Raw genomic sequence first — 72,089 nt, 5'->3', positions numbered from 1 at the left:
TGGTAAGGGTTTTCCTTTTAAAATCAATGTACAAGCAACTCTTTATGAACTATTTAAAGGGATATATAATTATTGAAATTAGATGTACATTGCAGACATAAAGCACGAATTCTAAAGATTATTTAAACATATCTTATATTTCATGCTTTTGAAGTACATTGAAAGGTCTTACTGAACGTCAATAGAAATCAACGGCCGTCAGATCAGATTACTAGGATAATTATGATTATTTTGACGCATTTGTAATGTACAATAGATAAATGTTTATATATTTATATATGCTTGAGTATAAGTGGACATTCGAGGCATAACTCAGGTGTTTTCTTCTAGTTATGGGTTAGGAATTTCAAGGAATATTCCTGATTAATAAATTTTTTGGTATATATTTCAATACCTAATAAAGCAATTGTACTTGAGTCAAGTTTCAATGCTCTGATTGGTAGATCAAAAGATTATACATATTAAATCTCAGTGAAAAAGCATTTCAAAATTTTATATGGAGATGTAGAAGACATTTTTGGTTAAAAATAAGGCATATGTCTATCCTTTATCAAAATATTGGTGCCTGAGTCATTTGTTAAAGCACAGAACTACATACAAAAAAGAACATAAGAAACAAAGATAAGAACCAGAATTTTCAATAAAATTATAACATATAGAATTTTGTTTTTAAGAACAGATGATGTAAACTTCTATAAAATGTATTTAAAAATAACCTTTAAATCTTGTTTAAATAAGCAAAATGAATAAGTTTAACAGTATAGTTTTTAATTTTCATTCAAAGTTTCACAATAATGGAATTTAAAGTGACAAAAATTGAATAGATTATTAAGGATGATTGCAAAAAGGTAAAATTTGAACACTGTGGAAAGTTTAGAATTTCTTAATATTTTAGAAATTATTATACTAATCGTTTACAGTCAAAATAGGTCAAAAAATATATATCAATCCAAGAATCCATTTTTTTTTCGTTTGTATCATCTGTCCTTAAGAGGATTTGTTATTCCTTATAGATTTATTTGGATTTTTGTTTAAATCATTCGTATGCTGCAGTAAGTATCTGTTTTTAAGATGTGCATTTATGATGTATTGCATTATACGATTTATGTTTTACGTTTAACTCCCCTGATATGTGTAGTTTATATAAATCAGCTTGTATGTAAAGGATAATGTTTCCTCGGATGACAAACAAAATGCACTAATAGACCTACGAAGTGCTATATATATTTTTTCAAATAACTAGGTTAGTGACCTACTTTTCATGCTAGTGGTCCCTATGTATTTCTCGGAAAATACATCATTTTTTATACTGTGACCATTATCTTCCATGTTAAAACATATTTCAGTCAAGTAACAAAACTCTTTAGGTAATGAAATAAGAGAGGAATAGAGTAGTTCTGCTACTTATTGCGTTCGCAGCGAGCTCTTACGACAACACCTTGGCAAAGAGAAAATTCGGACTTTGCAAATTGATCAAAAGGATTTTTCCCGCAGTTTATATATTTTCTGACTCCATGTGAAATTACATCGATCGTTTATGACCAAACAATGAATTTATTGCCAAGTGACGAACCCCTTTTATTTACAGGCTTGAATACGCTTTCTTCAAATATTGTAATATAAGGGAAAATATTTGCAAACGTAAATGTATGCAAAGTGTTTTACTTATGTTGGAAAAATAAAATGTTACAAACGTTTGAACTAATTACCTACATGTATAGAGTAATATACATTGTACTTTATATTTCATTTCATTCGCCCTTAACGAGGTTCGCTCCTGAGCTTTTGAGCAGATTTTTATTTTAACCTATATTTAAAAAAATCTGCGTAATGTTTTAATTCTTACAATAAATTTGGATTCTACAATGCCAAATAAACTATATTCAGTTAAAACTCCATGATTAAATTCCATACCAAAAGCATTAAGTGAGGAACTATATTTTGTGGCGGAAGGTTTTTTTAAGAAGAAAATGATCATTTTTTCTCTTTCGAAGTATTTAAAGTATGTTAAGTTTGGATTCCTATTTTTACATGCAGTCTGCACACAGAATTATTTTGAGCAGTGAACTGTTTTATACTGGTCCTAAATTATATATTTAATAAACTGTCATGAATTCAATCATCATATTTGATAAATAAATCAAATATATTGTGAAAATCAAGAAAAAAAATAGCCCAAATTTAAGCTCAAAATTAGCACTATTTTAGTAATATCTAAAAATTAACATCACAGACCTCCACTTTTAACTTTCTTTTCTGAATATACAAGATACTTTTAACCATTCTTCTTAAATTCAGTAAAATGTCATTACTTTTAAATGAGTTTTTTGCTTGTTAAATTTGTAATGCTAGCAAAATGAAATTTTTTGAGTGCAAAAAGGTCAAATAATTGAACGTGCGGAGTAATTTTTAAAAAAATTTCGTTGTCAAAAATTTTAATGGGTCTATTCAAGATGAAATAAAACTGTGTTTGTTCCCAAAACTTATTTGAATAAAAAATATTGGAGGAAAAACTTAAAAAAAAAATGATTTATGTGTAAGACGTTTTTACAGTGCAAAAAGGTCAAACTAAATGCTCTCTAGCGCCAAAAGAAGCGCATTGACCCCATTTTTTTGTTTTCATTTTTAATTAAGCTATGTGCATAAATTCTAAAAATATACTTGATAAAAAATTCTCATTACTTTTGATGTCAGGATCCAACCTCCTTAATTTGAATTCAAGTTTGGTCACCCAAAACACAAATAAATACATAAACTTCACAAAAGAAATGACTAAATTAAAATCCTTTGGTGGGCATTATCAAGACAGCACTCTGTAAATTTTAGCTGTAGGTAATACAGTTAATACATGTAGAATATCTTCAAAGTAGAAATGCAAAAAAGACTTTAAAACATTGTTTCCTTTTTTGGACCTCCCCTTTCTTTTAGTTCCACATGCACTCAATGCAATCAAAAAATGTGCAGAAAAATGAACATGAAATAATGGCTTGTGAAAAACAAAACATTTTCTACTTCACCATACACGTAAAATTCAAAAAAGTTTTCTCTAAAAGAAACTTTGATTTAATGAAATATTATTAAAATACTTTTATAAATATGGAGGATTGTTGACACGATGAACATTTTATGCAAGTCCGTACAATTACTAACTATCACTAATGATTAGATGATATCTCTAATAAGCTAAGTGAATAATTCATTTGCAAACTATTGACAGTCTCTCCTGTCCAATTTAATGCATTTGTCAATTTTCAATTTGCTGGAGATAAAAATTATCCGGGCAGCTATTTAATGGTCCACGTGAGCCCTAAATGCTTTTAAGCGGCGCGAAATTTCGTTTGCATGACAGTGTGCGGACTGAAAAATTCAAACAGGGTGAGAAAGAAAACATATGTCTTGTGCATTCATAAAAATGATCTCTTAACAGAAAATGAAAGCCCGGGATTTTTTTTTTTTACATAAATAGTCTTATAAAAACGGATATTGTCAATTTATAACCTTGTCACGGGGCATCTGCAATATTATTATCTTAAAAACACTCTGATTGTACACACAAGGGCAATGAAGTTAATATCAAAAATGTTTGAGATTATGATTGACAATATCTAGTTACTTTTGAAGATAGAGTCTTTCCTTATTTATGAAATATATGGTGATAACGAACAGTATTTCAACTCCAAAGTATGCTATTGAGCAAGAGATAATTGTAAATGAACACCAATTCAGATAAAGTAGAATCTAAGCCTTCTTTTACTGTCTATAATATTAAAAAGTCTATGTTTTGATTAACCGCGAGGAATATTTAATTGTTGTTTAAAATGTTGAAAAATCCCACTTCTGATGTTACAAAAACAAGATGAAAATTTTACATCAAATTATCAATTAAGCTAAACTTTCAGCATTTAAAAATGCATCAAATAGATAGAACAATATTTTTTTTAGTTTTGCAATCAATATTCATTGCCTTTTTATCTTTCTCATTTAAATGTACATTTGCTGGTTATGGTTTTATTATACTGACAAGGAGGTTACCAAAGTTCGACAAATCGCACTGTAAAAATGAAACCGATTTATATACATTGGTGATTTTTCTTTCATTTATTCCATGTAAAAAATGTTGATACCCAAAGAAAGGTCTTGTCTCGAGGAATACACCTGTGAAATTTGAAAGACCTAGATACAACTGTTCAAAAGTTATGGTGAAGGTTAAAGTTTTTTAAATAAAAGTCAAACTTCAAGATCAAGGTCAAATTGGTTGGTATCCAAAGGAAGATCTTGTCACAAGGATTACATATGTGAAGAATTAAAGCCCTAGCACCAACCATTCAAAAGTTATGGCCAAGGATAAAGTTTTCCAAAAGTAGGTCAAACTCCTAGGTCAAGGTCAAAGGGTCAAAGTGGTTGGTATCCAATGGAAGGTCTTGTCACAAGGATTACATATGTGAAGTATGAAAGCCCTAGCATCAACCATTCAAAAGTTATGGCCAAGGTTAAAGTTTTTCAAAAGAAGGTCAAACTCCTAGGTCAAAGTCAAAGGGTCAAAGTGGTTGGTATCCAAAGGAAGGTCTTGTCACAAGGATTACATATATGAAGTATGAAAGCACTAGCATCAAACATTCAAAAGTTATGGCCAAGGTTAACATTTTTCAAAAGTAGGTCAAACTCCTAGGTCAAGGTCAAAAGGTCAAAGTGGTGATTGGTATCCAGAGGAAGGTCTTGTCGCAAGGATTACATATGTGAAGTATGAAAGCCCTAGCACCAACCATTCAAAAGTAATGGCCAAGGTTAAAGTTTTTCAAAAGTAGGTCAAACTCCTAGGTCAAGGTCAAAGGGTCAAAGTGGTTGATATCAAGAGGAAGGTCTTGTCACAAGAAATACACATGTGAAGTTTGAAACCCTAAGCACCAACCATTCAAAAGTTATGGCCAAGGTTAAAGTTTTTCAAAAGTAGGTCAAACTCCAAGGTCAAGGTCAAAAGGTCAAAGTTTGTCTGTCTGTCTGTTGTCGACTTTAACCTTGCCCATAACTTTTGATTGGTTGGAGCTATGACTTTCATATTTCACATGTGTATTCCTTGTGACAAGACCTTTCTTTGGGTACCATCATATTTGACCTTTTGATCTTGACCTTGGAGTTTGACTCACTTTTGCAAAACTTTATGAGACTTTAACCTTGGCCATTACTTCTGAACAGTTGGTGCTTGGGGTTTCAAACTTCATATGTGTATTCTTTGTGACAAGGCCTTCCTTTGGATACCAACAACTTTGACCTTTTGACCTTCACCTAGGAGTTTGACCTACTTTCGAAAAACTTTAACCTTGGTCATAACTTTTGAATGGTTGGTGCTAGGGCTTTCATACTTCACATATGTAATCCTTGTGACAAGATCTTCCTTTGGATACCAACCACTTTGACCTTGACCTTGACGTTTGACTTTTATTTAAAAAAACTTTAACCTTGTCCATAACTTTTGAACAGTTGCAGCTAGGTCTTTCAAATTTCACGGGTATATTCCTCGAGACAAGACCTTTCTTTGGGTATTGTAACACAATGACAGTATAAATTTAAATATTAAATTTATTAATTATGATTGTGAAATAATATTCACTTTATTTTCATAAATGTATTTATCTTATATTCTTATGAAGATTATGTTTATGATCTGTTGATACTTAAGTGCGCTTTCATCCTAAGACACTAATTGGTAATGGACACTACTACCGTATACTAATTATCTACTTCACGCTGAGGAATAGAAACTAATGTGTACTTCTAATTAATCGGACAATGTGCAAGAATGCGCTGACCACTCTACTGACCAGCATCTGGTAACGATATGATATCTCCTACGCATCTAGTGGGCTGGACATAGATCACACATGATCCTCTTCGATATGGAAATGACAATAACATGCTAATTAAAACTACCCTAAGAACGCTTTGGTGGGAGGAACAATGAAGATGAACTAAATATTCATTAAGATGTGATCTGATTCCTGTTTCCAAATATGTGACACTCGTTTGTACCCTCTAGTATAAAACCTGGTGCGCACTTAGTATCAGGAGCCTTTCAACATCCTGGCTCCGGAAGCCTTTTACCATCCTTGGCTCCGAGACCTTTGGAGAACGCTTGTTGTTAAGAGAGACTTTAAGTGCCTTTTGGACTTTGATCTAAACCTTTGTTTGTTTACTTACCATTTTGGATTGAAATAATAAAGCAGTTATTTAAACTTTACCAGTCTTCTTAATCACGAGTAGTGTCACAGTATCAACATTTTTTATCTTTTGGCCTGGATTTTGACTTGCATTTGAGAAACTTTAACCTTTGCCATAAGCTGCCATAGGAGGGCATTAGTGTGTCACAAACACATCTTGTTTTTCTAAATTTTGCTGTTGTTTTATAATTTGATAACTTTTAAAAATAGTTCTATTTCACAGGTTTCTTTTTCTCTCTCGTTCTTCAAGTATATTTTTTTTTTGGATATAGTGTTCTCCAAAGCCTGATTTCTTTTATCTAGGAGATGTTCATCTTTCTAGACAGAAATGGACTACTTGAATCGTCTCAGTATCATTGCCTTCAATGCCATTAACTGAAGTACTAAAGTCTTGACTTTAAGGGTCAATTTCAACGTCGGTTTGCGGTTTGACAGGTCAAGTGTTGTCCTTAACCTCAGTCAAAAACTGTATACTGGAGAATCAGGTAATAAAAAATGCCAATGTGTGAAGACTAGATACAATGTTACTTAGAGAATCAGCTCATTATTCATTATATATAATAATATATTGTAATGACTATATCAACAAACCTGAAATAAAATGTAGAAAAGGTTAGTTAACTTATTACATACTGAGTAAAATTAATTAGTTACATCAAGGACGTGTAATCTAAGTACATTAGTCCCTATTTGCAAGATATTACCAATCCTATAACAAGATGCTCAATTTTTCGCAAAGTAGATGCCTACCGATATTTGTCAGGATATTGGAAAATTTAAATAAGTAAAAAAAAAATAATAATAAATCGAATGAATAAGTTTAAAGATAAAAAAATACTTACCATAACGAAATATATACGAAGCAACTAAGCAAATTATGTAAAGAGGTGGCGCTAAGGGACATTTATTCCCTTTTTTAAAAGTACTACGAGGATCGTTCAATAAATAATTACAAACGTCATCAAAAATAAGAAAAACACGAGAAGTAGTTTCTTAATGATTTTAATCCTTCAAAGCTTTCTCCGTTAACCTTTGCTCATGTCTGAAGTATCTGTACCCATGACACCTCAGTTTACACATTCTTAGAGATGCTCAGAAGACACTGATTGAAGGCGTTCTCCGTGACATACCTGAAAAGGTGAAGTATTTCTTTGTTTTTCTTGCAGTTTTGGGATAATAAAAAATCCTAAATGATGAAGATGTAGCAATTGCAGGGAACGACTAAAATCTACCTTTATTTAAACTTCCTTTTTTCTCTATATTTGTTTTACAGTAGGGTTGTAAAGTACAAGAGAATTACCATGGGGACCGGTTACAGGTTTGTTGTACAGAAAAATACCTGCCTGATTTTCCTTAGTACAATTTTTTTAAACATAAAAATTACTAGTTATTGACCTTCGTTTGAATATATGCACATGTATTACTAGACCTCTTGTGTAAAATGTAAGCTTGTATATGGCACCTTTGGGCCCCTACTCATTTTTGCGATAAAAGGACAACCGTTTTCTCTCTTATTCTACATTTTCTTTTTGATCTTCCTTTCGGACTTAAAAAATGCACTCATGTTGTGTCATTCACCCAAGTTTATCATGCCTTCTTTTGTTACAATGTTTATCTTTAATAGACCATTGGCACATTTATTGCGTGTTTTCTCTTAAGCAATTATAAGGAAATAAAGCATCCGTCTGATAGAAATATTTTTAGATTCATTTCCTTTGTAAGAAATTTATATTCTGTTGTGTTGATGAAATGCTAATTGGCTAATCAGTGTCTTTCAATGTACATCTTACAGTTTTTGATATTACGTTGCTCTCAGAGTCTGTATTTTTTGGTGTCCTTAGAAAGATGTACTGTGATCTTTTACCTTTTTTCAACTTTTTAATTTCTTTATCCATCTAAAAACAGTGTGAAAGACTTTTCTTTCAAGATATCAAAAATGATTCTTTCAGATGGGTTCATCAGCGATTTTGTAATTTAGCATAGTCCACACATATGCTCTCATTTTCATCTTCTGGGCAGTGATAATTTTTAAACAGTTAACAGCTCAGTGTATTGACACTTCTCACTGTAAAAGAAATTTCTTTGCAAAGACAGTTAAAAAAGACTTGTAGATTTCGAAGATGATGCGTTTTTAATTGGACTTTTCGACCGTGAAAAAGTGAAATTAAAGGATACTACATTTATTATTATAAACTTTATTATAACCCAACCCCCCCAGAAAATCATAATTTACCTAAATCAATCGATAACTTCGACAATTTCATTGTATATCTAATGATAACTTTACTGTAGCGATCATTAAGACACTGTAGTTTGAAACTGAATTATAAACAAAAGAAACAGCTTTACTAATTTAATGCAGAGAGCAACGAAATGTGGTAAAGGGTGAGTTGAATGAAAGAAACGAGGCGTCTTGTGATTTTGCGATTTCATGATCTTTGTTTTACCTTCATGATTAAGGGTGTTTATTTTTTGGTTGTTTCTTGTGTACAATATTAATAAACTAAAATCTCCCTCCTGCACAAATCGTTTAAATAAAGAGTTGAAATATTTTTTTTCTTTTAAAAGTTTTTTTTCATTTTTTTAATAAAGCAAATCCAAGTCAAAATCATGTGGATTATATATTTTTTTTTTACAAAAAATGAATTATAGAATATTCATTACATTATTTAATTACAATAAATTCATAATTAAAAATAGCTTAACTTAAGTATACGGTTCAATAGTCTGTACATGTCTTTGGGTGTATTACCAATAACATTTTAATAAAACGTTATGTTAACATTTACATAGTCTTTGGATCACATGTGTAAAAAAGAGAACACATGTACCAGAGCATACAGAATATACCCTGTTGCTGCTGTATATATTCTATTTTCTTTTTTACTGTTTTCTTTATCATGTGGGCCTCTAATGCCCCGTGAAAGTCTCCTACAACTTGTTGACAAATTCCAAGTATATACCAGGATAAAGCTCTTTGATGAAATGGTACATATTTTCCAATATCAAAAAGGACTAAAGTGCGAAGGTCTATCAGGGACTGTAAATACTGACGTTTGTTACCTAGTCGATAGTTTGATAACACAGAGAGCATTTCTTCCAATACAAATGGTGAAACAAATATTCCAAGTTCACCGCTTTTTCTCCGTCGAGCTTCAAATATTAAATCTTCAATATAGTGTACTCCGAGATAAAGCCTGATTTCTGTTATCCAGGAAATGTTCATTTTTCTAGACAAAGACATCTTTTCTAAATCTTTGTTTGTCTTCAATACTATGACGCTTAATGCAGGTCCTCGAGAATCTTTCTTTAGTCAGATTAGTTATATGAAGGGCTTCATTATATCTCCCTGTCCGATAGTAATACATAGCTAAATACAGTGAATGCGAGATGGTTCCTATTCTTGAGGACAATTTCAGAATGTTGCGGAGGTTTCTGTCTAAATGATAGACACGTTTACGTGGAAAATGTGAGGCATTATATAATATAATAAATGGAATAAAAGCAAAGACTTCTGCTGTGCAGCACTGTAATGTCAAGGACTGGTATTGTGACTTTGGCAAATGTAACAAAATGTCTAAATATTTTAAAAAGGAAAAACATTCTTCGGAATCCTTGAAATTTTTACAATTAATGTCCGATACTTCAGAATTTATAATATCTTCAATACAACATTGACATCCGAGATCGTAAGATTGTGATATAGCGCGAGGGATCACAGGTGGCAGTCTGCTGAGGACTGGTTCAAGGATGGATCTGAGGGTCGGACTCAGGAGTACACAGGATACGCCTAGTCTGTAATACTGATTAAGTTGTTCTAACAGGGATTCCCATGCAGTACCGACAACCTTGTTTAAAAACATATTAATTTGTGGAATAAAAAAATTGGGAAATTTACCACGATTAACACAGTGAATGAGGTATTTAAAACACATCCAAAAGCATTCCAGTAATTTGTTAGGACACCAGCTTAAATGCCCTACTTGTATTAACCAGAACATTGTTGTCTTCATTAAGTAAGAGCACAACAATGGTTCCTCCATGCTGTTACTGATAACTTCAGTGAGAAATATCTTAAGGAGTCCATAACATAAAAACTGAGTGTGATTCATGATGTACACTAGCTTTTGTTCGACAAGAGAAAAGGACAATCTCCATTCCAACTCATTTTCACTGGTAGTACATTTACTCCCAATAGCAACACAGTGATAATTATTGTTTAAAATATCCTTAAGCACGCTTGTTAGAGGCCAATTGTGTCTAAAGCATCTGTCTATCCACTTTTCTGTACTTTTTGGCCAATATTTGCTTGCGAAACAAACTGCCATATCAGTGGGTAAAGAGCCTTTGTATCTAGTGACACAAGGACCATGATAAGTCAAATTTTGATACCCCTGACATTATTCTTTAAGAAATGCTTGCTTGAATAAAACATTTGATAGATAAATTCTTTCATCGAAGGGAAACATTGATGACCTGAGTACATTGTCTCTAGGCGTTGTAAGAAGTTGTAACCTAACAAATCCAGGTGGGGTATAAGTGTCCTCCATGAGAAAAATATTATGGTTTGATGAATTGTTTGCTCTTAACTGGGAGATCTCATTTATTAGTTTACAACGACGACACCAGTGCATGTAATCTTCGTCTGATGTTTTAAACCTGAATCCCTCCCGACGACTTCCGCTTAGCATACTTCTACCTCGGAACCCGCGTTTCGTCACATCAGATATATTCTGGTCTATCATATCCTCCATGTCCTTCACGTCACGTCTGATGCGCACTTTCGTCGGGGACCCTATCTTATGACAAATACCAACATATAGGACCTCTGATAGGCGGTGAGAATTATCCATTCTGTAAATTTTGTATTAAGAATTTATAATATTTTGCATTTAGTAAAACGAAAATATAAAACAAAACAAATAGACGGTTTCGATTGAATTGTGTTTTGTTATGAATAAGGTAAATGTTGACGAAGGTGTCCATACAAAATACATTAATAACGTGTATTATTGCAGTTATTTTAATAATGAAAGCCTATTATATTTAGCAGTGAATTTTTTTAAGTTCTTTTAGTAGATACGAATGTCTCTTTAATCAAGTGCAATGTTTATATCTTTACTACGCTAAATCTAATATATATACAGTTATATGTGGGGAATTGTTTTATTGTTTCTTAGAATGTATGATCTAAAATCTATTCTACGAGAAAAATGTTTCATATGTTGATCATTCCTAAGGGTGTACAATGGTATATTTATGGGCATATATATACCTTTCTATCTCTTTGAGAATGACAAATAATTAAAGTTTATTTTGCTACCAATTTTATTTTTCATGCCCCGGTAATCGAAGATAGTTCTTGCCCTATCCGTCCGTCCGTCTGTCTGTCTGTTTGGCTGTTAATCTGTTTGTCTGTTTGTCCGCAGAACTCTTACCTTGCTCATAACTTTTGATTGGTTAAGGCTATGGCTTTCATATTTCACATGTGTATTTCTTGTGACAAGACCTTTCTTTAGATACCATCAAATTTGGCCTAATAACCTTGTCCTTGGATTCTAACCCGGTTTTGCAAAATTTTACCCAACTTTAACCTTGGCCATAGTTTTTGAACAGTTGGTGCTAGGGCTTTCATACTTTAAGGCTTTCATACTTTAAATATGTAATCCTTGTGAAAAGACCTTCCATTGGAAAGCAACAACTTTCACCCTTTGACCTTGACCAAGGAGTTTGACCTACTTTTAAAAACTTTAACATTGGCCATAACTTTTTAACGGATAGGGCTTTTATACTTCACATATGTAATACTTGTGACAAGACCTTTCTTTAAATACCAACAATTTTGACCTTTTAACCTTGACCTTGGCGTTTGACCTACTTTTTAAAAAACTTAAACCTCTGCTATAACTTTTGAACATGTGGTGCTATAGCCTTTATATTTCACAAGTGTATTTCTTGTGAGAAGAGCTTACTTGGGTACAAACATATTTGATTTGCCTTTGAGAAAGTTTAACTTTCGCTATAAGTTGCCATACGGGTAAATCAATGTTTCACAAACACATTTGGTTTTAAATATGTATAACTTTCATAAAAAATAGTTTGAAAGTGTTGTTTGATCATTGTTTGCATTATTCCATCTTAACTCAATCAAGGGTTAGTTAATGATTAAATGAAGACTGTATAGACAACTGAATTTGAAAAAAAAAATGTAGAATGGGTATCTTATTTCCTTTTGGGACATTTCGATATAAAAAAAAACAATATCATTTTCATTGAAAATAGGTATACACTTACTCTTGAACCTATGTGGTTTGTAGCTGTGGATAATATTTAATTCCTGTTATGCGACATATAAAATTAGCATATTGATGTTACGTGTGCTTAAGAGCTTAAGACTTGAAAGATAAAGCCAACGTTAAAATCATTAATTGTGTTAAAAATGGAACATTAAAAAAATTGTTAACATTCAGAACTATTTATTGTATATTCAAAGGGCTTTTCAAATCAAGCTTTATCTACTAAACATTTAAAGCTAGCATGGAGAGAATTCCTTGATGCGTCGAGGGAAAATAGCTCTACATCGAAGAAATAAAATACCCACAATGACTTACAGCAAAAGCATTAGTGAATTATTTAAAAACTTTGTACATGTAAATTACATAGGAATGTTTCATTTACTAAGGTATATACAAAAATATCGATTGCTATTGTGCTATGTTTTGCTGTAAAAAATAGTTTTATTAGATAGTATTTAAAAAAACAATATCTAAATCTTAAATCGTTTAAATTAAAAAAAAAAATCTAACTTGATCATATAAAAGAGTAAAAGAAAGAACAATTATTTTTAAGTATATAAAGTTATGATTTTGAATGTTTAGGAATGGAGAGGATAAGACATTGCAAAGTCAAAATCAATCAATGCCCTGTCAAGATTTCTGAAAATTGGCGCATATGTTTGGGAAGGGGCAGAAAGGGGTAGAACTAAATATTTTTTTTACTATAGGTACGGTTGTCACGTGCCCTAATGCGCCATGGAGATTGTTTTCAACTTCTTAATCAAAAATGCGGGTGTGCTCTGTCAGCAGAGGAAAATTACTCCACCTAGGTACCTGATCCCACCTCTGGGAATTCCTGGGTACGTGTTTATAAATGTCAGCTTCAATGATTTGAATGGTTTGAAGTTCTTATGAGATCGATCACTGTTTGTTATCTTTACCCATTTAAATTTTTCAGACAATAAATACACAAATTCTTCGTCATGACTTTAAAGTATATGTATAAAATTTAATTTTATTATTTAAAAAATGTACAGGAGTTGGCAATTTTGCATTTGAAATGAATACACAACTTTGGAGTTCACCTACCTGTTTTTGTTCTATCATATATTACTGCCACGAAAGATAAAAATTTCCGGTATCAGTTAGAGTAAAAACACCGCATTTTTACTGACAACCTTAAGTCAAGAGAAGCACAAAACAGTGTAACTCTAAGCGGACATCTGGTAAATGGTATACTCGAAATGTGCTTTAGTATATATATTTGTTTTACTGTAAACTGTGATTAGACAAACACTTAAGATACCGGATATAGGAGATTTGGAAAATGTTGTAACGATTTTTGGAAAAATGATTAATCACAAATTGTCCAATCATATCGTTTAAACAATGTTTTTTCGACATAGTGTGGCATTTTTATGTGCAAGTGTGTAATAAACGTTACGACAAGGATAAACATAGCCTGTAAAATAATTAAAAAAAATTATAACAAAAATAAATAAATATATAATAAATGATTTCTTACATGGAGTGGATTATTCATCTTTACATAAAAAAAAAAATCATTCAAATTTTAGCTTCCAGCTACATCACTTCAAAATATAACTAGTAATTTATATTATATAAGTTTATTTCCATGCTGTTTTTTTTTTAAATTTAATTTGAAAGTGGGGGTGTATGTTTCCTATTATAAAATTTTTAAAAACTTGGGTATTCTAAGACATGAATAGAAAGTATCTTCTAGAAAAAAATTGCTATTAGGATATTCATTGTAAATATACTCTTCATTATTGTTGCAATTAGGTACTCACTATGGTTGGATAATTCGGATCTATGCGTCTAATCTTTACTAAAGAGATGGGCAGTAGCGTATATTCCAAAACGTGATAAAGGCTGTAGTCAACGCATACTTTTGCAAGGTATAAAAATCATAGTTTAAGACAGAAACTGGGGAAAATATGGTCATAGTTCTCGCCTTAAATGTTTGATGTCGAATGTGAAAAGTATTTTTTGCAAGATTCATTTTATACTTATCTTTCCTTAGGAAATGTTTATTCGAGAAGGACGCTTGCTTACTAGGCTAGGTAAAAGGATTTAATTGTATGAGGTCATAATTCAGAAATATTTAGTAAGTGGCGATCACAACAATTTTGATTTCATGATCATTAAAATTCATTCATGGAATGTCATACTGGCAGTCCATGGTCAATTGACACTCACAGATTTCTTCATTTAAAAAGTGTTTTATAAACACACATAATATAGGACATTATATAATAAACCCACAAACCCAAAATAATTTTCATATTTCATAAAAGATCTAGCGCGCAACCTCAATGTTTATTCTACTCTTTTCTCTTGAATAGCCTGATTACCCTTCCCCATATGGCGTCTGTCTCATCAGTAAGGGAGACCTAATCTCCCCATACGGCGTCTTTCTCAACAGTTGGGGAGACCCTATCTCCCCATACGGCGTCTGTCCCAACAGTAGGGCAGACCCTATCTCCCATACGGCGTCTGTCCCAACAGTAGGGCAGACCCTATCTCCCCATGCGGCATCTGTCCCAACAGTAAGGGAGACTCTATCTCCCCATACGGCGTCTGTCCCAACAGTAGGGGAGACCCCCTCTCGCTTATATATTCCAGTTTGTTTCTAAGGTGAGGTCTAGCCCACACTTGAACAGTAAGGAATATATGCAACTTATGGATCCGGTTGAATTGTTTTGTTTTATAATGAAATAAAACATTTTTTTTTTCGAAATGATCTTAGAGAATAAAGATTTCAACATGTATGTGCGTTTCCTACATATAATAAAATGTGCACTATCTCCAATCAGCTGTAGAAAATGACTCTTCATAGGTCTGACGTCAGCATGATATCATTTATTTTTTAACTTGTCACTGTTTATACGGTGCAGAAATAAATAAGGACAAAATACTGAATCAATTTTTTTTATTTTTATTTATTGATAAAATTTTGTGTTCAGTATGTACAGAAATATATTCTTTCATTTTGTCCCATAAGTCTTTGATTTTTTGAGTTACTTATCCTTCTTCCTTCTTCCAGAGTGTGTGACATTTCCTGAAATAGCAGTTATCACAAGCTTCACATGTCTAGGCTTCCGTTATTATTAATACAAGATGAATTTTCTTTTATCATATTTGAAATTATTTTTGTAAAATGTTTGGTTATTCACAATTCATGATATTGCAAAATTTAAAAAAAAATGTATTAATAGACACACAGTTTGTGTAACAGACCTATTTCTATACGAGAGCAGCTTCTAGGAATTCTTATTTCAAAGGATTTCTTACTCATCCTAATTGATATGACTGAATAAACGATACAACTCCACCATTAAATTTATTATCGAAGCAAGCATTCAAACAACATATCTTTTTAAAGTATATGTTTGAAACTGTTTATGGATTTTTTTTTCTTTGAACCTAAACTTGAATTTAAATCAGTGAAATGCGAAACTCAATTATATTTGAAACAGTTGCACTTTTTAGAAACATTAAGATACGTAGAAACAAACTATAACTTTAATTTTAAATTTCATCTAGCCCCTGCCCTTGTGATATTGATTTTATGATCTCAGGGTAGTATACATACGCTTTTAATCAAATAAGTGACTAATTCAAATTCAATACAGAACGAGGTATATCATGTTATTTCAATTATTTTTAAAATAACGTGATAATATAGAACCTTTACTATAATAAAATTCAGGTTAAATATGTATCTATACGTGCACATTTATATTCTGCTGATTTCTTCTAAGTACGCCTTAACAGTTCTGAGTCTCTCTCTCTCGATCGAAACTTTCGGAAAGATCGAACTTGCCTTCTAAGAAATGAGACTTGCATTTGAGGAAGGAGCTTGAAACTGTCAATAATAAAAGCCCTGTCTCTCTTCAAGATCTGTTTATAAGTAGAGAAGTATATTAATGCTGCATAAATTTCTATGCCAAAAATTATAAGGTAAGGAAAATAATGTCTCTTCTTTGATCTGAGGCAGCAAGGATAGGAAATACTCTTCCAATTTATATTCAAAGTTTAATATATCTTAAGTTCTCTAAGAATGAAAAAGGTAAAGATATAAACAGTGCAAATCTCAGAAGAGGGACTAAAACACCGACCCATTAAATTCCAAAAGGTGGGTAAGAACTAACAGACAATACATTAAGGTATGCACTATTGTGGGAATTTATCACTCTTTCACTTTTTTTTTTACTTCTTCTTGAAACAGTTCAACGTTAACAATATTACACTGCCAACAATATCCGTACAGGAATTCAGGGAAAAGTGGTTTTTTTAAGTGGTTTAATTTATTTAAGTGATTTCATTGTTCAAATTCTCAGTTGCTACCCATTTTTTATCGACTTAGGTCAATCGCGGCCGAGATTCGAACTCATGACCTTCCGATCACGGAGCGAGCGCTCTACCTACTGAGCTACCGTGAACGGTATTATACAAAGAAGAATACGTACTCTGTCTCTTGAAAAATAAATAATGCATCACCTATTTCCATTTGTAACATGTATTTAGCACTAACTGTGGTCAAATCAAAGTTCAATATTTCATACAGATTAAAAAGAAATCAAATTCCAAAACAGCCATTTTTTACTACTTTCTTGCTTAAATGATACACTAATGTTATTGATGCCCCCCATCCCCCTTCTACGTAATTGTACCCAAAGCTGCTGAAAATGAGTGAGAGTGGGTATCCCCCCCCCCCTCCAACCTTTCTTGAAAATGGATTTAAAGTTAAAGTTTTTAATTTCTTTCGTCGTCGTCTTCTTTTTTAATTGTCGTTTATTTCATGCTTTATTGCTTGTCAATTATTTTTCTTATCCCCCCCCCCTCCCATTTTTTTTTCAAAAAAAAAACCTATTGGTACGTGTTTGTGAAAACATGCATACTACTGATGGTAGTGCTTCTTTCTTTCTTTTTACGATGGGATCTCACAGTTCCCGTGGAATTGATTATGTATTAAATACATGTACGAGGGGTTATCCAAAAATTCGTGGACTGATGCGATTAAATTAATACGAGTTAGTCTGTGCTTTCAAAATTTAATAGGAACATAAAACAACAAAAGTTTAAAAAGTGTTGAAAATTTTAACTTGATATGTTGATAATTTGCCAAATTATCAGGAAATAAAAAAGACATAATGTGATTATCCAGCGCTGACGCTGTTTAGTTTTATTATGCCTTCCGACAACGTCATTCCTTCACAATATCCGCTCTCTCTACCTCATACACTTATCTTGATGAGATTCCCTGAAATTAAGTAAAGACCCGTCTTGTAAACGTTTATATAACTTAACACAATCTGATTAAAATCAAATCCCTTGATCCGCTCACATAGATCGCTAAACAAGGATCTGAAGAAACCCCATTTAGGGTCATCTCCCGGTGACCTTTCAATTATCCAATCAAACCTTTGCTTGTAAGAAATTAGAAGTATCTCGGAATTCAGTTACAGAAGTGAAAGTCCCGATGATACACGAACGGAAAATTGTGACCTGGTTTCCGTAACCTGTCAAAAGGACGACCACAGTCTTTTCTGAACAGAAATATATTTAGTACTTGCATTTGCCTCGTTCTTTTTTTTCTTTTTCTTTTTTTTAGCTCTTTGTTTTGTTCGAAACGGTATGATCTTCTCCTCTACATTCATTTTCCCGAATGTCGCTTAAGTACGATCTCTCTGATTGGTCAAAATTTTAATGAATATTTTTATTAGAAAGGTCACCAGGAGATGACCCTGAATAGGGTTTCTTCAGATCCTTGTGTAGCGATCTATGTGAGCGGATCAAAGGATCTGATTTTAATTAGATTGTGTAGCGATCTATGTGAGCGGATCAAAGGATCTGATTTTAATCAGATTGAACTTAACAATGTCATGAACAGAGAATTTTAATGTTTATCAAATTGTAAATGGATCTATACAAGTGAAAGCTACTCACTTGATCATGCCAACTGAACATATCTTATCTCACCTTAATCCTTTTTTTGAAATTTGAAAAATGTACTCTGGATGGATTTTATTTCTCTGTAGCTCGTTTAAACATTTTCGAGGTCTATTCCAATTTCCCCAGGTTAAAACTTTATAGAATTTTTTCCCGGGTTAAAACTTTATAGAAGTTTGGAAAAAGAAGCTCCTTACCCTTTTCGACGTCATTACAAGCATTTAATTGTTTGGACATTCCATTTAAAATTTACTATAAAATTTCATAGAACTTACAGAATGAGGTAAAAATTGCAAATATTTCGGAACAATTTTTTCTTATCAGATGAGTGAAATAACGAGATTTTCGAATGACAATTGCTCATATCAAAAGAGTTCTTTTTTCTCAGTTACACTCAGGTAGAAAAAATGTCATCTACGAGTTTGTGCCGCCTGGACATATCTTTGTTTACAAAAACATCAACAATTTATTAAAAGATATAACTAATGATTTATAGTTTATAAAATAGATAGACAAGATGATGCTAATTAAATGTTTAAAAGTTCATTGATGTTCACATAGCGGTTTTAATTTAATAGCGCTAGTCCCTGAACTTTTTAATAACCCCTCGTATATCCACTTTTATTTCTTTTAAACCTTGAGTTATAAATATTCGGGAAAAAAAAGTTGAACTCAAATTTATAAAGAAATTCAAAAATCTGAAGAAGTGTGTGTGTGTGTGTGTGAGTGTGTGTGTGTGTGTATATGTGTGTGTTTCAATTATATATGTATAATGTAGCACTCTCATTTTTTTAAGAGGGGTCCGTATTTCTCAGGGGGGGGGGGGACTTCTTTGTCTTCGTTACTTTTACATAGAACCGTTTAACTCTGAACACCCCCCTCTCTCCCTCTTTAGTTCCGCGCATGTAGGTTCAATGATTCGTAACATGTGTCATGAGTCTGGGATCTGAGGACGTTTTCATTAATCGTTTGTCTCAAAATGCGCTGAGTGGTTATTTCTAAAATGCGCTTATTAGTATGGTACTATTTTATTTCAACCATTTATGAAGTTTGTGATGCATGTCGATGCAGATGTGTCAAAATACTAATTTGTGTTTTGTTAGGTTCCAAACATGATATATAAGATCTATGTTTATTCAACCCTACATATTATCTGTGTATGTTTTCTCGATCTATGTCAATTTCATAACATAGTGGTTATGGCGATGAGTAGCCGGGATTTGGAGTTGAAAACATAAATTCGCACAAAAATAAAAAAAAAAAGACTACACATTATTTGAAATAATTTTTATATCATGCTGATGAATTGAATTTAGAATAAGGTAAAATCTTGAGCCAGAACCGAGGGTGCGCACCTTAACAAAAAAAAATGCTATAGTTTACTATAGTTTTAACTATAGTAAATCAAAGTGTCAAAGTTATCACTATAATAAATCAAAGTTTTCAAAGTGATCACTATAGTGTCATAGTAATCACTATAGTAAATCAAGGTTTTCATAGTGATCACTATAGTAGATCAAAGTTTTCATAATTATCACTTTAGTAAATCAAAGTGTCAAAGTTATCACTATAGTAAATCAAAGTTTTCATAGTGTCATAGTTATCATTATAGTTAACTATAATAGTTTTTTTTATAGTATTTTTTGTTAGGGCACAAAAGTCGAGTTACTGCATGCTGTCAAGTTTTGTTTAGCAAGTAGTTTTCGTCTTTTTTTCCCTTATACCACAAAATAAAATATTTTAAATCAGATCTTTATTTTAAAACTTTTTCAATGATAAAAAACAATATAAATCATTTTCATTTATATTAATATAGGGTAATTCCCGTTATTCCACTGTGGTAATCGGACTTGAGAGATTTCACGCTGAAAAAGTAAAATTTTTGACCAAATCCAAAAAATATCCTGGAGATTACCCAATCAGATAAGGAAAAGCTTCAGCAGATTCCTATGTCCGCCATGGATTGCTCAGATAAAGGAAACACATTCAAATCAGCTGCAGCAACAACAGAGACATACAATCAAGTCAGGAACTTTTATAAAAAAAAATATTATTGACCCAGCCTACTTAACTGCCGAACACAATATTTTAGTGTACCGTTTTAAACTGCAGGTTTCCAATTATTGCGAACTTGACTGTAGACATTATTCTCGCACATAGTGGCTAAATATGTGCTCATGTCAGGTAATGTCGTTATTGGAACTGCCACTGCTCTTTTCCATTAATAATGGTTATTATTAATTATTGCTATATATGTCTAATTTGACAAAATTTTCCTTTCCTTTCTTGTATTAAACAAAACGGATTTTTTACATCCGCAGTGTTTGGTCTAAATTTTGTTACCGCTTTTCCTTTCCGGTATTAAATTCCCGATACTGATCGAGATAACAAAGACACATTTTTGGTTAAGGAAAAAGACCACTAATTATTTTCCCATAGAACTCTATACAAACCTTTTGCCCTCTCACTACTCTACTAATTCAATTTCAGACAAATCCTTGGCACCATTTGAAACTTTATTCTAAGCCCTTATAAAAAAAGCCCGAAAAAAATATAGGGTCCCATGGCGTTTATAGGTCAAAATTGCAGTTGTTTACAACTTATAGCGATCGGCAATAAATGTCACTCTGCCAAAAATATCAACCCCCACTCCTACAATCTCCCCTGGTATTTCTATATTTTCTGTAATATTCCTACATTCCATCATTTATTTCAAACATTAATATTTTTACTTTAAAATGAAAATAATGACATACCTAAATTCAGCCAATCAGGTAACACACACTATTCAGTACTCTATACTACTTTCCATAACAAACAAAACCACGTGTACATCCGAGGATTTGGTGCTCTCATTCCTATACTTACATATTTACCTATCCCAGAATTAGTCAATTTTGTAATTTTCAAAGACCTTATACCTACCAATGTATATGTATGAAATTTGAGGCCTGTCACTTCAGTGTCCTGAAAACTGTCACCATCTAAATTAATGACACCTCCCTGCTGCAAGTAGTGTTCTAGGGAATGAATAACTTTCATTCCTGTGATCCGAACTGGATATAGTTGTGATTGTAATGAACAAAATATTTATACAATTGCATGACTTTGTTTTTTGATGTTGATAAAATGATATAAAGTCACATTTGTGTCAATTTTTTCATAAGGGTGGATTCTACCCAGAATTTAAAAAAAGCCGCAAAATTTGACAAATCATACCTAATTAAGCAAAATTTAAAGTTTTTAAAAAGACTCAGAATTTTTTTGATGCTTATGAGAAGTAAATAATTTAAGACTCTGATATACTTATTGATTCTTATCTAACCCATCCTGCTGATTAAGTATGTGCAGAAATGTTTCACCACCCCCCAGTGAAAGGCACTTAGAGAAATAGCAGGTGCCCCCTATTATATTTGTTTACAATTAATTTAAACAAGAGAAAGGCAATCCTTTTGATAACAAATTAAAGTTCAGTCTCTGTAGTCTTAAACAGTACTATCCATAAGTTACATTATTGACATTTATGCCTAGAAAAGGGGAATTCAGATCAATTTAAAAAAAAAAAAAAAGCAGAAATGCAATAAGTATTACTTCAAACGCCAAAATGTACCACACAATAATAGGCTGGAAAGTGAAAAGACGAAAAATTTACCTGTAATGTACAGAAAAGTGTCCAGCAAAATACATCAGGTGGATAGCGCGTCTTCGTCTTCTTCTTTTAAAGATAAAATGCTCATGCGGATCAGGTACCGACCTCTCCCGGGGCCGAGGAAGCTGAAAGATGAAAGTCCTCTACAGTGCTTAAATGAAAATGAATCAGTAAAGTTAGTCAAATTAAGCACAAAGCAATAATGAAACAGCAATATTTTTCAAGTTTTCTGGAAAATTAACAATTTACATAAATGGTACATCAGCTGATTATTTAAAAAATTGATCCCGCAAGGGTGGGGTACATGTTATACAATATTACATGTAATTACATGTAAATACATGAAAGGTCAAATGTGATACATGCAGTTTAAAGCCATTCCAGTAATTCATGAAAAAAAATCAGAAGCCTAAGGTCCCAACAATAAAGATTTCATCATGTTGAAATTCTGCATGTCTGGTTAGCAAGTCTAAGGGAAGTAACTCTAAATACAAAAACTGGAAAGCAGCAGAAAATGAGTTACAGAGGGCCACTGTGATGAAACAACAGGCTGCAAGAAAGGGAAAATACAGACATTTGTGTAGCTACAACAAAGAAACAACTTAACTACAAATTCCTCACCCTGCAGTCCAAGGGAAGCAATCCAGAGGATCACATACAATACCAGACATGAGATGTCAAGACAGAAAAATGTGCTCCTTTCACATGACCACCAAAAAAAAGGCCCTTTTAAGGGTCAACAAAAGTATTCGAAAAGATACCAAAAGTGGGAACGTGTAAGAAACTAAATACATGTAAAAATAAACACCAGGTCACAGTCCCTACACTTCCATATATATACACATATAAAGCAATAACATAAAAATACATACATGTACATACATAATACATACATATATTTATACATACATACAAACATTCATCATAAGAGCAATCTGATGCACTTTCTTAACTTACTTTCCTCCTCTGGCTATGTAAACTGCACAATCCTATACCAATTTCTACTTTCTTCTCTAACCCCCCCCCCCCTCCCTTTTACAAAGGACACAATTCCCCTCAATTCCCACCCCCCCCAAAAACTAATGAAGTTTTTTGCTATATTTTCTCTCGGTATGTCTTCAATACTCAAATAAATAGCTAAAAAAACTTTTCATGACTTTCAATTCACTTAACATTGTAAAAGTTGGGGTCTCTATAGGGAAAAGACCACAAATTATTTTCCCATAGAACTCTATACAAACCTTTTGCCCTCTCACTACTCTACTAATTCAATTTCAGACAAATCCTTGGCACCATTTGAAACTTTCTAAGCCCTTATAAAAAAGCCCGAAAAAAATATAGGGTCCCATGGCGTTTATAGGTCAAAATTGCAGTTGTTTACAACTTATAGCGATCGGCAGTAAATATCACTCTGCCAAAAATATCAACCCCCACTCCTACAATCTCCCCTGGTATTTCTATATTTTCTGTAATATTCCTACATTCCATCATTTATTTCAAACATTAATATTTTTACTTAAAAATGAAAATAATGACATACCTAAATTCAGCCAATCAGAAACACACACTATTCAGTACTCTATACTACTTTCCATAACAAACAAAACCACGTGTACATCCGAGGATTTGGTGCTCTCATTCCTATAAGCCTAAGGTACTCAAAATAAAATGACTTATCCTTTTTTGTACATACGCTGTATGTTGTTTTCTTTTGTGTTTCTGTTGTATACCTGGCTCTATGTTAAAAAAAGGACTATTTGTTTAAATGCAACTGCAATGGTATTGACAATGTTTATTGTACTCTTTTTTTTTATTCTGAGTGAGCCTGTGTTGGTGCTCTACAACAGAATCAAAATAGATTATGTCTTTTGATATATCTTGCATATCTCTAAATGTAAGGGGGTTAGGTTAATCTAGTAAAAGAAGATGTTTGTTTACATGGTTTAAAGAGAAATTTCCCAATCATTTTATTTATTTACAAGAAACACATTCTACTGAAGAAGATCAGCAGACATGGAAAACTAAGTGGGAATCGGATATCATTTTTACCCATGGAGAATCTAATAGCAAAGGGGTGGAAATTTTATTTCCACATCATATAAACTATAAAATAATTGAACACACAAGTGATGATACTGGCAAATTTCTGAAAGTATATATTTTACTAGATGATTCAAAATTTACAATGATAAATATATATGCTCCAACAGAAGATAACTTGGTTGAACAAGTTGAATTTTTAGATTTTTCGTTGAATCATTTAGAAGAAGAGAGTGAAAAGAATTTGATATTAGGCGGTGATTTTAATATTAGTTTAAACCCTATTATAAATAAACAAGGCGGAGGCATTGAAGGGAAATCCAAAATACAGAGATACACTAATCGTTGCAATGAATGATCTAAATTTAATAGATATACGGAGAGAGAAAAATCCAGATAGAAAACTTTTCACTTTTTTACGAAAAATCCAATTATTTTATCAAGATTAGATTTTTTCTTGATTCCAGCTTTTATGGTACACTTTGGAACGACAAGTATAAAAACATCAATAAAAACAGCTCATAGTGTTATTACCTTAACTTTAAAGGGAAAAAATATTTGTAGATAGAGGCCCTGGTTTATGGAAGTTTGATGCATCCTTACTACAAGATGAGGTATTTGTAGAGAGAATTAAAAAATGTTGTGAGGCGAAGAAGAAAATGAAGATGTAGGAAGATTATGTATCAGATGTTCAATATCTAGGCATTGTAGAGTAATTTTTGTAATTAAAAAGTTTGGAAGCAATAATCGATATATATTTATAAGAAATACAAGATGTGGACTTCAACTTGAAATATGGTGGAACACAAGACTGGACCCTTTTGTGATTAAAATATCACTAATATTAATTGCGTCGATTCCTTTGTTTGTATATTGAAGTTTAAGGAACAAACGGGTTGTTTGAGCAGTATTACCTTCCGTAAAACGTGGCGGTTTAAAAATATATGATTTGCAATATCCATAATCACAGATCCAAGCCTGTATTCTGCTGTCGAAGAATCCAAATATGGACTTTCTTTGACCTTTTCAAACAAACCATATAGAACTTTCAAAAGGAAAGAGTAAAGCTTGTTGCGAATGTGATGGAGACCTAACTGTTTATTTACATAAGGTAGTAGTGAATCAAAAGAAACATCGTGTATAATAGGTTTATTGTATGAACGAAAGATTATCAGTGCTTTTTCATATTTTATTGTCATTGCTTCCATGTGGAAAGGCTGTGCCTAGTTTCCTAATACAGTATTCTTCTCGCTGTCTACGGAAAGGTGTACTCAATGATTAACTATTAGTATGATGGTAAATCTTTTGTAGAATTCCAACTTTCATTGATAAGATAGAATGAACAGGTAAATTAAAGTGCTTGTAGGCAAGCTGTTGGCCCCGTTTTTTTTAAATTTGAAATCTGTGACCCGATATTCTTTTATAAAGTGAATCCTTGGTTTCACCAACATAAATAGGCCCACAAAGGTTACATTTTATTCCGTAGACAACATTTGCAGATTTGCAGTTCCGATTTTCCCAAGCTTTGGTTTAGAAGCTATGTCCTGTCAAAATGCTAGTAAAAGAACAGTTTGCAATCAAAACATCACGTTTATCTATTTTTTTTACCCTGGTGTATGTAAAATAATGTAAGTGAATTTTTTCGAGCAGGAGTTAAATGCCATGTGTGTTGTGGTAAAAAACATATTTATTACTTGCCTTAAGTAAAGTTTTGCTGGATCTTTGAGAACTCTTGCATTTGAGAAGTTTCTGATGATGTCATTTCAAATCTGTTGGTGTTACAGTATATTAATAATGCGTTCTAGCAAAATGGAAAGGGTGTTTTCCTTCGGTTATAATATTAAGGGCAGACGACTGTCAAATCAAAGAAATTTAAACGATTTTCCATCTTGTAACACACGATATGCAGTTTCAATTCGCATTAAATTATATGATCTGTGCGTGTAGAACCAAATGTGGAGACATGACTACAGTCATTTATTAACGAATATAAATGGCAAAACATCCAAAATAATGCACAAGGTCTAACACATGGCAACCATCATGTAATTAATATACAGAACACATCTAGCAAAAATAACATCATACAATCTTAAATATTCAGTATTACGCAATGAGGTTTCGTACGGTACAAAACCTTGAAAAGTAAACAAAATGTTTTGGTAATATGCAACCACGCAACCTCACTGATTAATACTGTAAGCTGTGATTTAATGTTGGGTTTCTTCACATTCTTAATTCATCAGGTGGTAGGTGATTTAATATTATCTTCCAACCACTTTTGACTCTGCACAATAAATGATAGACTTGAGTTGAAACTATCTTTGTAAACATCAAGAGATATTATGACTGTAATTAATATCATGTCATAACGATAGGCCATGGACACAATTCACATAAGTTTTTTCAATTGTTTTTTTTTAACGAAAAAAAAAAGTATTTCATTCAAATTGAATGGCTTGCTGAATATTTAACTTAAACCATTGCTTTGTCCTCAGAGAAAAAAGAAATGCCCTTTGGCATAACAATAGGCCATGGACACAATTCACATGTTTTTGATTCTTTTTAAAGAAAAAATTAAAATAGTATTTCATTCAAATTTAATGGCTTGCTGAATATTTAACTTAAACCATTCATCTGTCCTCAGAGAAAAGAAATACCCTTTGGCCATAGGTAAAAACATACTTAAGTTTATAAATGATTTCCTAAAAGATTTCAGTTGAAGGCAAACAGAGAGTTACTTCCCTTTTGAGTAGAGACATATTGATCACTCATTTAAAAAGGAGATGCAAACAAAATTGCATCAATGAATTGTTTGGTTGACAAACCTGTTACACAATTCACTTAATACACGAGCATGGGGACAATTTACAATAATCATCATATGTATTATTATCAGTAACTCCAAAATGACAAAAAATCTTTATTAAGGGCTCTTACTATCGACAAACCCGTTTCAAAAAATTATAAAGCTATGATTATACAAGTAAAATGAATGTGTAGTCTTAAAAACGTTAACTCTTTTTCAAGATTTCTCGAGAATGTTCCATACATGAAATGAGAAAATGTATACTCGTACGTTTATAAGAGGAACAGCAAAAATGAGAATTTTGAACATGATAGAAAATTTAAAGTTTCTTAATACTTTAGAAATCTGAATGTGCAGCATTTGACGCCAAAATATTTCCAGATTTTATAACTACCCATGCATCCAATGTTTTCTTTGTAGCAAGTGTCCTTGAATGATAAACTTTCCAACAAAATCAACTCATATTTTCAAAAACACTTACCCCTTTTCACGGTAAGCATATCATATTTTAAAACAGATTTATTCTAATGTTGTGGGTTCATGATTCAAAAATAACTTAGAAAAAGACCACTTTTAAAAGGGGACGTTAAAATAGAAATAGGATATTGATTGAATTTCAATTGAATAGACATGCATTGCAAAAGGTTGACACAAACGTCTATAGTGTTGCGAAATGAGATACCAGTATCATTGCTTGTTATACAAAAAATATTCAACCTCTTTAAAGGATGCACTTCTTGGTTTATATTCTACCCACATTATGCATTGCCTTATTTCCACTAAACACTCTCATAATAAATTATTTGTTTAGCTAATTGATCAAGTACCACATTCTGCACAATGTAAAGCAAAATGTAAAGCGAAAACTTGTAGGAATTTCTCCTAGTTGTTTTAATACTTGTCACTAGTGAGCCTGTGTCCAATTCAGATTCAAAGAAGCCTCTCTAAAGCAAGTCAGGGAAAATGAGTTGAGCTGTATGAAGATAAAAAAAAATCCTTCAGAAAAATCCAGCCCCTCTCCCCCAATAACAAACATGGATAGTGAGTAAATGTATGCCAAGACTTTGTCTAATCTTCTCTTTACTTTGCTTTTGCACAGTACAGTTATCATGTAAACAGTGAATTTGAAACTATACATTGTATATATATTGAATTCTCACGCTTTCAAATGTTTGACTAGAAATACCCTACACTTCCAGCTAATGTAATATTGCTAAACGTAAACAAATGGCTAAGAGATGGTTTTTTTTTCTTTTTATATAATGTCATTTGTAGAAGTTTGTTTAGCTGATAATTGCAAAGTTTTTGTAAGTATGTCATTAATTCTATAGCATGAATATTGTGTTTCATTATTTACAAAATCGTATTACTATCATTAGTTCTGTCTGAGGGGTTTCGCTGCTTTGAGGAGACAGTTAACAGTTAAAATGCATGTAGTTTTCTAAAATAAATGTCAGCAGTATAAAAGTTGTATACCATAATATCTTCAAAGCGTATATATGTCATGGTTAATATGGTTAACTAAATTAACTAGGGCATCGATATCTCGAATTTCATGGATATGACAAAATGAATTTGGCAGTCATAACCACTTTTTCCTTACGCAGCTATAAACATAGCTAAAAAATCTTTACATGTCATGTGAAAGGAATGTAAAAGTTATAACACTTTCCCCGTCATGTCAGCTCAAGTATGCAGTAACTTGACGTCATAGCTAGGTAGTTCAGAGAAGTTACTACAGTTGGAACTGTTTGATATTTTACGGACAGCCTTATCCTAGCCGTGTATGTTTTAAACCTTTTTATCTCGAGTCCTTGAATGTCTCAGTATTTAATTTCGGTCCCGTCGAGATCGAAATAACGATGTTTGACGGTAGGTAAATTTGAAAAAAAACATTGTTTTTTCTGATTTATTTTTTGGCAAAGTGACATTTCTGACCACCACCATGTATCAAATATGGTTTTGACTTCATTTCATGAAATAAAGTACATCACCCTGCTTCTGTCTCAGGACTTTATTTAATGATGCTAAAAGGATTTGTGACACAGGTGTATGCTCTATTAATTATTGGAAAATATAATAAACAATTAATCCTTTATTTCTTTTCCTATAGTACGGTTATTCAATAAGGCTAGCAATGTGGTTTTGGTATTGAAATCATTGTCAGCAACGATTTAAAGAATCATTTCAATCACTATTGAAATCATTTTTTTAATTTACTATTAAAATCTTTATTTCAATACTGAATGCTATCTCAGTAGTTGTTGCAACCTAAGTTCCGTTTTGAAATGCACTTTCAACAACTATTGAAATAATTATTTCAATAGTGAGCGTTATATTAATAGTGGTTGCAACCTATGTTTGGTCTTGAAATACACTCACGCAGGTAGGTTAAGGCTTCCCTTAGAATATCACAGTGCACGCTTTGCCTTCACTTCTCTGAGCTACCAAAATATGACGTCATAATGGAAAATGACGTCAAGTCACTGCTAACTTGAGGTGTTATGACGGGGAGAGTGTCAAGAATTTTACACTTTATTTAAAGCTGCATGTAAAATGCTAGATAGCTATTGGAAAATTCACGGGTCGTTAAAGGTTCTATAAGTCTTATATGTCCGAATATTTTAAAAATACATCGCTTACCTACCCTTGATTGAAATTCAGCATGTTCAAAATGCTTATGAAAAATATACTTTTGTAATGTACTTTGTTTTTTACTCGTGGTTGGAGGTAGAATATATTTTGTGTGCATAAGAGAATCTGGCGCAGGTGATTGATGAGGATTAATCTGAGAATTTTTGTGGAGATCTGTAAGAAGAGGTTATTCTCTGGATCTTGCTTGGGAAAAATTTGTGTTGGTTTTGTTTTAATACATATTAAGATATTGTGTTGAAAAAACCCCGGGCTCAAATTTGTAGGTAAGTTGAATTTCTCAAGAAATATTTTGTACCCAAGTAATACTATGACTTTACCCAAGCACATTTCGGGTACACAAGGAAACGATGAGTTTATATAACAATATGTTAATAATTATTGTGTTAGTCAGCTGCGCAGAAGCGATTTCTATGAAACACTTCAAAAAATTACAAATGAACGTCAAGCGATCAACAAAGTCATGTGATATCATAATAAATATGTTAATATATAGCCGAGGAAACCCTGTATATAAATTGGAAGTACTAAAGTTCAATACTTATAAATTAAAACCAAAACCAACCATAATATATTATGTTTTGAGCGCATTTTAAAGCTTCGAGAAGCCTTAACATAGCTGCGCAACCACTATTGGAATAATTATTTCACTGAAATAATTATCTCAGTAGTGGTCGTTATCTTAATAACGATTGCAACCTGAGTTTGGTTTTGAAATGTGCTCTCAACCACTTTTCAAATGATTATTTCAATATTTTGAGTTATTTCAACAGTGGTTGCAACAAACCGCGTTATTTTAGTAAATATTCATGCAGTATTGAGATCACCTATGAATTTCAATATTGCAAGGGCGTAACAAAGTTAAAATTCTAAGTTTGGTGTAACTTATATCTTTAAACATAATGTTGCTTATGAAAAATTCCGCGATCCTATAAATATTCTACGATTTGATTATTAAATTGAATTGAATTTTGTTGATAAATTCATATTGATGCTGCTGAATTTTTTTGCTAGTCAACTGCAGTAGTTGAAGAAGATGAACAAATAGGCTCAAAAGTCAATTAAACAGTATAAATTGGGAGCAGATCGAGCAAATACGGACCTCTAAGAGCATCAAAGGTGAGATCGAGTGCAATGGAGGCGTAAGCATCCCCGGTTGACCGGTCACACCCGCCATGTGCTCCTTGACATGATCGGGCAAGGTTGCAATATTTCATCGGGATTGCAGGACTTCTCAATTAATACTTCTTGAGTTAACATGGAAAAGTTCGCAGGAATGTTAAGAAAGCATTGAGATCCATTCTCGGAAAATTAAGACTTTTTAAAGAAATTTATTTTTGATGAATTATCAAAGACTATAATTAACTATTGCATAAAGACTACAGAGTGTCTGAGGCCAAGAGGTGCACCACCACGACGTTATCACCTGACAGCTATTAATAAAAAAAAATCCTTAATTCTAAAAAAAACGGAATAACACTTACCCGGGGTATAATAACTTCCTTGAGTAAATAATATAACTGAAAAACTGGTTCTTATGCTTTAAAAGTGCTGCTAGAATCCTACTGTCCGGTCGGGAAAATAATTATTCCACAAATTCGCATGAAACCAAGCCTGATGTTTTGCATTTTATACATATAACCCGAGGTATTTCTCAAACCATGTTTACCATACGATTATAGCTTGACTTTCCAGGTATTAAATAATGCAAGCTTTTGATCTGTACAAATATTATGTTTTGAGGTATCCGGCTTAGAGTTCTTGCTTTGCATTATTGTTGTCACGAATTAGAGCGGAAAGGCTGATCGGAATACGTGGATAGCCAACTGTCTTAAATACAAGATATAATTGATGAAAATAAATCAGCGTTCCCGTTAAACAAACTTTAATTCCAAATGAATCACATTAACAGGTGCTTCAGAATCAGTGACTTGTTCATACCTGGCTGTGTCGGATTAAAATAACGACAAACTGGCATACAATCGTAAGTTTTTATGTTGCTCAATGTTCTTCAACAGTTTAAAATAGCATATCATTTAATTTTGTGGTATTTTGAGGGAATATTATTTTTGTGATCATAATTTCCATATCAATTAAGCCATCCCCCTTTTCTTAGTCTAAGGAATGTTGCAGAAATTCTAGGTTTAGATTTGTATTACGTATTGCATACCTGAACTTCAATTCGAATAAACTATACAGAGTTTGAAATTAAATACCTGAGGTTTATCAGTTAATCATGAAATGTGAACATATATAACGAACAGTGATAATGCTCGTAAGTAGATTTAAACTATACAAATTGTGTGCAGTGCCTAAAATGACCTCCAAAACAGAGGTGGCATCAGATGATTTGGAGAAGTGAGTATCCCATGTCGACCGGACACAATATACTAAACTTTTTTTTTTAATTTACAGTCTCACATATTTGGTATGGAGCAAACTTTACTTAAATGTTTTGATCTAAGTCAGGAAATGATATACCTAAAGACCATAAGCTAAAACATTCAGCTGGGCTGTCAACCATGCAAACAGGGCCTCCAGCCTTGCGCAGAGACATTATTATTTTAGAATTCATCTTTAATTTGTCTTTGATCACTTGTTAAGAATGTAGTTGAAGCATTTTGAAGCAATGCATTTAATTTTTCATTGTTATTTTCAATGAGATGCTGAATCAAAGGTATGAATAAATTGTTAATTCGAAGAGCTTTTTCCATAATAAATTTAAAAAAAAAACAATGATCATTACAAGTTGCTAGAAACATCTCAAATTATGAAAAACATCTTTATCAGATAAACAATCTCAGCAGGTGGTGTCAAGCATTAAAAACATTATATTTTGTATAGAAACGAATTGTTCCCGTCTGCATGGTAAACATATCAAATTTAAAAAAAGTCTTTTCATTGTTGTGTGCCCTATTTTCATTTTTTCACTTCATTCTACCTGAATAAACATACATATCAAATGGTTGGCTCTAGTCGTAAGGGAGTATTGTAAGGTAATAAGTTTACATCAACTAAGATGTAATGAGCTTAGAAAAAAATATCTACGGTCATTAATTTATACCAAAGCTATATTATAGTTTGCCATACATGCACCAATTTCATTGTGCTTTTTTTCAGGTTTTCGAACAACAATTATGGAACAAGTACCAGATACTGCCCAACACTTTATCGAGTGTGATACTGAATTATGTAGGAATATTTCCACATTCTACTGCAACACGTGTCATCGCCGAATTTGTGACCGATGCAGAGAGGTCCATCTTAGGAGAAACACAGGTCATAAGATTGTCCTCTATCAGGAGAAAAAAGTAAACTTCCTTCAGAGAAATGCAGGATTCACCCCACAGAAGATATAAATATCTACTGTGATGATTGCCAGGAACCTGTTTGCTCCACATGCTTTGTTCTAGATCACAGTGACCATATAAACTGTGATCTTGAAACCATCTACAATGAAATTGTAGAACAATGTCAAGAAGAACTGACAAATATCTCTAAAAAAGTTATTCCTAATGTTGAAGATGATATTAAGTCACTTGGAGAGGAGAAAGAATATGCCAAGAAGGAAATTGCTAAGGTAAGGTTATCAATGAAAAGGAGAGCAGATATATTGAAGGAGGCAGTGGATGCAATTCTTACATAGGCAATTTCGCCACATATGATCCACATATGCATTGTTTTTCATATGAAGATCATATGAGGATCATATGAGAATCATATGTATATTCAATCATATGAGTATCATATGTGGCAAATCATATGTGGATCATATGAATACGCATATGTAAATCATATGAAGCAATATACATATGATACACATATGAAAAGTTCTGCATATGAGAATCATATGCATACTTTGAGAATTATCATATGAGAATCATATGAAACAGATCTGTGTGTGTTTATTTATTTTTCCTTGTTATAAGCAGGTAAAATTCATTTTTATTTTAATTCAATGAGATAAAAAAAAATACGTTTATTAACTGTTAATCAGTTAACACTTGAGTAATTTCATATTAAGCTTAATATGAATAAGTTGGTGTTATATTTTAACAAGTAGACTGCATGATTAAAAAATAATTTCAATAACATATATCAAGATGTGTAAATTTAAATGTATATTTATTCAAAAGAATCAAGATGTTCATTTCCTTAAGAAGCTTGGATAAAAAGGGAATAAGTACTCTGTTACCCCCCCCCCCCCCCCCAAAAATCCTTTCATGAAATTCAAAATTTTTTTCTTGAAAAACAAAATTCATCAAGAATAAATTGATTTGTATTTTATCCAAAAACCGTTATGATTGGATATATTTTATGAGTAAAATTAAAATCATTCCACATTTTATTTACGGACCGGTTTCGGTTTTTATCAGATGAAAGTGTACGTCATGTTTGACGTCACTTCTGCAGCAGAAGAGTTGGGTGTTGAAAAAAGTAAGTGATTTCGGATACGTTTTAAAAGACTTTTTAAAGGCCAGTTCATTGTGTTAAGATCATTTCATTACGGTAACAGATCCGTATAAACTTTCTAGTACTCTCATCACTTGTATATAATTGTTAAATTAATGCAGTTCGTAAAAAGCCGATAAACCTAGTGATCAATAAATTACTTATTGAATGAGTACGGTAATTTTGTTTGTTAACGACGAATGTTTAGGCCATTTAGCATCACTTATTTTTCAGATTTGTTTCCCTTTTGTTAATAGCTACGCTTGAATATTTATATTCGATATGAAAGTGAAAGTAGAAATCTTGTAAAGCAGTTAACGTAAAATGTTTGTTGAGATCGTTATTCATTCGGTTCTTTCATCAAATGAATGAGAAACGTGTTTTAAATAATGTATTTAGGAACTGAGTTCAGTGTCACAGAGCTGTTTTTGTATTTTTTTTTGTTTTGTTCAAAGAACCCCAAAGCTGATTAGACTGACGATTGAACACAAAGCTGATTTGACTGACGATTTAAACCCAAAGCTGGTTTGGCAGACGATGCATGATCACAATGCAGGTAAAAATAAATAAATAAATACATTAATCATCACAGTATATATAAGTAATGACTTAAACATATATCAAAAACTAAATAAATCCAACTCTTTTTCTATAGAACAAATCCAGCACACTAATAAAATATATATACATGTATAAGTATGAAAACATATGAAAATATGTAAGTCATATATTATAGAACTTGCTGGCTATAAAAACTATGAAGAACTATAAAACTATACATTATCTTCTGGGGGATAATGACTTTTAGCTTAATCAGACTTTCAAGGTACTATTACATGTGCATTGAAAGTACATTGTATACATTTTCATGTACTTTAGTTAATGATTTGGGGGTCTGCATCAAGCAGAAATGGATTATATATATTATATCTATTATTTTTTTTATATAGATTAAAAATTTGCAGAGAGAATGTCAATTGGCTTAAAAAAAGATTTAACATCAACCCCTGGATTTCTTTTAAGGATACAGAAGTACAGGTATGATGAATATAAATGCTAGCTAAACTACATGTATTTTGCAAGAATTGTGCATTTAAGTAGATGCACTGAGCATTTAAGTAGATGCACTCAGCATGTATGTCATGTTAAATGAAACTAATAAAGTTTATAGTCAATATGTATAATAGTGAACCATTTTTTCTTGAAGAATCTTAGTATGTGTTTGATGTATAGAAAAATAAATGAAAAATGCATTGCTTTATTCATTCAGGAGATGCTCAGCAATCTGGCAAAGAAGAATGGCTGGACATGAAATGTTATGGGAGTTATGTCTAGCTTTGGATCCACTGAATTCACATATTACAGAAATCAGATCAGAGCAAAGGTGTGCACACATTTTATTTATATATGTTACATATCATCCTAAGAAGTATCAAAGTCTATTGCTAAATTGAATTACCTTGTCAAAACAAAATTTTGCACTGCATTCCATTTAAGCTATACATTGTAAATTGAATTGTTTAGAAAAAATGTTTTAGCTGATGGGTAACAAAGAAGTTGATGTAGAGGGTCCCTCCATTAAGTCTCTACATAATTATCGATGAAAATGTTTCCTTCCTCCTACAAATTATGCTAACAAATCCAGAGAGGGAATACTTCACACTGATGCTAGTATGATGCTAGTATGAAAACAGTAAGAGTCAACATTTTAAATTGTAAAAATATTGATGTTAAACTTTAATGTTAAAATTTTGAGATATATATTTGTTTATTGGAAGGACATCTTTGCTAGTAAATATGATCAATGATAGAAAATTAGTTCATGTTTGTTGGATGTCACAAACAATTTTTCCAATCATATTCATCTTTAGAATCACTTGAGCCTTCAGCTCAGATGAGCTAAAAACAAGTACTTTCATTTTAAATGAAAGTACTTGTTTTTAGCTCATCTGAGCCGAAGGCTCACGTGAAGTTTTCTGATCAAAATTGTCCGTTGTCCATCATCATCGTTGTTGGCATAAACTTTTCACATTTATGTCTTCTTCTCCAGAACCACTGGACTAATTTCAACTGAACTTGGCAAAGAGGACCAATAGTAAGGTACCAGTAGGGGTTCAAAGTTCAATCTATAGATTATATAGGGTAAAGTCTTTAAAAATCTGATTTTCAAGAACTACACCACTACAATTTGTGATATTATTTTGCAAACATCCCTATGCAGTGTTGTTTCAAGTTTGTTGAAACAATGACCACTAAACCACCAGTGGGGCCCCTGAAGGGTTGCAAAGTTTTACATAGTAATTTATACTTGTGTATAGGAAAAAATTAAGTCTTTTTAACAAATTCTACATTGCTACAATAGTGGGGCCTAAGGAGGGAATCTTGAGTAAATTTGATCAGTATGGAACAAATATCAAAAAAAAACTTTTGCAATTTTTTGTATTGACACACATTTCACAAAAGCCACTTGTGTCAGAGTTAAGTGAGTTTGCCATTGTTTGCTCAGGTGAACAATGTGGTCCATGGACCTCTTGTTATTATTATTAATGCTAATTATTTTAAAAATAATTTTTAGAGATTATTCTGTGCCACAAACAAATTGTTCAGAAAGGGGACATTGGTGGATTTGCATTTTGGGTACAGTTCAAAGAATTTTCAATATGATGATGGAAGATCAGAGGGAGGACAAATGGGAAAAGTTGACAGAGAAAGAAAAGAATTAGGAAATATCTGGAATAAATATGAATGAGAAGGATGTACTTAATTTTGTCAGACTTTGACATGCAAGGCTTTCTACATTTATATGTATACTGGAATATCATTTTGATTGTAAAATCTCATTCTAATGTATTCACATTTTATATTTCATGCTTTATGCATAAATACATAAACATTTTTATGAAAAACTATATATATGTATATGTGTATCTTTGTTCGATCGAGACATCATCCTTTGTGATTTCATACTCATTTATGTGTTAAATATGCTGTAGGTACATGTAATCTGAATTACTTATGATTTGTCATAAATTTACAATAGAGACTACATATATTGACAAATGGTGTTGCAGATATTTCAATTTTGCTGAGGACACTTCCATGTCATATAGTATTTTTATACAAGTTCATGATCTAATTATGTTATTCATTGGTACATGTAATTTGTATACATGTTCATCTCCTTGATCATTTTGCTGAAATCCTTTCAAATAATTTGTACTCGTTTTAGAATATGTAAAATACATGTATCGACAAATGCTACTGACTTGTTTGTATACTTTCTTGTTTAAAGTGTGCACTGTGTGATATTAGTTATTTCTGTTGATGAAGATACTTTTGGAAAATTGTGCAAGCATTATCAAATATTTACAGGTATTTAACAGATCATTGGAATGTACTGAAATTTCATCTAAAGCAGAAATACCTGATTTTCAATGTGTACACGTGTGTATTTCCTTTTGATAAATATGAAAAAAAACAACACATAAATGTTTCATATGATAAACATATGATGCCCATTTCATATGATTCTCATATGTAAATGACTTGAAACACACTAAAACTTTTCATGTGCAAATCATATGAAGTTCTTTTCATATGATTAACATATGTGAATCATATGTTACTCATATGATTTGCTTCATATGATTCACATATGATGCCCTTTTTTTATGATTCTCATATGAAACCAATCATATGATCCACATATGATACACATATGTGGATCATATGTGGCAAAGTTGCCTGTGTACAGTTAATAATAAAAATCTAGACGAGATCGAGATCTTTGTCTTAGATGATCTGGTGGAAAAGGAAAAGAGAAAACAGGGATATATCAAATACTTGCAAGAAATAATAGATTATTCTAAGATTAAATTGCCATCAATACAACCCACGGAACTTTTCAAATTCCACATATTCATTATTCATTAGCTACACTGAAGATGCCTGACCTGTCAGAACCAAAACTACCAGTATTCTCACAAGGAACTCTAAATGAAGAAGAAATAGCTAAACAATTTGGCAAAATTAGAATACATTCATCTGAAGATATAAAGATGTCTTTTTCCGTCGAAAAAGTAAATGAGGTAGCTATTCATGATTTTAATATTTTTCATTTATCCCTTTTACCACCTGATAAATTTTGGGCATGTGATAACAGAGGGAACCTCATTAAGTGCGAAATGGAAGAACGTATTTTAAGGAAAATATCCACCAATACAGGGGCTAATCTCTGTTACCACACAGTTACAAGAGAAGGAGAACTACTTTTCACAGATATTTTGAAGAGAGCCATCTACAAAGTAAATGTTGACATGAACGCCAACAAACTAATGAGCACAGGGGACTGGGTTCCAGTGGCCATACACTCCTCGATAATCAACGGACACATATTGGTTGTGATGTGGAAAAATACATATATGAAAGTAACCAGATACAATAGAGAAGGGAAAACGCTACAATACATCCAGAGGGATGTTACAGGAAAGGATCTATACTTAGGTGTTGCCTACATCACAGAGAATTTCAACGGGGACATCTGTACCTCAGACTATGTTGCCAATAAGGTGGTTGTAGTGACTAAATTAGGACGGTACAGGTTCTCTTACTCTGGTAAGCAGTCCCAGGATAGATTCTGTCCGAATGGAATCTGTACAGACGTTATGGGACACATTTTAGTGTCTGATGGCTATGTGGATTCTCATTCCTCCAGTGTCCATCTGCTGGACATGGATGGACATTTTCTGTCTTTTCTACTCACACAAGATCAATGTCCGCCGTATCCCTGTGCTCTCTGTATTGATTATCATAACAATCTCTGGATTCGGAGTTTGAACAGTTCTACTGTCGCTGTATTCAAGTACATGTAGAACACAAATATAATTTAATGCAGAATTTCTATTTAATTCCAAGTAAATTTTTTTCATTATAACTTAGTTTTTGTGATGTTTCTGAGGTAAACAGATTTTTCAGAGGTATAATGCATTGTCAATGTATAATAAAATAAGACAAACCGCTGGACTACCCGGGAAAAATTTTAATAAATTTAAATTTTGACATGTTAATAGTTTGCTTGCTACAAGTGGCTCTCTCTATGCTTCAAATTCCACAGGACAATGGGAAAAACTTCAAGAGTTCGACTTTAAAGAGTGCGGAATTTTCCAGGTTAGTTGATTGGTCTTAAAATTCGTCTAACTTGATGTAATTTATTGTCATCCACAGCAGTGATATAATAAAACTTGTTTACTTTAACAACGAATTCCCTCTGCATTTTTATGTACATATTCAAATTTGGCTATAGATAAATTAAAAGACAGGTGTATTGTAATTCTGTTTATTGATTCCTTGTGAGAGAACATCGTTTTATGATAGTTACTCCAAAGAAAATGTAGCCTTGATATTCGACTTTACTATGTGTTTACGTGTTTGTTACTATCAAACACAGTTAAATTAAATATATTAGATAATATTCATATGGTCAACATATGTTCAACATATGTTACTCGAAACATATGTTGAACATACGTTGCAATTTTACCTGTGTACGTAAGGATGCATTTGTACTAATATGATAATCATGTCTTTGCTGCTCTTGAGAAGATTTTCACAGATATTTCCTATATAATCGTATGTATAAATTTAATCCCCTGTTGTGACCCCAACCTTTCCCCCCGGGGGTCATAGTTTGACACTACCTGAAGACATTTATTAATGTGACTAATCACGGCTTTGCTGTTCTTTAGATTTTAAAAGATTATTCCTATGCATTCCAATGTATAATTTTGATCCCATGTTGTGGCCCCACCCTCCTCCTCGGGGATCATGATTTGAACAAACTACGCAGTAACTTCTCTGAACTACTAAGATATGAAATCATGATTTAATATGACGTCAATTCACTGCAAACTTGAGCAATCATGACAGGGAGATTTTCATAAGGTTTACGTCTTACTTCAAATGAATACTGTGTTAAAATGTTAATATAATATTCACGTGTTTTAAGCTTTTGGGGGTGTGAAATTATAGTTGAATATTTAAGTGTCCATTTATTAGATTTCTCTTGATTGAAATTAATTGCATTCGATACAATATTGTAAAAACCTTACTTTTAAATGCTCCCGTTTACAGGACTATTGTTAAAGGTAGAGTATTATATGTGTGTGTATAACAGCCTGGCACAAGTGATTAGTAAGGATTAAATTTATTTATAAATATTTTGTGAAAATTCATAATAAGAGAATGTTCTGTAGATGACTCCTGTTTGGGACGGGAGTGCAATTGCTTCACTTTGATATAAATTACGAAGAAAAGTGGAAAATGTCCTCAAATGTATGGGTAATTGAAATTCTCATGAAATATTTCGTAATTTAATACATGTATTTCTAATAGCTGTCCCAAGCACTTTCCAGGTAAATAAAGATAAAGTGACTTTATTTATGTAACAAAATTTAAATAAAATTTGTATTAAGCACCGAAGCGATTTATGTGTAACACTTGAAAAAAATGTAATTGACCTTCACGTGATCAACCAGGACATGTGATAAAGCAACAAATGTGCCAATGTGTAAATGAGAGATCCTTTTGTGCAAATTGTCCATGTTTAGTTTTACAGCGTCCACATTGAAATAAAAACCGATCTGATAATGCAGTATGTTTTGAATGCGATTTAATGCTTTTGGCAGCCTTGACATAGCTGTTTGTGAGACATTATTCAGAACAGAAAATAACCAGATAGAACAGAGAAAGAAGGAAGTTACGGGACATACATTGGGATGATTAAAGACAAAAATTGGTCACATTGCTCTGTTTTTGCTTAACTATTACTATACTAACAGTCAACGAGTATTTCGATGTTGCTTAGTATGTCAATCATGGTATAGGCTCAAGTATTTACAGTAGCTTAAGTCAAAATACTGAATGCAGCATTTCAGTTTTACGACCAGATCATTCATTTCATCACCATTGTAATCTTTATCCTCACCTAACTATGAATAAGATAAACTTCAACAAAAACATCGTGTCATGGGGTTTGGTACACGTGACCTGGTTGAATGAAATTCAGAAAATAAAATGACACAGGAAAACTTAACCTGAACTATTTTAATTATTGTAAAAACAAAATCATTTCACTGAATTATACATATTAAGTGTATGTAAAGTTTGCGTCATACATATAATAAATTATAATGATTGAAAAACTGACTTTGACGAGTGTTCGCAAGAGGACTTCAATGCAACCATAACAAGAAGCCAATGGGCCGCATCGACCACCCAAGAACTTTGGCTTGGATCAAAATGTCAATGGGCCACAACGCTCACCTGAATCACTTTGGCCCTGTTGTTCTTCGTCAGATTTGTCTCCTATATCCTAGTGTATACGTATGTAAAATTTTGATTTACCTTTTGCGGTCACATCTTATATACAGGGGCCATGATATGAATAAATTCTTTAAAATCTTTTTCTTTTCTTGTGGCGCCACCCTATCCCTGGGAGTTCAAGATTTCAACAAAGCTTGAATCTACACAACTTAAGAATGCTTTAGCATAAAAATATGATTCATCATGGCTTCACTTTTCTTGAGAAGAGAAGCTATAACAACTTCTTATGAAATTCTATTTAAACTTAGATTGGCTATTGTGGCCCAACCCTACCCTGGAGGTCATGCTTTGAAGAAACGTCAATCTACAATACCTGAGGATTGATTGATTGTATGTTATTTTACGTCCCGTTCCAGAATTTTTCATTCATATAGAGACGTCATCATAAACCAGTGAAGGGCTTCAAATTTTGACCTTAAACTTTATGTTTAAAATAATTTTAAAATGAATGTTAAGTTCATTTTCCCGTATAATGTAATGCAAGATACAAATTATACATGTGAAAAAAAATTATACATATATTCAGAAAATTTGGTTTGCTTTTTGTTTTGTTTTTGTTTTTCTTTCTCTTTTTTCTAAAAATACTCTAAATATTGTTTTTGTTGAGCACTAAAACATTAAAAGACCCGTATTGGAGGGCGACCTGGCCCTCGATAATAGTTACAGTGGGAGTGATGGACTCATTTTCTTTTTCTTTTTTTATTAGAAATTCCACTGTAACAAGGGCCATGTTGTATATGTGTAGGTAATATTATTATTGTTATATAAAAAAAAAATAAACAATCAATTATATATGCATAAAATTTCCCTTTTTCCAAATGTTTTTTTTTTTTTTTCACTTTCTGAGCTTTATGTATCTATTACTGTGTATTGTGCATATATACATATATGGTTTATACAGATGTTTGGTGTTATTATTAATAATTTATTCCTTTTTGAATATAGTAGTATAAACAGTTGAAATGGTGTGATGGAAGAGTAATACGCCCTGTGTACTAAACAATGTTAATTAATGTATCATTTTAGGTTGATATTATTCATCAGTTGATTAAGTGTATTGTCATATCATCTCGGAGCTGTCTGTGTATATTACATAATATTATACAAATGAATATATATTTAATAAAAAAAAATGACCTTTTCTCGGCAAGGCCATTGAGCAGTGAGGGATCTTTATCGTGACAACGCCTGCCGTGACACGGGGCCTCGGTTTTAAGGTCTCATCCGAAGGACCCGCAACTTTCACTTGAAAGTGCCGAGCGCATGGTGTAGGAACAGTTGCCACCAAGTCGCGGCCGGGATTCGATCTTACGATCTCCCGATCACGGAGCGAGCGCTCTACCGACTGAACACTACCTGAGGATGCTTCAATATCGATATGACTAAACATGGCTTTGCTGTACTTCAGAAGAAGATTTCCAAGATTTTTCACTATATCTTCCTATATAAAAAATTGATTTCCGGTTGTGGCAATACCCTACCCCCGGGGGTCATGATTTGAACAAACTTGAATATCACTACCTGAGGATGTTTCCATATCAATATGACTAAACTTGGCTTTGTTTTAAAATTTCTTTATTTTCCCATGTAAAACTTTAATCCCTCATTGTGGCCCTGCTCTACATGTACCTCCAGAGGTAATGAATTTAAAAAAAAAATACTTGAATCTCCACTCCCTGAGGATGCTTCCAAATCAAGATAACTAAACATGGCTTTGCTGTTCTTAAAAAGAAGATTTTTGAAGATTTTTTCCTATATTCCAATGTAAAAATTTTATTTTCCATTTTGGACCCATCCTACTCCCGGGTGTCCTGATCTGGACAAACTTGAATCTATACTATGTAAAGAAGGTGTCACATAAGTTTCATTTTTGGCCCAGCTGTTCTTGAAAGGATTTTTAAGGATACCACCAGATTTTCACTATTTCTTAATTATTTCCCCCTGAAAGAGGATGTGGCACATAATTAGAACAAACTTGAATCCCCTTCACCCAAGGATGCTTTGTTGTAAGTTTGTTTGAAATTGGCCCAGTGGTCCGGTGAGGAAGTCAAAAATGTTTACAGACACATGGACGACGGACGTCAATTTAAATATTTTGACGTATAATATATTGAAAATTCGTTATAAAAGATGTAATTTTTGTTATTTTTAACCTGTACGGGACAGAAAATAAGTTCGCTAAATCCGTAAAATCGTAATATCAGAGTTCGTTATAACCGAAATATTTTCCTGGGATTTGATAAGAATTTCGCCGGGGATTCCACAAAACTTCGATATATCCTTAAGTTCAGTATATCCATGTTCGTTCATAACGAGTTTTTAGGTCTACTGAGTCACTCAGGTGACCTATTGTTATCCGTTTTTGTCTGTCGTCGTGCGTTGTGTGTTAATATTTGAACATTTTTAGCTCTTTCTCTGAGACCGTTTAACCAATTTTAATCAAATTTGGAATATAGCATCAATGGTTGATGGGAAACAAAATTTGTGAATTTGTAAATTTCATTGACCCTGTCCCCTTGCGGCCTGAGGGGCGGGGCTAAAACCACCAAAATTAATGCAACCTTTAAATATCTTCTTCTTTACTCCTGGACATCAAGCAGTCAAACTGTTGGCATGATTGTAATAAGCATTGAGCTTTCTACCAAAATTGTAAAATTCATGGCCCCAGGAGCAGGGGTTCTGGTGCTACTGTGGGGATATATAGATCATATAGTGAAAGTGCATTATTTCTTCGAAAATCTTCTTCTCCGCTTCTGGGTATTAAATAAACTAAGTACATAGTCATGAAGAGCAAAAGTGCCTCTTCCAAAATTGTGAATTTCATGGCCCCAGGTTCAGGGGTTCTCGTGTTGGGGTTGGGCTCTATTGATTTTATGGTGAAAATGCATTAATTCTTTGAAAATCTTCTTCTCTGCTCCTGGGTATTAAATAAACTAAGTACATAGTTATGAAAAACAAGAGTGCCTCTTCCAGAATTGTGTATTTCATGGCCCCTGGGTCAGGGGTTCTGGTGTTAGGGCAGGGCTCTATTGATTACATAGCCAAAATGCATTAATTATTTGAAAATCTTCTTCTCTGCTCCTTGGTATCAAATAAATTAAATTACTGCATAATTATGATGAGCATGGTTGCCTCTTCCAAAATTGTGAATTTCATGGCCCCAGGGTCAGGGTTCTGGTGTAAGGGCGGGGCTCTATTGATTATATAGTGAAAATACATTAATTCCTTGAAAATCTTCTTCTCTGCTCCTGGGTATTATGTAAACTAACTAAGAATATATAGTTATGGTGAGCATGTCTACCTTTTCAGAAATTGTGATTTTGAACACCTGGACCACTTAGTAAAGTGTTCTGGTCCTGGACAGGGATACATTAATATGTATTCTGCTTAGCAAAGTTATTCCCCTTCGCCATTCACCTTTGATAATTAATTACTGTAAATAATGTATTTGAAAGGTTAATAGAATAAGAGAAATATGCGAGAATATTTATTCTATAATACAAAAAGTATATTCATAGTTTTAAGGATCAGGTAGACTTGGAAATAATAGATGAATAAAAATGAGACAAAAATAACATCTTTTTAAATGTTCTTCAAATGCCAAGAGAGGCTAATGTGAGAAATAATAATATGGAGTTAAAAAAGAGACATTTTGTTAATAATCTGCATGGCAATAGTTATAAATGGGGGACAGATAGATACTAGACCAATACTTTGTTGATCCTAATCATACTATTTTTCTTGCATTTGGGCAACTAAGCTTCATTTATCAGTTTATGGATCCTCTAAATTATTGTATTGTACTCAGGTGACCTTTAAGGCCCTTAAGCCTCTTGTACTGTAGTAAATAATTAATAATTAAAGTAGAATATCAGGGTAGAGGTACTTCCTGCAATATCAGAGAATAGGAACAGTTACTCCACCAATTTACATTTATTTGCTGAATTTTGTGCCACTCTGTTGATCGTTCTTAAAACTTTTTAATGAGTTGGAACTTTGGTCTGGCTTACCACATGTGACTTACTTCTCCTTTTTTATCAACCTCATGAAAATATAACATTTTAAATAATTCGTAAATAGGATTTAAAGGTTTAATTTCATTATCTGTTATAACTCTGAAGGTAAAATTTATTTAAATTAGTCTTGGCGTTTTTTCTGGAAATTTCAAAGACCCTACGATAACCTAGAATTTTGAGCAAATGCAAATCTGTTGTTTAGATCCCTACTTCTTCTGCGTATTTAATTACACCATACACCATTCACACATTTAAGATTGTCTTCAGACTTTGCTTTCAGTTTTCCTTAATCTTTTGGTGACACGGGTGTAAATAGTCCATTATCGAGTTACCGTATTCCGGCAGGATTCTAACATTTATTTTGTACTTAAGTCACGTGATTTTTATAAAAATGCGGGGCGCATCACTTCCGATGAATTTGTTGACATTAGTAACAGTTCGTCTGCTTCAAAATGCCTAGTTATTACTGTGTTGCGGAAGGGTGTTCATCGGATTCGAGGAAAAAAAGGGAGATACGGCTTTGTGGTTGATGTGGAATTTTTTCCATTTTCAACGTCAAAACACCCGAAACTCCTCGGAAATGGCTTGAGCTGTTTAGGCGTTGTTCGTTTGATCCCTCGTGTCACAATAGACTGTTCTAAGCATTTTGTGGAAGGGAAACCCACACAAGACCACCCATATCCCGAGTTGTTTCGTTATAACAATTTCAAATGCTCGCTTGGAACCCGTGGAACGGCTTCCATTAAGAAGAGATCTGCTCAGCAAGCTACAATTGAAGCCACGCCCACTCGTGAGTCTCGTCACACGCTTAAAACAATGGGTTTTCTTTTACATGTATGTATCCCAGATCATTGTATGACTTCTTTACAATAATTTAAACACTATTCTGAGTCAATATATTATTAAAATGATTCAAAAATTAATTTAATCTTTTGTAGGATGAAGATGAGGGGGAACAACCTTTTCCATTCCCTGTGGAGAGAGAATTTACTGTTCAATCCATAACGCCAATAGAACAAATAGCAAGTATGTTGACGTACACAGCTTAATTTGTAATAGTTGTGAAGAATGCAAAAACAATCAATATGCTAATAAAAATCCCTTTTTATCTATTTAGCACCCCATGATCATGATTAATGTTCATTTGGCAGTGAAGAGATCCAGTCCTGTGATGTACAATGTCAGACAGACTTGACCCTGCAAGACCTAGAGAAATCTGAGGCTGAACTTTTGCATCTTCGAGACACCTTCAAGAACAAAGTTGAACTGAGGCGGTACCTGACAGTCGACAAGATTGCAATCAGTTGTAGCTCTGATATGAGTTATTTTGGACTGCCATCTATTCTGACTCTATTTGGAATCTTTGGTATTTTTAATGATATTTCTAATGTATGTTAAAAAAATTAACTAAAGCAAAATTACACATGATTTGACTACATGTTTATTGTATACCAAAATTAGAATTAAAAGTAGAACAAAATTATTCTGTGTATAAATTAATACTTTCTATCTTCCTTTTATTACTTCTACAGCTATACTTGATAAAATAACACCAACACTGGCATATTGGAAGGGTGGATCAGGAACTTATAATACAGCAGCTGAGAATCCTTCCAAGACGTCCGGCCCAAATAGGAAGCTGACTCGTTTTCATGAGTTCGTCGTGACACTACTAAGACTTCGTTTAGCCTTACCTACATTTGTAATTGCAGATAGCTTTGGTATTTCATGCACAAGGGTATCACAAATTTTTGTCACATGGATTAATTACATGAACTGTATTTTCACCACTTTTGAAAAGACCAAATTCCTAGTGTTTGAAAAAAAATTATGCCTAAATTTTCTAAATCAGTTTTTCCCAAAACAACTTGCATAATTGTTTGTTCTGAATTTTTTTTTATTTAAAGGCCTTTTACACCTACAGCACAGGTGAGAACATTTAGTTCGTGTAAACAGAAAAACACATTTAAAGCTTTAGTTGCTGTGACACCCTCTGGAACTTTTATGTTTGTTTCAAATCTTTGGGGAGGAAATGTATCAGATAGATACATTACTGAGCACAGAAATGATGGCAGATAGGTTTTTTTTTATTCGAGTCTTGCTATTAGAGAGAAGGGCTACATTGAATATACCACCATTTACCAAAAGGTGCTCGTGGGACAAAGGTAAACGTCTAACTGCACACGATATTTTGAAAACAAAAAAAAATTGCAAAGCTTCGGATTCATGTTTAAAGGGCAATAGGCAGATTGAAGAACTACAAAATTTTATCTCATACTATCCTATTAAAAAATCAAACCTTTATGTAATCAAATTCTGAGAGTGTGTTCATTTTTAAGCAATTGTCAAAAACCTTTGTGGAAGTAAGATGTATGAATACAAATCATTTGTATATATTTACATTTACAATGTTTTCCTTATAAAATATTATCACTCAACCACTAGTATTAAATCAGTCACAAATGTAAATATACTGTAGATCACTATATTTTATTTACACTTTATTTACGTGAGATAGCTATTTGGTATTTATGAGCGAGACAAAATTTTCATGAGTTATGGTTATTGTTGTATGTAATCCTTTACATTAAAATAAATACAAGAATAAATTTTTTGCGAGCAGACAAACTCGTGTTATTACGTGAAAATTTGGACCTAAGTTAGTCCGACCAAGTAAGTTACGCCAAAATTTAGACGGGCCTAAATCGCGTTTCAGAAAGGGGCGTAAGACTAGGCCTACAACTCAGACCCTAAGCTAAGCACTAAGCATGCGCAGAACGTATTTGATTTGGTTTAGAGACTACAATTACATGTGGCGGATCAAATTGATATCAAACTTAAACCTAAATACAGAAGCATTAGCGCGCGTGCATGTTCTCTCTTTTCGTCATCTTTCAGATATATTACGCAAACCTATCTGTATTTTCAAGGTCAAAACATTAAAATTAAATAAATAACTATTTCTGTATGCTCAGATAAATTTTAAAAAAATCTATATAGGTACAAATTACATTAGAAAACATAAACGTGCATGTACTCGATTGTGATATTTCGATATACAATTGTACATTAATTCCCAAACGATATACATAACATACGTACTTGCGAAAAATTGGAATATATTAAGCATGAAGAATTTTACTGAAGTGATTTTCCTTTGAGAATAAGCCATACTGTTTTTTTTTCACTTATGTTTACATTAAAATAAATACACATAAGTAGTGGCAAAGGCCTGGAACAGGTTTGTAGCAACGGTTTCAAAAATGGGGGGAAGGGATGACCCCCCACCAAAAAAAAAATCTGACCCAAAAGAAACTTAAACTATCAAAATGTGGGGGTTGCCGGGGGGGGGGGGGGGCAACTTTCCAAATTAATGAGATCAAAAAACTTTATTAACTGTCCAAGTCAAAAGCCTAATTAACTGTCTTAGTCATGAAATTTCCCAAGTCAAAAAGCTAATCAACTGTCCAAGTCATGAAATTATGGAATTTGCCAGTGCTCGACCTTACAGCGACAAAAAAGGGGAGGGGGTAACCAGCATCTGAAGGAAAATTTAATATAGCAAAATACTACACTCAGAAAAAGTGGAGGGCCGGGACCCCTGGCCCCACCGCGTTCTACGGACTTGTGGTAAATTTAACAATTATGAAATCATATATTATTAAAAGTTGGATGACAGATTTTTGAAAATTTATCAGTTGTATTGAACTTATAATTTCATAACAGAATAATCAATTTTAACTGAATTAGATATATTGCCACTCAAGCTGATACATGTATTATAATACATGTTTACACTTTGGACATACAGTATAACATTAATTTCGATATGATAATTTACATAGTCCATGTAAAAATACGCATATACAACATTTCAATTAGCACACGCATTCTCAATTAAGGTTTGCAAAAGCTTAATTAGTTTTTGATCAATTTCTTGTAATCCATATTACAGGCAAGCAATCTAGTATTTTTTATAAAGGATCAGCGCACTTAAGCTATGAGAGCTGGATCCCGGTGCTTTGCCAAAAATAAATTTCCGAAATTTATTAACTTTTTGAATCAGAATTTTTAAACAATATCTTAAGAACAGGATTTGATATATTATATTACATGAAAATATTAAATAATGCCGAGCGACACTGGTTTTTGCGACGGGGGTCTAGCAGTTTTGTCACATTTCTTTTGTTATTCATATGCATACCAGTTTTCAACGACATTGTTTACATCGAGCCGCAACTTGTCCATTCGTCTCATTTGCATAGAATGTGTATTTTGATCTAAACTTATACATATCCAAAGGGCAATGTTGGACAATTTGCGGCTCATATGTAATTTTTTGAAAAATTCTCCAAACTTCGGTCGAGTTAGCTACTAAATTAGAAGGTCACTGAGTGTCAACCGTTTGATATTATAATCACTTTACTCACGTGACATTCCACTGTTCAATATGCTTTCATTGTGTGTATTCGACTAAGACAACCCGTGTCACACTAGTGTTCAATATGCGCATGCTTACTAGTTGAACTCTAGAAATCAAAATAAAACATCTCGTGTTGTACAGTGTTTATTTCAATATGGCGGGTAAAACAGTATATCAGCGGGTGTATAAAAACAGATCAAAAACAAAAGCCGACAATTGTATCCTGAAAATGTGTATATTCCAGCAGATACTCTGACAGCTGGGTTGTAGAAATCAAAGAAAAACTTTTTGAAAATGGACTTGAATTTATCTGGTTTGAACAGGACAAACAAATGACTAATAAACAATTTCTAATTATCAAACAGAGAATAACAGATAATTTCATGAAAACCTCATTGCTGAAATTAATTGTTCAACAAAATGTATTTTTTAAAGGCATATTGTAGATTATTTAACCTTGCAATATTATTTAAGAAAGTCAATACCTTCTCTTTATAAAAAAACAAAAAAGTAGAATGAAAATGTCTTCATATAACCTTGCAATTGAAACTGGACGTCATAGAAATATTGTAACGGAATGAAGATTTTGTGAATTTTGTAAAACCAACATAGAAGATGAATTTCATTATGTTTTGATTTGTCCCTTATACAAAGAATTGAGAAGTAAATATATCAAAAGTTATAACTGGAAAAAAACCATCCACATTCAAACTAGTGATTCCTATGCTCCAAGTCTGTATTTTTCCAATGGGCTTTGGACCTTGATTACTGTTCGTTATTTTCATTCTTCATCACAGCGAGATCAAGTTCGCTTTCATTCCATATTCGGTTTATGTTATTATGGCCAGGTAAGTTGTTACTGAGTGTCCAAAACTTTTCTGAGCTTTGTAATTTCGGATTTTTTTGCATTTAGCTTTTAAGTTAAGAAATCAAAAAAAGTTGTGGTTCATTCTTCGTATGTCCTATCTTTATATCCGTATATATGTATTTATAATATGTTACAATGTTTGTTATATTCATCATGTATAGAAGCGCCATACCTATAGGCGCTGTTTTTCATGTATAGAAGCATTCATTCATTCATTTTTTCTACTGAAAAACCATATGAATGGTACCGGAGGTACATATATACATACATACAATAGTTATGGACGAGCACAGATTACAAAAGGACAGACAGTGTCAGTGATGATAAATATACATTTGTCAACAAATAACAGAATTTTATAATATTTGGATGTACATAAGCGCCATACCATACCATTCTGATTTTTCCGTGTATACTGTAAGAAAATTGTGATAATACGTATGTATTAAGCAAAAAAAGAATAATACAGATCTGATGACAGACGTGTCAACAAAATTAAATATTATACCCCCTGTAATTTTTTGCATGGGGTATAATAATTATTCAGAAAAGTACCATAGCTGACATTTTTCATTAATCCAGTGTTAGTCATAGGATGTGAGAGACATATACTTGAACAAATTTTTGTATATCTATACCACAAAAAATTGTGACGCCGGTTGGAAATAAACCTTGAGCTAATACGATTTAATGGTTTTCATGACTCTGGCTTTTAACTTTGAGTCTTTAAAAATTATGTTCAATATTTTAACTAAATTTATCTTTTAAAAAAAATACGTATGTATTAATGGTACAATATTATGATTGTGATTGAAGGCTGACAAGGTAATTTCCATATATATAGGTATAGCCTTTTTAAGTGTATATTTATTGTAAACAACAAACCAGCTGGGAATGCGACCTCCATATTTATAAGATTATTACATGCACATTTAGCTGCCATTGCTCTCACATTGGAGTCTGTTTATTATTTTAAAATCTGAATTACTTAACTAATTAACACGACGTATCTATGTTACGATTGTTAAATCTATAGGAATAATTTCGTTGATCAATATACATAGACATTTTTTATAATGATTAATGCAACAATTAGGCATAGTCAAAACAAAAAAGAAAGATAAACTTCTTTTTTAAGAAAAAAATAAAATATGTCAATGATAACACAATAGTAAATTGATGAGTTGATCTGAAAACTAAAGAAAAAAAGGAAAAAAAGATGTCAAAATAACGTTGTAGACTTTTTTCATGGACGTTGTAATTTCTAATACAAACATGACAAATTTATGCAGAAACAGTTTTGACATTTACATTGCGTATTCACTTCCCGCAATTTTTTCACCTGTTACGCCAGGTACTCGCGTAACACGGTTGGTCACCCGTGTCGAAGATGTATTGTTTTATTTACAACTCTAGTGACTCGTGTAACTCGTGTCGCTTAATCGAATATACCCATTGTGTCTGTCAATCGAGGGCTGTACACACGGATATGTATTTAAGTACAAAATCTTACTATGTATAGACTTTTAATACAGTGAATCATAAGAAACTGTATTAAGAATAGGGCAATGCTCTATTTCTTTTACAAGTCTTAACTTACCTTTCATTTTTAAACCAATCAAAAGTACTCATATTGGGGTCATCCTATTTTTATCATGACAAAAAAGCACATGGCAAATAATGGTCGATTTTAGCAGTAAACATATGTTTTATGGGAAGGAGATCAAAAGGAGTAACAACATGTGATTGTAAAAGTTGCTCAAATGCTGCATTATTTATCCTAAAAAGTTTTTTAACTTCTGGGGTCTTCTCTTTGCACCTCATCTTGCGTTGCATTATATGCACCAAGTACATGTACGAGTGTTCCGCCGTTGTTTCCATTGTGATGATCTTTTCAGTTTTAATGCAGTGCATAATACTGATACTGCTAACGGAACCTCCTTTTCCATTATTGAGAGAGAGAGAGAGAGAGAGAGATTGCGAGGGAAACGCGTAGAAAATTCCTAAAGTCTATTAACAATCTAATAAGATATATATAAGCGTGGGTACAGGAAAGTATTATAATACAAATATAATACTTGCATACAAATCTCGCCGTGTGTACCTGCTTCAAAATATTGAAGAATTTTGCGAAAATTTTATTAGGTTTTTTAAGTTTACCTTGTCTTTTTTCACTAAATTGTGTTTTTCGTTTGGAATTTTGAAGGAAATTCTGGTATTGCCGGTGCAAATCAGGTGCACGATTAGTAGGTAGCTGTGCTAGCTCATGTCCGTATTATGGTCTGCAGGCACCTACAGACACATCCCTAAACACTAGTATTCTACCTGACAATATTTGGATTGCCGAAATGAAACAGATATTGAGGACATAAGCGAGTGATTATCGACATAGTAACGTTGTAGAATTTTCTTTGACCATGGTTTTTAATATCGAATATACTTGTTCCGTCAATAAAATGTTAATTTAAATTACATTTATAATTTCTTTATTGCATAATACACCCATATGGGTCAAGCAATACACTACAAAATTAAAAAAAAATCAGAGAACAATGAATTTTTATAAACAATAGGCACAATTTAAGTAACTTACTCAATAATATGTTACACCGATGTGGACCTTTTATTTCTTAATTCTCATGATTGTTTAATAAAAGTACAAACAGCCGGTATAACTTCAAGCGTTGGACTAAGTATATATTCAAGTTTCTGTATGGGTGATTTGAGATAGAATGAGGAACAATAATTATCTAGCATGATTTTTATAAGTATATCCCTTGCTTGTATATTACAATAATTATATTGTGAAAAGAAATGAAATTCATCATCAATATCGTTACATGAAGTGCGTTATCTTTACAGATAGTTTGTATTTCTTGGAATTTTCTTGTTAACAAGCAACTCAAATTTTTAGTTAAAATTTTATATTTCATTTCCGAATGTTGTTTATCTATACATGCATATAATAAAATATGTATCACCGTGAGTACTACATACATGTATACTTTAATTGTTTCACTACACATGTTTGTATTACTACGTACATGTATTACATGTACAGTGAATTACGATTAAATGTAGTGTGTCATCGAAGTCATGTAAATGTGAATCTTTCCTAATACATACATTCATTCTTTGAATTAAAAAGCATTCAACATATAAAACAAAAAATGATAAAGCTAAAGTAAAAAAGGGGGAGGGGCATTTTTTAAACACATATATGTAAGAAAACTTTAGATTGGCAGCAAATTTATGGATACGAATCATGAAAATGGTCAATATGTATGGCCATGAATCATTTATTATTTGTGTGAATCATGAAACTACACAATCTCTCTCTCCTCCATTTAAATTCATACTGTGGAATCAATCTTGAAATAATGTGCAAATGTTTACATTCCACTTCTATGCGATTTAAATATCTCCGCCCATTTGCGGGTACCTTAAATTCGAAAGTGGTCCAGTTCAAATTTCCGGAATTTAAGGCTTATACATGTTATTTTCAATGACGTTGTGTGGAATAATAGAAATATGCTTAACAAAAAATTCGAAGGATAAGTATCAAACGCATATGTATGCACAATAATCATAGATTAATTCAGCAATATAGTCTAATTCAAGGCTTAAAAAGGATGGCCCAACAGGTTACAAATGACACTCTAAAGTGCACTCTTTCTGAAATATTTTCATTTAATATATTTCCAGTCGGGATCAGATTTATTTAGACCGGGAAAGGTATAAATTTCCACATCACCATCTTTTTTTTTTAACCTAGTAGTCTACTAAGAATATGATAATATAATATCTCTTTTATAGACGCAGAATGTTTCTTGAGGATTTTATCTAGATTTAAATATATTAACAAGTAATGATTTTCATATCCATAAATATTTTTATATAAGAAAAATTTCTTCTTGATATGTTTTATGAGTATAATGCTTTAAATGACAGCAAATTTGAAACTGTTTCTCAGTTACAATAAAGAAAAACATTTTAAACACGTTATTGACCACTTTCTTTTCAAATACATGTAATACAAAGTGTTTATCTGTTCATAAAACGATCAAAAGACACTCTCAAACAAAATTCGTCTGAGAAAAGTACTATAGATTGTAAATTAATTAAAAACAAGTACCTATTCAAAATAATAATAATAATAATAATAATAATAAGATAGACCCATCTGCACATCTTATACGCCATGCAGTTACTCCTTTGAAATTGGAAAAAAAAACAGTATTTCGGACAAGATAATTCATTACTGGAACATTTAACAAATTCATATTTTTATGTTCTATAAATTTTATATTTAATAAAACGGGAAATTAAGGTAAAAAGTGTATTAACTTAATTGATGGCATAATTACCGGAAATTTCTTATCATCGAAAATATATTAAATGTATATTGTTTGAGGAGTTTTTTTTTTTCCAAAAAACATTATCCATTTCAAAAGTAAAAAAAAAAATATCAGGGACCCAGTGTGTGTGGTAGATGGGAAAGGGGGGGGGGGGGGTAGGTAATTGAGTAGCCAAAATATTCATCAAACTTTGACAGTGCAAGAAAACAAATACTGAAAGTGTAGGTCAGCCCAAATTACAACTTATTTTTAACAGAAAACACCTTTACTGGAAAAAGCGGGAGGGTTGCAGCCCCCACACCCATACTATGCATGCCTGTTAATTTTTTTTTTTTTTTTTTTTTTTTAACTCGAGCACATCTTAATATCTTAAGCTTAACCAGTTTCACAATTCAAAATTCTTACTTACAAATTTCTAGCTCATCCTCGCTGGATTTTTACAACCTTTCTATTTACCTACATAATAACTGTTTATATACTTCACGATGTTTCACATATCATATATGTACATGAATAGGTATTATATCGTATACGTACAAAATAATTACTCCTTTATCTCTTTATGATCAAAAACACTTGCCACTTTTTCAAGTTGTGTACAGACTAAGAACGTACGCCTACTCATGAGCAGGCGTAGATTTAAGCTTAACTTTAGTCTCGACGAATTCTGCGCCTTTTTGTGAAACGCTACTTAGTCCGATATTGGGGTTTAGTCACTGACTTAGTCCGGACTAAGCTTACGGTCACCAAGCTTACGCCTGGTCGTAGGCCTTTTTGAGAAACGAGCCCCTGGGGCTCTCAAAAAGTCGTAGATTTGGGCCTAAGTTAGTCCGACTAAGTAAGTTACGCCAACATTTAGACGGGCCTAAATCGCGTTTCAGAAAGCGGCGTAAATCTAGGCCTAAGACTAAGACCTCTCTGCTAAATACTAAGCATGCGCAGATCGTATTTTATTTGGTTTAGAGACTACGCATATTTTCGAGGGGCTGGGCTCCTCATTCTAGCACATTACTGTACAAATGTGCTCCCTACGGCTATATATACAGGCTACACATTATCAATTAGATTGACAATAAAATGTGGATTAATATATTTCATAATATGTATTTATTTTGGTCCAATAAAGCTTGTTTTGTATTTATTTTTATTTTTACAAGCTACGATAATAGCTTGATCCACGCCTCAAATACAGAGAAACTGCGTGTCAAACTATGAAATGACGTCATCTCAGTAAGTACAGCGATATCAAGCTGGCTTTCATTCTACATACTCTAAGTGCTATTTTTGCAAGATAAGTTGTACATCCATCTATCTTTATAATAATTATGAGAAACGAAAGTATTTTAGTGTGTTTTAAAAAGAACAGATAGTATTTATGCATCTAGATTCATTTGAATTGTTTTAACGTGACGTCATAATAGCTTTCCCGAACCTCTACATAGGCTGACGTAGATATGGGAGTCCTTAACCTAGCTGCGTACAGTTACATGTACATGTGGCGGATCAAATTAAAATCAAACTTAAACATAAATACAGACGTGAGGCATGGAAAGCATTAGCGCGCGTGCATGTTTTCTCTCTTTACCATCTTTAAAACAGATATATTACGCAAACCTATCTGTATTTTCAAAGCATTAAAATCAAATAACTATTTTTGTATGCTCAGAATATTTTTTTCTTTTAAATCTATATTAGGTACAAATTACATTAGAAAAGCATAAACATGCATGTTCTCGATTGTGATATTTCGATATACAATCGTAAATTAAAACCCAAACGATGTACAAAGCATACGCTTGGGGGAAAATTGGAATACATTAAGCATGAAGAATTTTACTGAAGTAATTTCCTTTGAAAATAAGCCATATTGTCTTTTCACTTATGTTTTACATTAAAATAAATACACATAAGGTAGTGACAAGCCTTGAAACGGTTTAAAAAGTGGGGGACCCCCCCCCCCAAAAAAAAAAATCTGACAAGCCAAAAAACCTAAACTACCTAAAATTGGGGGTTACTGGGGGGGGGGGGGGTGGGGGGGTGGGGGCAACTTCCTAAATTAATGTGACCAAAAAACTTCATTAAATGTCCAAATCAGAAACCTAATTAACTGTCCAAGTCATGGTATTTGCCGAGTCAAAAAGCTGATAAACTGTCCAAGTCATGGAATTTGCCAGTTCTCAACCTTACAGCGAGAGGAAGTGAGTGGAGGGGGGAGGGGGGGGGGCAACCAGCATCTGAAGGAAAATTTAATATAGCAAAAAACTACACAAAGAAAAAGTGGAGGGCCGGGGCCCACTGGCCTCTTCGCCTTCTAAAGACCTATGGAAAATTTTACAATTATGAAATCATATATTATTAAAATATGGAGATGAGATTTCTGAAAATTTATCAGTTGTATTGAATTTATAATTTTATAACAGAATAATCAATTCTAACTGAATTAGATTTCTTGGCATTCAAGCTGATACATGAATTATAATACATGTATTACACTTTGTACATACAGTATAATATTGATATCGATATGATAATTTACACAGTCCATGTAAAAAAAAAAACCCCATAATTATACAACATTTTCATTATCACATGCATTCTCAATAAAGGTTTGCAAAAGCTTAATTAGTTTTTAATCAATTTCTTGTTATCCATATTACATGCAAGAAATCTAGTAGTTTTTATAAATTTCTGAAATATTTTCATTTAATACATTTCCAGTCGAGATCAGATTTATTTAGAGATTGGGAAAGGTATAAATTTCCACATGACCATCTTCTACTTTTAAATTTAGTAATTCCGTTTCAATTTCTATTAGGAATATGATCATATAATATTTCTTTTATAGATGCAGAATCTAGATTTAAAGATATTACCAAGTCATGATTGTCATATTCATAAATATTTTTAGATAAGCAAAATTACTTCTTGGTATGTTTTATGAGAAATGACAGCAAATTTGAAACTCTGTTTCTCATTTACTCCTAAAAACATTTGTATTTATCTGTTCATAAATCCATCAATAGACACTCTCAAACAAAATTCGTCTGAGAAAAGTACGGTAGATTGTAAATTTATTAAAAACAAGTACCTATTTTTTTTTTAAATGATAGACCCTCTGCACATCTAATACACCGTGACAGTTACTCCTTTGAAATAGGAAAAGCAGTTTAATTAAAGGAGAAATTAAGGTAAAAGGTTAATGAACTTGGCATAATTACCGAATATTTCTTATTATCGAAAATATATTAAATGTACATGTATATTGTTGGAGGAGTTTTTTTTTCCAAAAACATTATCCATTTAAAAAATTTAAAAATATCAGGGACCCAGTGTGTGGGGGAGATGGAGAAGGGGGTAGGTAAATAAGTAACCAAAAAAATTCAGCAGACTTTGACAGTACAAGAAAACAAATACTGAAAGGGTAGGTCAGCCCAAATTACAACTTAATTTTTAACAGAAAACACCATTACTGGAAAAAGCGGGAGGGTTGCAGCCCCCTCCCCCATACTACGCGTGCCTGCTTTTTTTTAAACTCGGGCACTTCTTAATATCTTAAGCATACTCAATTTCACAATTCTTACTTACAAATTTATAGCTCATCAAACCTTTTTACGGAAAAAAAATCTACATCCTCGCTGGATTTTTACTACCTTTCTATTTACCTACATAATAATTGTATATTTCACGATTTTTCGCATATCTTTATATCATTAACTGTTCAAGTCATGGAATTATGGAATTGCCAGTGCTCGACCTTACAGCGACAAAAAAAGGGGAGGGGGAACCAGCATCTGAAGGAAAATTTAATATAGCAAAATACTACACTCAGAAAAAGGGGAGGGTTGAGGCTCCCTGGCCCCACCTTCCAATGTCTAGCACAGAACTAACTTAAGACCTAATTTTTTTTTATTGCATCGTTAAAACACTTTATTACATCAGTAAGCGAGAATTATTCTCATGGTATTTACATGTTGTTTTAAGTCTTGAAGATAGGTGATTTTTTCCATCAACACTGAAAAATCTGCTGGTTGCTAAGGAAATTTCTTTGACCAAGTTTCCATGGTAACCATGACTCAAAATATTTTTCATTTTACATACATTGTTCATAGTTAAAAACAAATCAAGGAGTGGAAAGTCATCAAATTCTGAGAACCCTCATATATCACCCTTTGTCGATTTTTATGTGGACTAGTACTTAAGTACTTCTTTCGGTTGCAACACAAAATAAGAAAAACATAAATCTTAAAATGCTGGTGAAAAAGAAAAACAAAAGCACTTTGTATGAAGCTATCATCATGTACACAGTAAACAGCAAAAGAATTAGCTTACACAATATCACGTTGGTGATTTTTATGTCTGTAAAGTCTCATGAAGATTTTGAAAGCCATCTACGAGAATGCTCGAGTACAAAAAAAACGGTGAACCAAAAAACGAATTCGTTCCGGTGGCTGAAGCGATGGACCTGCTCCAATTTTTTAGCGGAAAAAGATTTGATCCAGTAGAAGGCATAAACCTTTAAAGTTTCCAAAAGATTGCTTTCGTAGTTACTGAGAAAAATAGAAATTAAAGAATTTTCACTTTTCGTCCGTTTCCATGGCAACGGTAAAAATTTTGAAAAAATTGAATGTTGACTGCACACTTAGAGATTCTTATTATAATTTCTGTAAAGTTTCATCAAGATTGTCCAAGCGACCTCTGAGAACATATGTGAGCATAATACCTTTTTTTCTGTGTTGTTTCTATGATAACTGTGTGCGACCAATTCCAGGGGGTTTTTTTTAAATAGAAATCACTTAGACACAAAGCAAGGAATCATCCATTAAAGTTTCAAAGTGATTGCTTGAGCAGTTACTGAGAAAATCGAAGTTAAAGAATTTTCACTTTTCTTCTGTTTCCATGGCAACAATTGGCAATTTGAAAATTTTAAATGCGAATTGTACAACTACAGTTACTGATCATTTCCATAAAGTTTCATGATGAATGTTCAAGGGACCAGAGAGAACACTCCCGGACAAAATTCGTCACTTTTCGTACGTTTCCATGGCAACGGTAGTCAAGTTGAAACAGAATTTTTTTTCCACATATATACCGATGGTCATCATCTTTTATGGAAAGTTCCAACAACAATGCCCCAGCCATCTGCGAGAAATTTCCCGGACAACTTTATCATGCGTACAATAGCAATATGTCGCCCGACTTCGTTCGGGGCGACATAATAAGAAAAAATAGAGTAAAAACAATAATTTCTTCGTTGGGAAACATAAATATCTAGAGGATATTACTGTGCTAAATGAGAAATAAATCCTGACCTATCTTCTTGAATTTTTTTCAATCTATCCAACGTTGTAGTCCCCACTGGTAAAGTCCTGCTAGTGGGAGACACCAGGTTGTAGCGGTTTATTTCCAACACATTACTGTCTCCTCCATTAACCCGAGGTCCATGTATAGCATGTATAGTGCTGCCCAAAATCAACTGCTAAAGAAAATAAAGGTAAAGTTTTAGAATCGATTCAACACTCGATGCTGACATAAGACAGTAATATTAGTACGTTTCACACCTCGAACAAAGGGTTTTTGCTGCTACCAAATCACTTAGTACACTGCAAGTCCAAGCTTCATGGTTGGATGACTATGCCATTGTGTGCATGTTATTAAACTTATCATTATCAATGATAGGTTACAGGGCAAGGTCACTAAACAATGAAAGTTGGACCTGCTGTGCTAGACAGTCAATAAAACCTACAGATTTAATAAAGTGAAAAAATCTTTTTTCTTCCCTTGTCTTTCTTTCTGAATTAACCAACATTAGCCAAAATTAAAACATTAAATATTTAAATTAAAAAAAAAATCAAAATTAAAACAGAATTTTAAGAAAGGTTTAGTAATTGTTTTAATATATAGGATAAACCAAGAAATATATCTCATCAAAAAGTACCCCCCAAAAACTTTACTTACCACCTTGTCTTCGATTATAATAAACAGATTTAGAGGACACAGGAGAAGTCAAAATAGGATTTTTTTTTTACAATGTTCAAATACACAGGGACAGTCCTATATTGCTCAAGTAGTGTGTAAACTTTCCCTGTAATTGTTATAAGCCGAGACAATCAAATCGTATACAGATTTTCTTCCTTTTTTCTGTTTTCGTTTTCTGTGGAAATCTGTGCTTTTCAAGAACAATTTAACCATTTTACCTCTAAAGACAAGTTTTCACCAATGCCCACAAGACTCCCATTAAAACTGACATGAATATCTTCATACAGAGATTTTGAATCTATAGAAATGAACCTTATTGTGTTTGAAAACTATACCTGACATATTGCAGACAGGTAGATATAACCCTTGAGGGTATAATTATCACATCTGGGCCTGTACAAAATGGCAAGAGTCAGGATCAAATCATCGTTTTCTTGATTGAATAACAAGAAATACACAAAGATTTGTAATGAAAGAGATAGGGACACAAAGGGTTTTTTCTCGTGTGAAATATGTACTAAGTACATGTATGTTGTTAAACTTTTCCCTTGCCATTCGATTTGGTCCCTCGCTTCGCTCGGCACCAAATCTCATGGTGCTCGGGAAAAGTTTACCAACATATACTTGACTTTTGCGAGAAGCACCGACTTTTACAGTTGACGGCTTACTTTGACATTTAAACCTGCGTTAATTATGAACGGAGGTACGGAATTGACAATAGATAACAAAACTATATATAGGATATAGTTACGGTATTAGGGGTACTAACATTATTTACCAACACAAGAGGTGATTGGAGGTAGAATAAAATTACTTAAAATACCTCATTCATGAGATATAGTATCTCCTTTTATTTTCATTTCTAAAAGAATGAAATAAAGAAGAAAAAACATTTCGGAGGGAAAACTTAGCAGGAGATGGTCAAGGTGGGAAGGGAGAGGGCTGAGGTTAGGTTTGTTGAGGGTAGAGTGGTTGCCTATCGCTTCCTAGACAACGTAATATGGACTTTAAAATAGCCCGTTATTATTGTTTTATTAACTGTTAAGCTAAATATTATATCACAAAAGAGCTCCCGTATATTTTCCTGGTCTAAAAGTAAGCCGTCGATTGAAAAAGTCAGCGCTTCTTGCAAAGGTCCAATACCCGCACAGAAGTGTTTGCCTCTCAATTTGTTCTCCTACCTGGGTAATGAAGAAGCCATAATAGTTATTCTAATATCTAATAAAATATGCATTCAATTGAGCAAAAATGCACAGGATAGCATGTGGCCAAAAGGCCTTCTGTGTTTTTATTCAGTAATAAATAATAATGTTTAATATATAATAATATATATTAGTGATAAACAACATTTATATGAAATATTTTGAGCTTAGCTTGCTTTCATCCTTAAGATTATGTCATACGAGTTGGACAAAACCACATAATAATACATAAAGTTTTTAAGACCGCGGTCAAGTTAAGTTTATAAAATTTTAGCAACGTTTCTTTTTAGTGAAATATTACTAAAATCTGCGAATTCCTTAGTTTAACAATAATACATGAGGACGAAGACAATATATAATTATATGAACACGAAACCAGGGGCCTGTTTTACAAAAAAACTCACGACTAAGATTTAAAACTTAAGTTCCTTGTAAAACTTTGCAAAATTAATCATTCTGTTTAAAATTGCTAGTTCAAAAATATCTTTCTACATTACTTTTAAAAAGATTAAAATCATTTTTAATTTAATGTAAATTAGAAAGTCATTAGTGGAATTCAATTTTGGTCTTTTGTAAAACGGAGCCCAGATCTTTAAATTATTCAATGAAAAACATTTCTAAAGAACCAACCAATATTGTTAAACATAATGATCTCTTTTTACGCTACTCTTATCCTATTGAAGTAAGTGCGTGATATTCTAGCCTAATTTTTCTCTTCAATTTTTGTACCAATGCAAAAGTTGTATGGAGATTTAAATGGTTTTTTTTTTTTTTTAAAGCAGAAAGTAAATTGCACTATACCTCAGGATAAACATAGTCATTAGGAAAGACTGATTTTATAATCAGGACTGGTAAGATATTGTGAAAGAGATTAATTTACATTTATCATGTAATTTAATATTGTAAACGAAAGAGACAAAACTCCTGATTATTAATTTATTTATTAACAAATCTAATGTAGTAAACACAATTTGTACAAATATTTCATATTTTGTTCACGCATCGATGTCAAAGTTATAATTGTTTTATGTTACTTTGACCTCTACAGGCGCGGATCCAGGAATATTTTCCAGGGGAGGGGGGGGGGATGTTCCACCCGAGTCAAAAAAAATTCCAACCCAAAAATTTCTTGAAAAAAAAAACGTAATTCCCTTCCCAAACGTATTTAAAACCCAGAAATTTTGTTGACAAGCAAAAAAAAAAAAAAAAAGTAAATTCCCTTTCCTAACGTGAATTACACCTATTTTGTGGTGGCGATTGTGGATTCCAAGTTTTCTAGGGGGCTCCAAAGTCATTTTTTATTTGCTTCAGTATATACGTTTAGTAACTGTGTAAATTCCAGGAGGGGGGCGGACCCTCCTGACCCCCCTCTAGATCCGCGCATGCTCTATGTTGTTATATAGCAACCAAAGAGATACTAATAAACTGAAACTGAACCAGCTAGATCACATGAAAGGTAATGAGCAGAGTAAGTCTCTTTTAAATATAGAGTAGTGTACTGTACACTATACAAATTTGTAAGTGCATTACGTACACACTGATTGTAAATATTTTCTAGTTTTTGATCAACAATAATGGACCAAGTACCGGATACAGCCCAGCATTTTATCGAGTGTGACACGGAATCCTGTAGGAACTTCTCCGAGTTTTACTGCAATACCTGTCATCAACGAATCTGTGACCAATGCAAACAGCGCCATCTAGAGCAGAACAATGGACATGAAATTGTCCTCTATCAAGAGAGAAAAAGAAAAGTTCCGTCAGAGAAATGCAGGATGCATCCCACCAAAAACATAGATGTCTACTGTGATGATTGCCAGGACTCTGCTTGTTCTGTCTGCTTTTCGCGAGATCACGGTAATCATCTAAACACCGACCTTGAAACCATCTACAATGAAATCTTACAACAATGTCAGGAGGAAATAACAGACATTTGGAAAACAGTCATTCCTAAAGCTGAAGATAATGTCAAATCACTTGAAGAGAAAAGAGAAAATGTTAAGAAAGAAATTACCAAGTTTAGAGTTTCCATGAAGAAGAGAGCAGATGAACTGAAAGAGACAGTTGACAGTGTACTAACTAATAATAATCAAAAACTGGATGAGATTGAGAACTCTGTCATAAATGATAAGGTCGAACAACAGAAGAAAACAGAGGACTACATAAATTACCTAAAAAAAATTGTTTCAGACCTCGAGCGTAAAATGTCATCAATAAAACTTTCTGAAGTTATGAAATTCTATAAAGATATTTCATTAGCTACCCTGAAGAGGCCTAACAAAGCTAAACCCAAACTGCCAATTTTCACACTACGTACACTAAACAAAGAAGAAATAGCCAAACTACTTGGTGAAATTGAACTAGAAAGGTTTGAGCTTGCTTCTGTCACAGAAGTAAATGAAGTAAGTAACCAGGGACATATACCTCACCATTTGTCTCCCTTGCCCCCCGATAAATTCTGGGCCCTCGATAACTCGGGAAATCTCATTCAGTCTGACATGGAAGGAAACATCTTATCAAAGGAAATATCCACCAGTATGTGGTATATCCGAGGTAACCACACAGTCACAACAGATGGAGAACTTCTTTACACAAATAACAAGAAATACACTGTATACAAAGTAGCTAGTGACATGTCCATCAACAAACTTATCAAGACAGGGAGTTTGGAACCTGGAGCCATCTTCTCTTCTCCTTTCAATGGACACATACTGGTCGGGATGGGGACAAAGTCAGACAGCAAAGTAACCATATACAACAGAGAAGGAAGGAAGCTTCAGGACATAAAGAGGGATGATGAAGGACAAACTCTGTACGAAGGCATAGACTACCTCACAGAGAACATTAATGGTGACATTTGTGCATCAGACAACTATGCCAAAAAGGTTGTTGTGGTGACCGCATCGGGAGAATATCGGTTTTCTTACTCTGGTCATGAGTCTCAGTCTGGATTCCGTCCCTATGGAATCTGTACAGATGTTCTGGGACACATTTTGGTGGGTAATGGCTATATTTCACATAGTGAGAATTGTTCTGGTGTCCACTTGCTGGACATTAATGGCCGGTTCCTGTCTTTCCTACTCACACTGGATCAATGTCCTCCACGTCCCTGTGCTCTCTGTATTGATGATCAACACAATCTCTGGGTCGGGGGAAGGAGAAGTTCTACTGTCTCTGTGTACAAGTACTTGCAGAAGACAAAATAATAATATTTTATGTACTGCATTACTCATGATTGATCAATTTGTGTCACAACCCCTGTCAGTGTTAACTCAGAATAAACAAACATAGGTAATCAGAGGTTACAGAGCTCACCTCAACGAATGTTGTCCTTAAGTAAGGCAAAGTCCCAAACTAATAATCTACGCGGGTATGTTAAGGCTACACCCAGAGATATACTACTTGCCTCTACAATATGACGTCATAGTAAGCTGCATGACGTGAAGTTTAGAAATAATGATTTCTTAATATCTATATTTAAAGTTTAATTTCAGGTCAAAGAAATGAATGGAATCATTCAAAAACATAATGTAAACAAAATCATGTCATTTTTGGGTGATATAAACAGCTAAGTATTTATCACGGGGGTTAAATACCAAACCCATGACGTCATAACTATTGATCAAATATTTGCCGAGTGAAAATTAAATGAGACGAGAATTCATGTAAACAAATATGTAAAATGGGAGTTTTAAAGCATATACCGTGAATATCATGTGTGATTCATAAGGAATTAAAGATTACGAATCAGGTACGCTGATATATTCTAATCATGTTTTCTTATAATGAACACAGTCAGTGCTTAAGATCCCGATCAGCCTTTCCTCTGTCGTTCTATAACAACAAAGTTGCAAAAGTTCAACACTACGCCGCATACTTTGAGACATAATTTTTGTTTGTATCGAAATCTTGTATTCTATAGTACTTGGAAAGTGCTGCTAGAATCGTGTGATTAACATGAAATGATGACATTTCCTTGATCGTTTGTACAAAAATGTAATAATTTTGGTAAGGTTTCATGCGAAACTTTGGAATAATTTTTTTCTGTGTTGGGAGAGTAGGATTCTAGAAGCACTTTTCATGACCCAGTGATGTTTTTACATTATTAATTTCACAAAAAGAATTGAATTTTCCCCGGGGTAGTGTTGAACTTTTCACTTTTTTATTAAGGCAATTTTTCTATTTATAGACGTCACGTGATGACGTCGTAGTGGAGTGCTTCTTTTAGCCTAAAACTCAATGACGTCTACACAATGGATAATTATAGTAAATGTTTTATCTATGGCTTTTCCGATTTATCAATGTTACATTTTACGAAAAAAGTCTAAATTCGCCGAAATATGATCTGGGTACTGCCTTAACATACCTGCGTAGTAGTTTGCATTCCTAAATGTAACATTTATGCAATTTTAGTACGATAGGGCTTGCAGTAACTTGGGAATGGACTTACCTAAAAACTTTAAACTAATCACTCATCCAGAAAATGTATGTCATGTTCAGCATCTGAAGCAAGTTTGGGAGTATTCATTCTGTTATGCATCATCCATGCAAGTTTGGTTCAGATAGCCCTTTTAGTTTACTTTAACATGGTCACTCTGGAAAATATAGGTCAGATACAGCATCCAGAGCAAGCTTGTTAGTGTGTATCTATAGATGTATCATCCATGCAAGTTTGGTAAACATAGGGCTAAAAGTGACTTAAAATTAGACCTGCTCCAAAAACTTTAACCTGGTCACTTATCTAGAAAATGTAGGTCAGATCCAACATCCGAAGCAAGTCCAGTAGTGTGCATCCTTAGAGTATCATCCATGCAAGTTTTGTCAATATAGGGCTTACAGTTACTTTGAAATGAGACCTGCTCCAAAATTTTAACCTGCTCCAAAAACATTAACCAGGTCATTCTTCAGCTGAAATAACAGCTTCTGAAACTTTGACTGGTACAATGAAATATACTAGAAGCATCCTCCATGCATCTCTGTTTAATAAAAGGCATAGAAGTACTTGAAAAGAATTCTGCTCCAAAAACTTTAACCTGGGACGCCGACACCGACGGTATTACATAAGCTCCCCTAACTTCTTTGAGGTGCGCTAAAAACGTTTGACAAATAAATTTCTGTTTTTGAAACTGTTTTCTCTGGCTTGTCATACAATATATATATATATATATATATATATATATATATATATATATATATATATATATATATATATATATATATATATATATATATATATATATATATATATATATATATATATATATATATATATATATATATATATATATATATATATATATATATATATATATATATATATATATATATATATATATATATATATATATATATATATAGTTATACAAGAGGCGTGTTATGGGATATTTGGCGTATCTCAGACTCACGTTGTGGGATCCTTAGGTGGTTTATGGGTCATCTATATTTTGACCCATAAACCATGTAGTCTAAACTTCACAGAAATGTTGGAAATGCTATTCCTACCATAAAAAACAAAAAAAATAATTTTTTTGACCTATAAGGATATATAGAAAAATGTCCCACAACGCAAAATCTATTTTTAGAACAGTCGGTCTAAGTCCCTCGCTTTCAACATTTTGTGTATCTATAAATGTCAATTGGAATATCCCACAATACGGTGTAGCGATACACGCAATGCATTGTGGGAGGACTGGGAGGACAATGGCGGCGTTTAGCAGGGGTAAAGAGCTGTAACTGTAAGACAGTAAGTATCTTGTTATTATTAGTAGAGCAATTGAATATAACACATATTTATGATAATTAGACGAGAGAACGAGGAACTTTCGAACTTGTTTGATCGTAAGCACAGTTTAAGGTTGGTCGCGGGTTTACTGCATAAAAATTTTTACGGGAAAACATGTTCAGAAAAATTTGATATAATGTTCCTTAGAATTTGCGGCATATTATCTGAGATTTTTATTAAATTTGCCTACGTGAAGATAAGTAGCTTATATTCTCTAGTATTATGAAATTCATAATTCTGCCCACAAAGTCAGAATGAACGGTATATTGATATAAACATTCTTCGTGCATTAGAATTAATATGCAGTAACTAGTGATGGGAATCGGTAAGAATTTCATAATCGATGATCGGGCTACTGTAACTAACTAATTATCAATTATAATCGGACATTTACAAAGTCTGTCAATTTAGTTTATCAAATGGTAAGAATGGATGAATAACTACTTTGTGTGGTGGTCCAACTGTAGTTAGAATAATCTAACTGTGTTTCGGGACAAGCCCTAGTCCTTAGGACAATATTTTAACGATAGAACGTTCGATCTAGTCCAGCTGGTTCTTCATTCATTTTGTAGAATCCAAAGTATGTCCATACCCGGGAATTAGCGTTGTTACCCGGGTATGAATACAATGTCTGTTCGTCTACGCCATTATGATACACAAATAAGTTAATAGAAAAGTCGCGGCTGGAATATTTGGCTTGAAAACTATTACGCTTGTAAAATAAAATAAATAACCCGATTAATCGGAATAGAAATTTTGTAATCGAGCGCTTGGATTATGCCAACACTCGATTGATTTTCGATTATAATCGATGATTGGAACACCACTAGCAGTAACACTGCGATAGATAATATAATACAAGTAATGTTAGGATGTTCAAGTTCATTATTAAGAATTCAAGTATAACATGGTAAAGGAAAAAAAAAAGTCCACCATTGAAGGGGGGTGGGGGTTATCGGTAATGTTCTTTTTAAGTCAATCGCAATTCAGTATATAGTCAGAACTCTCAAACATTTGTTCTTTCTTGTTTTTTTTTCTTTATTAATTTTTCATCATTAAAAAATGTAAAATACTTGCATTCAGCTTAAACACAGATAGCTTAATTTTGTTATAGAAAAAATTGTACTTGAAGTCTTGATACTTGTATTTCGTAATACATGTACAGTATATTAATATCTGTTTAGAGTGCCATAAAGGTCCGATATGCTGGGTGTTTGTATGAATTCATTTTAAGGGGATGAAGGACACATGGTCACATGACTGTTTAACTACATCATAGTCTCCGTTTATATAAGTGCAATATGTGTAAAGCATTAATTCTTGTATAATTTTTTGACAATTTTTTAACTTTAATTACCATCTTATATAAAAAAATTAAAAAGTTTTTACGTTCTTGTAAACATTAACAAATTATGAAAAAGATTGATCCACTCCTCTGTTTCCCTAAACTGCATGTCCAACAAGTCGGTGACGTCATACATGATCTGTTAGTACAGCAAGATCATACTCGGTGAACACAGGGGTGGTATTACAATGTATTATGTAAAAACAGTTCATAATCAGTATATGATGAAATATTTTGAGAAATGGGGAACACAAAAATTATTTTTCCAAGGCTGATGACGGAAATCATATGTAGGTATATCTTATTTCGCTTATTTAGCTTACCTGTGACGTCATAGTTGGTTTTTCTCGTAGTCGAGAAATGTAACATGACACATTTTTGTCATGCTTATGTCCTCTTTAACGATGTCCTGTGAAATAATGAGGTCAGCTTCATCATTTGAAATTTTTACAGTTATTCAATAATTTGAAGGATTTGCATTTCAACGTAAATTAAAAAATATTGAATGATAGAATTTTTTGTAAATTACGTTTTTTATTGTTTAAGTTGTCTTAAAAAGTGCGTAATTTTCCCTATCCAGATGCAGTGTGATAGACAAAACTTGCTTTTTTGAATTTTAAATCCTAGTTATACTCTGAAATAATTTAAAAGATACATGTCCACTTTGATATTTTTTACATATGCTTAAAAAATCCCATTAAGGACAGAGTAATTAGCCCGGAAACATGGAGAATTAAAACTCCACTTAGATACAGTAGGGCATAGTAATTGTCAATCAATATCTCCAAAATAAGGTAAGAAACCTAATGATATAACTGCTTTAAGATATGTGGGACATACTTAATTAGAAATATACAAAATATGAAAAAAATTGAATGACAAGTATTTTTTCAGCTCAAGGTCCTTCTCCTCCTTATTATAACATGTTTAACATGCATTTCACTGATAAATCAATTCCTTGCTAGCCTGCTTATAAATAGAGAACAACTTTATTAGATTCAAATACAAAATATTTTTTTAAAAAAGAGGAAAATGCATTTAATTAAATTTCATCCATTTTTAGCTCACCTGAGCTGAAAGCTCAAGTGAGCTTTTCTGATCACCCGTTGTCCGTCGTCCGTCCGTCTGTCCGTCCGTCTGTAAACTTTTCACATTTTCAACTTCTTCTCAAGAACCACTGGGCCAATTTTAACCAAACTTGGTACAAAGTATCCCTGGGTGAAGGGGAGTTTAAATTGTAAAGATAAAGGGCCAAGTCCCCTTACAAGGGGAGATAATCAAGAAAAGACAAAAATAGGGTGGGGTCATAAAAAAATCCTCTTCTCAAGAACCACTGAGCCAGAAAAGCTGAAACTTATGTGGAAGCATCCTGGGGTAGTGTAGATTCTAAATTGTTAAAATCATGACCCCCGGGGGTAGGGCGGGGCCACAATAGGGAATCCAAGTTTTACATTGAAATATATAGGAAAAATCTTGAAAAATCTTCTTCTCAAGAACCACTGGGCCAGAAAAGCTGAAACTTATGTGGAAGCATCCTTGGGTAGTGTAGATTCTAAATTGTTAAAATCATGACCCCCAGGGGTAGGGCGGGGCCACAATAGGGAAGCCAAGTTTTACATTGAAATATATAGGAAAAATCTTGAAAAATCTTCTTCTCAAGAACCACTGGACCAGAAAAGCTGTGGCGGGGCCACAATAGGTATTACAAGGAGGGGGGGGGGGGGATCTGGTAAAGAACAGCATAGCCAAAGTTACTCAGGTGAGCGATGTGGCCCATGGGCCTCTTGTTAGTGTTTAGGGTTGATGTTATCCTTAAAATAACAAATGTGTTGTTTTTTTTTTTTGGCTGTGATGAGCAAACATGGTGCATTACACACCTCCTCTTCATTGCAAATTTATGTGCATACATACAGCCTTTCAATTTTTCAATGTAGCAATTTACTGAAACCGTTACTTTCATTTTGCATGCCATATTTTTAACACTGAATCAATTTGATTGACCTTTAGTAGTTTAGTATCATTTTCAATATAAAATGAATTCCATGCATTTTGCATCACATTTATTATGTTTTATAAGTTTGTTCTTATACATTACACATATAATCAGAGCAGAATTAACTTATAATCCTCTAGGTTCATACATACAGTGTGCGAAACTAATCTGGAGAATGAAATAGCCCATTTGACTATCTCATTTGAAATTGGGATAGACCGTAGACAAATAGGAATGTCCAAAGAAAGTAAATTAGGAAAAAATGTGCTCTTGTTATTGTTAAATTTTTTAAAATTTATTCATTTATATTCTTATTGAAGTATCTGCTATATATTTTCATGATTATCTAGTGAAAATTAAATATAATCATGCAGTGTTCATGCATTTCACACCCCAAAAAACTGTGCAATTATTCAGACTCATCGTATATAAACTTCACTCTGCAGACCAGCTAATATTTGTGAAAGACACAAACTCTAATTTCATCTTTATAGCTTTCCCTTTTCTCGGATTCATTATTTTATTTTCAATTTTTTTGGTTGTCTTTTTGTTGATTCAATTTGTGTTTTAATGCAGTGCTTCCTGCAGTCAGGATTTGTAGCATGCCTGATATACATAAACAGCAAGCATTGGGTAAAAATTGTACACCACTAATTCATCGAAAGATGCACAATGTTA

General features: G+C 32.8%; 2 protein-coding genes and 2 long non-coding RNA genes across 4 annotated transcripts in view; all 4 read left to right on the top strand.

The window, feature by feature from the left end:
• The first annotated feature begins 33,937 nt into the window (after positions 1-33,937).
• On the top strand, positions 33,938-35,365 carry LOC133180838 (uncharacterized). The gene is made up of 4 exons (XR_009720398.1): positions 33,938-34,053; positions 34,524-34,624; positions 35,019-35,106; positions 35,339-35,365. It is a non-coding gene; the product is annotated as an uncharacterized LOC133180838 (long non-coding RNA).
• Positions 35,366-38,012: 2,647 nt separating this feature from the next.
• On the top strand, positions 38,013-38,939 carry LOC133180627 (uncharacterized). Its single transcript, XM_061315098.1, has one exon. It carries the CDS (start codon positions 38,013-38,015, stop codon positions 38,937-38,939), a length of 927 nt encoding a protein of 308 aa, XP_061171082.1.
• A 24,926-nt stretch (positions 38,940-63,865) lies between these two features.
• Positions 63,866-65,497, top strand: LOC133180626 (uncharacterized). Its single transcript, XM_061315097.1, has one exon. It carries the CDS (start codon positions 63,866-63,868, stop codon positions 65,495-65,497), a length of 1,632 nt encoding a protein of 543 aa, XP_061171081.1.
• Positions 65,498-68,000: 2,503 nt separating this feature from the next.
• Positions 68,001-72,089, top strand: part of LOC133180837 (uncharacterized) — a 17,078-nt gene continuing 12,989 nt past the window's right edge. Inside the window, exon 1 of the long non-coding RNA XR_009720397.1 lies at positions 68,001-68,034. This is a non-coding gene — a long non-coding RNA (uncharacterized LOC133180837). The remainder of the gene's footprint in view (positions 68,035-72,089) is intronic.

The sequence above is a fragment of the Saccostrea echinata genome, unplaced genomic scaffold (genome assembly GCF_033153115.1).
Source record: "Saccostrea echinata isolate AGI-Se365-2 ecotype Australia unplaced genomic scaffold, CSIRO_AGI_Sech_v1 ptg000007l, whole genome shotgun sequence".
NCBI classification, from domain to species: domain Eukaryota; kingdom Metazoa; phylum Mollusca; class Bivalvia; order Ostreida; family Ostreidae; genus Saccostrea; species Saccostrea echinata.
The sequence above is the reverse complement of the archived record's forward strand: the minus strand, read 5'-3'. Positions and strand labels throughout refer to the sequence as shown.

Bases quoted from the DNA above. Each gene is read 5' to 3' on its own strand.
- LOC133180627 (XM_061315098.1), top strand. From the start codon at position 38,013: ATGCCTGACCTGTCAGAACCAAAACTACCAGTATTCTCACAAGGAACT.
- LOC133180626 (XM_061315097.1), top strand. From the start codon at position 63,866: ATGGACCAAGTACCGGATACAGCCCAGCATTTTATCGAGTGTGACACG.